The sequence below is a fragment of the Durio zibethinus genome, chromosome 15, assembly GCF_047325235.1.
Source record: "Durio zibethinus cultivar Kanyao isolate XHJ-2024 chromosome 15, ASM4732523v1, whole genome shotgun sequence".
Taxonomy (NCBI): domain Eukaryota; kingdom Viridiplantae; phylum Streptophyta; class Magnoliopsida; order Malvales; family Malvaceae; genus Durio; species Durio zibethinus.
The window spans coordinates 15,743,077-15,815,165 of record NC_143176.1 but is presented as its reverse complement, the minus strand read 5'-3'; the positions used below and the strand labels follow the sequence as shown (position 1 = coordinate 15,815,165).

General features: G+C 28.2%; 1 protein-coding gene and 3 pseudogenes across 2 annotated transcripts; 3 read left to right on the top strand and 1 right to left on the bottom strand.

Moving 5' to 3' along the window:
- Window positions 1-25,271: 25,271 nt before the first annotated feature.
- On the bottom strand, window positions 25,272-28,368 carry LOC111301833 (ETHYLENE INSENSITIVE 3-like 3 protein; annotated as a pseudogene). The gene is made up of 2 exons (XR_016328227.1): window positions 28,072-28,368; window positions 25,272-27,391 (listed from the first exon to the last, which is right to left on the bottom strand). The product of XR_016328227.1 is annotated as an ETHYLENE INSENSITIVE 3-like 3 protein (transcript).
- An 18,988-nt stretch (window positions 28,369-47,356) lies between these two features.
- LOC111301993 (uncharacterized) lies at window positions 47,357-53,196 on the top strand. Its single transcript, XM_089744241.1, has 6 exons — window positions 47,357-47,382; window positions 47,661-48,106; window positions 48,141-48,743; window positions 52,482-52,577; window positions 52,676-52,850; window positions 52,962-53,196. The coding sequence occupies exons 1-6, from the start codon at window positions 47,357-47,359 to the stop codon at window positions 53,194-53,196; spliced, it is 1,581 nt and encodes a 526-aa protein (XP_089600367.1).
- A 3,920-nt stretch (window positions 53,197-57,116) lies between these two features.
- Window positions 57,117-59,373, top strand: LOC111274180 (uncharacterized; annotated as a pseudogene).
- A 4,237-nt stretch (window positions 59,374-63,610) lies between these two features.
- Window positions 63,611-66,678, top strand: LOC149514716 (cytochrome c oxidase subunit 6b-2-like; annotated as a pseudogene).
- Window positions 66,679-72,089: the final 5,411 nt, after the last annotated feature.

The window sequence follows — 72,089 nt, the reverse complement described above, 5'->3', positions numbered from 1 at the left end:
ATATTACTATGAATTTCATATTTATATTTAGAGAACAAAAATCATAATTGTTTGAATGACGACACAATTTGGATTTATAAATTTTATATTTCTATTGATAAAAGAATGTTTGGTGGTCAACATTGTATATGTCTTAATATAATACAAATGATATAAACAAATATAAACCAATAAACCAATCAAAATTAACAAATATCTAATCATATTGCCTTTACAAAAAAAATTAGATCAATGTAATGCTTATATTTACAGCTAATCAACATTGTCCAACATCAAGGTTTATAGAATCCTAATACATAATCAAACTTTTTTTTGTGGACTTCATCAAGTTCGTCTTTCGTGAAACTTCTTGTATTCTCCCATTATAAACAAAAAATAAAAAGTCAATGTTATTCAACTTGCAAAAAATTTAGGTTTTTTTTTTTTATTGAAAGATATTACTATTATATAGAATTACTACTGGCCGTGAATGGTGTGCTCATGAAATCATATAAAACAATCTCTCTCATAAAACAAAAGACACAATATCCATATTCAGTAACTCTTGGTTGACGAGGAACTTGAAAAATAAAATTGAGTGAGTTGGTAAATATTTATCTAAACAACTTAGCATAAAAGAATATATTTTACTTTTACCAGTAATGACACCCAATTGAACTTTCTATTCTTATCAACTACAGCCATTCCTCTAAATTGAACAAAAAAACAATCGTAAACAAAAAATAATAGTAATTATGAAGAAATACAATATAATCTAATTATCATTTATTAATAACATGTAATACCTATTTATTAAATTAGCAATATTAGGTTTAGGCATCATCATTAGTTAAGCAGAGTTAAATAAGTATGGCATTCATAAATTAGTATCAATTAGAATAAGCCGCCAATGACATCTACAAAATAATAAGCATGATATAAAAGTAATAGACATGATATTAGATGTAATAAATGATACAATTGGTACTACGAATAGAACTTATGCAAAATCACAAGGCACTAGAAAATAATCGACTCATTTTTGCATTCATTGACCCATATGATGAGAACGATAGCGATAGTGCCACGCTCATGACTAATCAAATTTAGGTCAACAAATCTAAATCTATGGGTCATTTGTCTCTCTTTTATCTTTTCATATAGGAGGCTACATAATGACAATCAATAGTACCATTTAGTAATACTACCTAATATAGAATAATTGATATTGACTTTCGATATTTAAATTAATTAATAAGCTAACTTTATATACGCAACAATATCAAAGCTGATATCTCATCCAAGGCACAAAAATGACTCAATATTTGGCCTTCTAATGTAAGACATGGATGAATGATCAAATAACCCATACTCTCCCTCAATGGCAATGACGTTTCTTTTGAATAAATGATCAAATGCATAATTAGATAATGCATTAATGGCATACTCTACAGGGGTCATCGTTTGAGTTTGAACATCTTGTTACAACATAGTATGAAATATAAGTTTTAAAATCAATTCAAAAAATATAAAATACAAATAAATATTGAATGAAAAAGCAAAATGAAAATAATGATGATTACCAGAGTTTGGGTTTGCTATAAGACTTAATTCACGAAATCATTTCCCTGTTAGATGTCGGTAACAGATTGACCTCGAGATATGTTAGGCTGCATTGCTACCAACATTGCTTTTAAAGTTATGAGTCATTGTTGTTAATCATTCAGATATTGCTCTTGTTCATCAAGTATTTTTTTATTATTGCTAAATGATTGTTTCATATTCTGTATTTTTCATTTAGGGGGGTTTAGGTTGATTCTTGAAAAACTATGATGGCAACACAAATCTACCAACCTTCCGAACTTGACCATATCTATCTTTGGATCCTAATGCTAAGAAAAAGAGATCTTCACCATAACCAATTGGCAGTTTATTGAATTCATATCTCGTGACAAATTAATCCTAAAATATAAAAAGATGGTGTGTAACAAACCATATACAATATATAGACATGCATACAAGCACATTCATCATACGTGATAAAATAATGAACTAAACTTACACTTTTTTAGCCATTTTTTAGTTACTTCATCTGTAAATGATCCATCTTCGCACATATGTCCTTTTTTCACACATCCCATTTAGAAATTTCAATTTTAGAACTAGATGATTCCTAAAAAATTAAGTTGATATAAGAATTAGAATCTATGTTTTCATGTTCATAAATATTCATATAAAAGTAAAAAAATTATGTGAATACTTATAAGATCATGCTTGACATTTGCATAACTCTTTCTTGATGTCCGATAGTGATATACTTGCTTAGTTTGAATGCTCTTTTGTTGCTTTTTGATTTTCTGAAAAAAAAAAGAGAAAATAAGATAAATTACATATTAAGATATCAAATATATTAAACAAAATGTTATAAACAATTAACAAACTGGGTATGCATACTGAGAATTTATCTGATAGATGATGTCGAACAAACTTCGACCACTTTTCATAACTAATAACATCTGCTTATATTGTTGAAGGATCAGCCAACAATTCAAGATTATTAGCAAATGGTAAAGTATATTGGGTTGTCAATCTGCTCTTAAAGTCTCTGAATGCTTTTTTAGCAGATTGTAACACAAGCTTTTTATACTTAGTTGGGACATCAAACAGTTTCTAATAAATTGAATACATTAAATTCAACACATTAATTCAATTCAAATTCCAAATTAACAAAATTTTGGATATTATTGAATAAACATACCATAACTGACTCCCATATACTATCATTTTTATCATCAAGAACCATCTGTCAATTTAGTTACGTAATAGAAATACTATGTTAGACGATGGCTCTAATGTGGCTAGCCAACTTTGCACATCCAATTGACATAAGCTGCCCTTTTTTATTAAACTCGAGATGAATTTTTGTCCTAATCATTTATTACCACGTCCCCTTGATTTTTTTTTCACTACGGGTGTGTTTGCTTCAGTTTAGTAAAAGGAGACATATATTCTTTAGATGCCATAATACCTATGATTTTGATCAAAATTATACGAAATATACCAAACTATATCTCTATATATCCCACACAGTAAAAACAACCAATCTCCACTACAGTAAATAGACCAATATACATAAAACATAATAAAACCAATAATATTATACCGGTACAAGCCATACTGTGTTTCATTATATCATAAGAGTTCCATGTAAAACAAATGAGTACAAATATAACAATTATTTTCTATAAAATCATTTAGTAAACCACAATACTCAAATCAAACAACAAAGAAAACACCATGCATACAATGAAATGAGGTTGGGTGATGTAGGTGATGGTAGTAAACACTTATAAAAATAAAATATAAAAATATATAGTAAGGAATAACAAAAATTACATATATAGATGAATATAAATAGTATAAAAAAGATAAAATTCAAACATACCGGTAATGTATATGTGCGATGGCGTTAAGTGGTTTACGGTTGGCAACAAGGAAAGAGATGAAGAAACCAAAATACAAAGTAAATGGGTTGATGGGTTTAGGGAAATGCAAGCATTGCAACTTTTTATCATTTAATTGTATTAACCATTTGGTTTTCGAAGGTTTAAGAATGGAGAATGAATATTTTAAAATGATCAATTAAGACATTTGTGTATAGAATTGCCTTAATTGATAAACCATTTAAGGCTTTTTTATACATAAATACCTTAATTGATCTACATTATAATTTTAAATTAATGATCAATTAAGGCGCTTGTGTAACCAAACGCCTTAATTGATCTTGTTATAAATTTATAAGGAGATCAATTAAGGCGTTTGGCTACATGATCGCCTTAACTGATCCAACTTAAATTATAAATTAGATCGATTAAAGCACTTTTGTAACCAAACACCTTAATTGATTTTATTATAAATTTATAAAAGATCAATTAAGGCGTTTGGCTACACAAATGCCTTAATTGATCTTTTATAAATTTAAAAAGAGATTAATTAAGGCATTTGCGTTGATTCCATGTATAAATTATATATAAAGGATCAATTAAGGCGATTGTGTAACCAAACACTTTAATTGATTTTATTATAAATTTATAATGAGATCAATTAAGGTGTCTGGCTAGACAAACACCTTAATTGATCCAATTTATAAATTAAAAACAAGATCAATTAAGGCGTTTGTGTAACCAAATACCTTAATTGATTTTTTTTATTTAAATAAATAAAGGATCAATTAAGGCGTTCAAAGTGCCAAATGCCTTAATTGATCCTTTATAAATTTATAAAAAGATCAATTACTTAGTTTTTGTAATGAAACGCCTTAATTAATCTTGTTTATAAATTTATACAAAGATCAATTAAAGCATTTGGTTATACAAACACCTTAATTGATCCTTTGTTATAAATTAAAAACAAGATCAATTAAGGCGTTTGTGTAAAACAAACGCCTTAATTGTAAACAAATGCCTTAATTGATCTTGTTTTTAATTTATAAAAAAGGATCAATTAAGGCATTCAAAGTGCCAAACGCCTTAATTGATCCTTTTCTAACCCTTTTGTCCCCATCAATCAAGGTGTTAATGTTTACTAACACATTATTTGATGATGTTTTATAAATAAAAATAACAATCAATTAAAATATTTATTTTCTTTTGCTACTAAAGGCATTATTTGTCGTTTGGATATTTATTATTAATAAAATAAAATAAAAAATTATCATCATATATGTCAAGGAGATTATGGTAATTATATAAGAATTAATATACGTATATTTCTCCTAACCAAATGAGTAAATCTGAATACAAGATGCCATAGAAATGAAAGAAAACTCCGGGTGCTCTTTTTCAAAGATCTCACTTTCCTTCGGAATTGAAGATTTTATGAACCTAATGCCCCCAAAGATAAATTATTATTTTTATTGAAACTAAAGGCAAAGGCTCTAATAGGATCAAAAGGAAATAAAACATAGGATCTTGTAGTTTCATAATTAGCTTTTGTGATGGAAGCAACAGCTTTTAGGACACAATTTTATTTCAGTTTGGTTGTTATAACTGTACTAATTAGGAAGAGAAACCAAGTCATACTCACATCCAGCTTTTATGAGATTTTGTGTCACTTGGACTTGGTGAACATATATTTCCAAGACGTAAAAAGCCAACTTGGCCTAAAATTTTTTTTGTTGCATTTAGCATAATCCTTACATGAGTTAATAATACTCGGTGAGAATTGTACTTTATACAGAATTGAAAATGGTTTACAAGTTAAGCTAGGATTCCTCCCTTGACTTTTGCATCAATATCAAATTGAAAGATCTATCATGATAGTACTAAATAAAACATGCAATAAACATTCGGTAAGAGTCTTTAGTGCCTTAATATACCTTTGCAGGTGTACTCTTTTGAAGCTCAAGCAATGCAGTCTAACAATAATTTAATCTCTTAAGGTACAAACCCTGATTGTACTAATAATATCTACATTCTATCATTTGGCACTTCTACCAATTCAACGATCAATCAATATATCTATACCTCCCTAATTCCATGTTGATCCCTAATCAATATGCAGCCTTAATATCCATAACCATAACATATAGAACAACCTAAAGTAAGTTGGGAATATTCCAATCTAAGAAAAGTGCACAAAAAAAAAAGCACAATATTCCTTAAACCATGAAGTAAGCTATTACCAAAATACTTGAATTGCAATTTCCAAAATTCCTCGTGCCTTATTTGGTTGTAAAGTCACCCAAAAGGTTTTAATGTAATTTGTATGATAAATCTATAGCCCTTTGAACCAATAGAGAGAACCAATTCAACTTGCTCTTCAAACAAACGAAATCATTCTAGCCTCGAAGATGAAGCCTTTGATACTAAATATTTAAATTGACATTGCATTTTACATTTTTTCTACCTCAACATTTTCTCAATAATCATGAAGTTACTAAGAGCAAAATGCAAGAGCAAAGCATAAAAATAATATCCAATGAAGTGCATAATAAATTTTGATAAAAGTTTAATAAATTTGGGTTACATTCTCACAAATCAATTTCTTTGATTACATATTTTCTCAAAAATCACATTATGATAAACCAAACTAAAAGTGTAAAGCATTGTAATAAATTCGATAAAAAAGTAATATACCTTATACAAAATTATCAAATCAAAAAAAGAAAGATATACAAATATAAGTTTACTTTTCTTTCCTATTTACATTCCTAAAATTTATCAAACATAAAAAATAAGCAAAACCAAGACAATAATAGGAAAAAATTTTAAAATAACTAATAAAAGAACAAAAAAATCAAACTTGCAAAGTACAAACAACTGAAAAATGAAAAACTTTTTCATCCTTCCTTTACAATTCCTAGCCAACCAAAAGATAAAATAAAAGAAAAAACAAAAAAAGAAACATTAAAAGAATAAAAGAGCAACAAACATGACCGCAGCTTTTAAGGAACTTAAAACACAAAAAATCCTAAACCTAAAAAAAAAAATTGAATCAAGATAATCCTAAGAACCCAAAAGCACAATCAAGCAAATGGAGAAACCATGTTCTTTTCTTTCATATCCACAGCTTTGAAAAAGGAGTTTTCAATTAAATTTATAAAAAATAGTTTGAGGAAAAATCAAATCCAATAGACTGATTAACTTAAATGAGGGAACTAACGAGAAAGGAATGTTGGTTTTAACCTCAAAAGCTCATAGGGTCAATAACAAAATTTTAACAGAAATTAAAACTGGTTTAGATGCAAGTGAAAGCTTAATTTCATTGAATTTATGATCACAAATTGATGCAGCCATCATGAGCTCTCCATTTTTTGCCTCTAAGGCCCTATCGAAGACTTACACAGTAAAAAGAGAGAATTGCTTTCTACCTTTCCGAACAAAAGTAATAAAACCCAATGGGCCAGCCTTATATATATATATATATATATAGAGGTGAGAGCAGGAAACTCATCTGACATGTTAGTCAAAATTGAACTATCTCATTATGGGTGCAAATACAGAATTAAATTGGGATCACACTTAATTGAAATTGTACTACTATTTGGGTATATTACAAAATGGTACCATAATAATTACACATTAATTGACATTAATTAATATAATCTAGTATATAACGATGTTGTTAGTCCACTGATATGAGATAAGTACAACAATCTCTCACTTAGACAACACAAGTCATTAAACCTGAATCCAAATTAATGGAATGGCCATAAATGGAAAATGTCAACATGAGTATATACCAAAATCATCATACAATAGAATGAACATCTATAAGCCTCAGAATACATTGTACTGATAGGGTACCACTTTGTTGACTTGCATGTTCTCTACAACTTGAAGGTATTTATAAGCCTCAGATGCACTATATTGACAGGATACATGTACGTAGACTTATGAATACTTTAATAGTAGGAGCAATAGAATAACAACAAGCATTTAGAAGCCCTCAGAATGTACTGTACTAATAGAATACATGTACATAAACTCATAAACACTTTAGAAGTAGTAATATGATAATGTGAAATGGAAATGATATGAAAATAAAATCAATATCCATTTCTATTAGGTCTTTTGCATCTAAATTGAATGATACATTGCTTCGAAAGAAGCACATAAGATGAAACCTGGATGCCTTATCCAACAGAATGCCATACTTAACAGACTATGCACAAATGAAATATACATTGTCATAATGTCTAGGTTGGGAACCTACCCATTAGACATCATAGAGTCACTGTAAATCTTTTTTAACTAGGTATGATTGGCTACCTATATAAATCTACCCATTTTAAGGTTATCCTAAATATAAACTAAGGGTCCTTAAAAAGAATAGGTTTTAGTCTACATCAACAGAAATAAGGTTCTGGAGTCGGTTATGTGTAGGGAAGGTATTAGCACCCCTTTATGCCCAAAATTAGTACCAAATTAATTATATGTTATCTTACCTAAACCTTAATCAAAGATCATTACGCAAAAATAAGCTTTTTACGGCACTTTTTTCATAGCATTTTTTAAAGAAATGCCACTAGCTTTTGTGATCTTAAAATGTTAGCACCATTTATTGAATAAATGCCATTAAAATTAAAAATAGCGACATTTTTAATTATAAACACCACTAAAATATAAAAAAATTTAAACAAACTAAAAAAAAAGCATGACAAAAAATAGGAGAAAGCCTACAACTTTAAATATATTTAGTGGCATTTCTTAATAGAAACGCCTCCAAAATTTAAGAATTTAAGGGCAGTTCTTACAATAATCATCGCTATATTTTCATTCCCGAATTTCATTAACCCTGCTTCACCATCTTTATTCATTTTAGGTGTCATAATATATAGATCCGTAAATCTATAGCTAGACTTAACAAATGGAGTTGCCACCAATCTTTTTTAATTAGGTGTGATTGGCCACCTAATGAATTTATCCTTTTAAGGAGTTTCTAACCTTGACTAAGGGTCCCTAAAAGAATAAGTTCGGGTCTACTAACTAAAATAGGGTCCGAAAGTTCAATTACACATGAGGAAGGTTATAACTCCCCCATATGCCCATTTGAATGATGGTACCATTTTATTTTAAATTTATCCTAAAGTTTTGATTCTAATGGTCTTAATCTTTAATGTTGAATATTGAAAATAATTCTTAAGATTCTCCATCAATCTAGTAGATTTCTTAAAAATTATATCCTCACCTCAAGAGTTTCAATAATCCCATTTGTTTTCTTGAAGAGGCTCCGTCGTTGGAAAAAATTTTCATATTTTGGTTTTTGTTTATTGAAAATATATCTAATTATTCTACCATTTGGGCCAAATTAGAATTATCTTCTTTTTTGAATTTCTAAATTTTTCACCATTGGGGCCTGTTTGAAAATTCTTTTTATTTCTCTTTTTTTTTTGGAAAGAAAATAATATGACAATTATTTTTCTTGAAATTTCATTTAAATTCTTCCATCATTTGGGACAAATTTAAAGAAAATTTTCACCTAGAGATTTTTTAGAAATTTACCATTTGAAATTTCTAAGAATCTCATCATTGGATAATTATCAAATATTTTCAACCAAAAAAATTTTACACATTTGGAAAAGAATACAATTACTTTTATTGAAATTTCATCTAAATTATTCCACCATTTGGTACAAATTTAGAGAAATTTTGCATTTAAAATTTTTTTAAAAATTTACCATTTGAAAATTTTAAGGATCTCATCCATCTCACCCTTGGGTAATTAGTATTTAATTCCAAAATCTATATTATTTTTTATTTTTATTTTATTTTTTCCATTTTTTTGAAAATAAAGATTAATTATTGTTATTAAAATTTCATCTAAATTATTCCACCATTTGGAATAAATTTAGATAAAATTTCTCACTTAGGAATTTTATAGAAATTTACCCGTTTGAAATTTTTAAAATTTTCATTATTGGATAATTATTATTTATTCTCAAAAGACATTTTATTCTTGTTTTATATTTTTTATTTTTCCTAAAATTAATCATGCAAAAAAAAAAAAAGAAAAACAAACTTATAAAATAAATAAAATAAAAATACCAAAAGTGGCTCAGCTTGGAGGCTGAAATGGCTTGGCTGTAGGCACAAAAAATGCCTCGAAGACATGGTTTAAAGGCTTGGCTCAACTTAGGTACAGGAATCGACTGGAATGCGGGTCGACAAAAGTGGGTTACACTCAGGTTGGGTTGTCCAAATAAAAACATAGGGACCCTAGTGGGTTTATTAAAGCAAAAATGGCATCATTTTGGGACCGATATAAAAGATTGAATTTAGCCTTTTTCACTAGATTTTCCTTCTTCCCTCTTTATCTTCTCCCCATTTTCTCCCCCTCTCTCTTTAAACTCTTTTAGAACATCGGTTGAATTCTTCACTGGATTTTGAGATTTTTATCGAAATCTGGGTTGGTTCACCAAAATCTAGCTCGAAGTTCACTGATTTATGGAAAATGGACGTCAAAAATTGGGAACCTCACCGAAATTTGGGGATCTCACAAGAATGTGGCCAAAAAATTCAAATTTCGTTGAAATCTGGAAATTTTCTAAAAATTTTTCAGAAAAAAACTTTTTTAATTCCAAAATTTTTTTCTAAAAATTCTTGATTGCTTTTGTGAGTGCTTTTCTTTGCTCTAATCTCTATATTCTACTATCTCTGTGTGCTTGTTGCCTCTAATCAGTGGGTCTTTATAGGGTATGACCAAAAGAAATTTTGATTAACCCTTACTTCTATTTTGATAGGGTTTCAGTATTATCAGAAAACATTGGATTTATCTTATACAGATTAAATCCTTCCAAAATTGTACCAACCCCAAATTCACGACACAATTATTATTATATATTATTTAACTTTTATTATTTTTTTAATCATCATCATTATCACCTAACAAAACCTGAAGATAATTCAATTAAATGAAAAAAATTAAAGACAAACAATAAAACAAATAAATAATCAAGAAAAGATAAAATCCAATAAATAAATAACTAAAATACATAATAAATAAGCCCTTAGGCTTAAAAATTTGACCGTACTGAACTAGGCCCAATTGATTCGAGCTTGAACCAAATAGGGTGTCTAAGGGTGTCTACAGCTGTCCCTCTTTGCACATTTCCTATGTAACAAGAATTGTGCAAAGACGTAAATACCTTTCATATCCAGATAATCTTCCCAACGTGTTTATCATCATTTTTTTTTGTTTTTTTGTTTTTAAGTTTGACACTCAAACTTGTTGAATAATATAAACTCCTCTAAATAGAGGTTCAACAACTTTTGAAAAATAAACAAGTCTCCTCTAAACAAAGGTTCAACAATTTTTGAAAAATAAACAAGGCTCTTCTAAATAAAGGCTGAACAAGTTTTTGAAAAATAAACAAAGCTCCTTTAAACAGAGGCTTAATGACTTTGAAAAAATAAATAAGCTCTTCTAAGTAGAGGCTCAATGACTTTGAAAATAAATAAAGCTCTATAACACTCATGTCCAGGGGAGTCATAGATCTTGTCTAAAGAAATTTTAGGAGATTATGCCCGAAGGTCTTACAAATCATTCATAATATTGAGAAATATCCTTTTCCAAGGATTAGAATCTTACTTTTAATGAGCTTCAAATGACATTTCCAAATGAATAAAATTAAGAAGAACACTTGAAATAAGGTTCTATGAAGTTTAAATAAGCTTGAGAAATCATAAAAGAATTAAGAAAAATTCCCTTAAGAGGCAATGTAGCTTAATCACACTAGTTTGACCATTTCCACATTTTGCACCAAAATTCCTACAAAATGTATAAAAAAATGTCCAAAATTCCTTTTTATTCATATTTTCATCTACACATAAGACAATTATGCATTAAGGAGTATTTTTGCAAAAAATCTCAAGGAACAAGTCAAAATACAAGGAAAATTATACTAAAAATGAGCATAAAAATACTAAAATTTTAGTGCAATCATACATGTTCCAAAATCATCTGATTTCATGATTCAAAGGTATTTGTGAAACCAAAATGGGAAGTGGGCTTCAAAAAATTCTTCTTCTTAAATGATCTTGAATTAAACATTTCTCAAAAATGTTTCGTTTGGTAGTAGTGTTGACCCATATCATATAGAGGACATAATGAGATTACCAGCTCATAATATCTCCTCTTCTTGGATGGTTACAACACTCACAATATTTAAATCCCATATGCTTCCTTCTATATTTTTATGGATGAATTTCAATCACACATCACCCCGCTATCCAAAAATCTATCTCAGTAGGAATTGATCCCGTATTTCAACATTGGCCATTTTAAGAATGTGCTCGTGGAGATGATCTACCTTATCTAACATGGCAAGCATGAACAATTTATGTGGTTTGATATTTTAATTTTATGGAACTTTACATAAATTATCTCTAATGGCATCCTTAATTATAATGGTGCAAAATACGCCATCTGATGCGTTTCCTAATGATATATCTATACGTCATCAAACAATTTTAATTAGTGTGTCTTTAGGAAGCATATTGTCATTTTGTCAGAGTTATCAATACCGTTTCGGTACCATTAGTACTGGCCGATACATGCCATTTTCAGGTAAAACTGATACACAATTTCCAAATTTTCGTTTTGTTATTTTTTCGAGGTGCACCGGTTAGTTTCAACGATAACAGTAAGTTTTGGTGGTATCAACCAAAATAATGAATTTTGCTCGGTTCAAAAATGCATACACAGTCGTTCGAAAGGGACGAACGATCCATAATGTTGCCACCTAGCTATTGCACTGGCATGATCTGTCGAGAAGCCACGATGTTAACAGGCATGTATATTTTGCTACTCTTTGCCTTTACTTTTCCATTTAACCTAATCTCTTGTTCTTCACATATACTCGTCTACTCTGAATTTTGAGCTTCATCAGCTATATAAGTTTCTCTGTTTTTGATTGTTTTTATTCCTCATCTAGAGACCGAGAGAGTATAAACTAGTTCTGTAAAAAATTTTGAAAAATTAAGCCTGGCGGTTTAGGGCCCGCTAGTGGTAGAAATGGTGCTTTTGTATTGTTTAGTCCAAGGTTGTTATTTGTTTTGTCAGTGAAGAACAAAGTGGAGGTGATGGGTTGCTTAGGTGAAAGGTGGAAAAGTAGGTAAAGTGAATAGTCCATTACGTAAGGAGGTGAAGTTTGAGTTTGCAATTTTTTAATAATTAATTATTGAAATGATAAAAAAATTATTAAAAGATAATTAAAATTAAAAGTAAAAATTAAATTAATAAATAAATAACAGTGTAAATGGAATTAATTAAATGAAACAAAACATATTTGGTCAAAAAATTGAAATAAAACATATATAAATATGAATAAATTTACATTTATATAAATTTATATAATATAAATATAGAAGTATCTAAAAATTTTCATTTGGCTTTCTTATATGGTTTAGTATTAAGTTATATATTTAATTAATGAGATAATATATAAACAATAAATTAAATAAATAATTAAGTAAATAAATATAATTATCAATTTTAATTATAAATATACTTGTTATAAAAGTAATTTTTTAATTTTATATTTATCATTATTAATTTTAAATGTTATATATACTTATTTTACACATTATTAGTAATAATATTATTATATATATAAGTCCATATATTTAAAAGTATTGCATATCTATTTTGCATATTATTTTTTATATTTTAAAATTTATTTATTTAATATTTGAAAGGTATTCTATATTGACTTTGTATATTATTAGTAATATTATTATTTACAAATTAATAATATTTATAAATATATTTGTATTAAATTGAAAAACTTGAAATAATATGCCAAAACATCTTATACCGATATATACCGTTCTTTTAAAGAAAACCAAAACATTATTCGGTACAATTTTAACAACCTTGCCTTTTATCCTTAATCGAGCTTAGTAATGTGGGCTTATCACCCAAATGAGTATTAAAAGTGATAAACTCTCTAGGCTTTTTTCAAAATTTATTATGCCCAAAATCATAGAAAGTGATTCACACCATTTATCTTAATGATCCTATTAAATGATAGTTGGATAGACGAAACTGGGATTGAAGGCTTTATAGAATAACTCAAATTTTATCATATATGTAAAAATAGAATTATGCTATGAAGGTTATTCTATTAATTTCAAATTTTAAGATTTTTTTTAAATATTCCACAAAGGTTAATAATAAAATGGTCGAATATAACCCTGAAATGACTTGCTACCGACAAGGTAACTAAATCACATTATACCTCAACCAGAATCATTTCCTTCCTAAGCAACCCTCAAGGCAATAATCAATTTGACAAGAAAGGTCTTACTACCTTAAGAGACCTTAATAAATGTTACAATTATCATAAACGATTTGCCTTATTATTGTTTGAAATAAATTGCTAGAAAAATCTAAAAAATCTTCATGATCACTCTCAAGGCAGGTGGGATCTAATCAATCTGATTAGTGATTTGTGTAATTTAAAAATATTCACCAAATTTGTCAAACCAACATTTAACTATAATAGAAATATGCAGTGCCTAAAACATCTATTGGAAACTAGGTTTAACAAAACCAAATAATTTGATTTACTGTCAATATTCAAATAATAAAATAATTTTATTAATTAAATGGGCTTTTATGTAATTAAATGAATTACTAATGAAATGGGTAAATTTTAATTACTAAAATTGTGCTAGCCAACATACCCAAATAATTCATTTTATCACCCATTTAATTAGACTGAATATATTTCAAAATGGAGCCATTAATTTGGACTCAAAATATTTTACCACAAATTTTAACCAGAATGGCCTTAAGCAAAATGGCGAAAATCAATTAAATTAGGCCTAATATTTTAATTTTAACAAAATGACCTAAACTTGCATGGCCCAAAAAGGAATTAAAATTAAAATTGATCTCAATTTAATCTAATGTGATTCGAAATCCAATAACTTTATTACACCTAAATTAATTAACAAAATGGCCAAAATTAATTAAATTAAAGATCTCCCAAAATTTAATCATTAAATTTGGCTTAAGTATAAATAGTCCAACAATAATAAAAAAAAACCCCTTGATTTCCACCAAATGGCCTAACTTGAATGACCGATAAGGAAATAGCCTAAAAGGAAAAAATATACCATCATGGAAAGGAAAATCAAATTGATGCAACAATAATGAAAAACCTTTTAATTTTCGCCAAATGGCTTAATCATGAATGGCCCAGAAGGAAATTATCCGAAAAAAGGTAAAAAACAAGACCTAATATGGAAAAAAAAAATTAATTGGCCTAAATCAAAATGGCCTTAAAATAGCAAGAGGCATAATACAAATTTCTCCAAGTTTTCCTTTTCTTCGTTTCTTTCCTTTTTCCTTTTTTTTTTCCTTTACTTAAGGCGTGTAACTCACTCACTTGTCAAGGATGCATCAAGCACATCTATCACACGTGCTTGAGGGACTGACTATGGTGCATGTAATGCAAGCGTTACATGCAGATCAGGCGAGTGGATGCATGTGTTACATGTACCTATACCAACTGATTGCACATACCTCATGCACAATATTAAGTGCATACAGCTCGTGAGTCTTCTTCATCCATTTTGCCTAGTTTCAAGTTTTTTTAACCATTTCGATTCATCCAAAACTCATCATTTTCGCACTGTTTCAAATAGAAAAAAAAAAAAAAAACATATTTCAACCCCTTTCAAGCTCCATAACAACAAAATGAGAATTTAAAATCTAAAAATGTAAAAAAAAAGGTCTAAAAGCCCAAAAAATCAAAAGCTTCATTTAAAGCTTTAATGGTGGCATCATGCTAAATAGAAGTGATAAGTAACCTCCATAGTGAGTATGGCTCCGATACCAATTGTTGGTTTTAGCCTAAAAGTTCACAAGGTCACTAACACCATTTAACAAAATTTAAAACTGACCTGGATATGAGCGAAAGCTCAATCCCACTAAATTCGAGGCCATAAAATCAATGTCATGATCATGAGCTTTCCATTACTTGCCTCCGGACCTGATCAGAGACCTGCATGGTAAAAGGAAAGAAAACTTCTCTTTGTTTCTCTAAATGAAATTTATGAAACTCAATGGGTTAGCCTTATATATAAAGGTAAGAGCAAGGATATTCCCTAACATGTTAGTCAAAATTAACCCATTCCATTATGGGTCTAAATATAGAATTAACTAAATATAGAATTAAATCGGGATAACACTTAACTAAAATAATAGTACTATTCAGTTATATTACAATATGGTACCACAATAATTACTCATTAATTGACATTAATTAATATAATCGGATATATAATGACATTGTTAGTCCATCAATATGAGATAATTATAACATCAAAGAGAGATGAGAAAATATCTGAGTAATTCAACATTTTTTTGTGGCATTTGAGAACAAAATTTTAGTGTTCTCATTTTCTATTTTTTGAAAGAAAGCAAAATTTTATTATATTTATTTTTTATTTTTTTGGAGGAAAAATAAATTTTTTAAAATCCATTTGTGATTGAAGAAAAAAAACTCACTCTCCTTTTTTATTTTAAACCCATTAGTGATTAGGGTAAAAAGGTAAAATTTAATTTTTTTCATCAATGTCTCAACTTAAGATTTCCTTTTGATTAATTATTTTTTCTATTAGACCAATCGATAAAAATTTGTGTTAGAGAGTACCTTTTTCAAATTTTTTTCAAATTTTTTTTTTTCATCGAATCAATATAATGTAAATTGCACATTCAGATCAGTATTGAAGAATCAATTGTCAAATAAAAATTATTAAAATATAATTAATTTTTGAGCTAATAATAAAAATTGTATCTAAAGAATGAGCAAATGTTCAAATTGGTATTTGAATTTTGAAAAGAAACAATGTGGTTCCTATTAATAAATTGTTAAATAATTTGATACCTTAATTAGTAAAAAATGATGTCCTCTAATAGAAATATACCGATAAAAGTGTTCTTGAATCATATTAGATCTGATTGAATACTTCACTTGTAAAACGTAGGTTCGAGTCTCACTGCCAATAATCTCTTTTGGTGGATGATCAATAAATTCAATATAAGTCTTCTATGAAGCCTGCAATCTACCCTGACCTTAGATTGGAGAAGCCTCCTATCACCTTAAATTTTTTTTGACCCAAAAAAGAATATTGGATTGGATCAAATCTTGATTAACACTTTTTAAGACTTCTCCAAGATGAATAATCTAGTCAAACTTGTTTAAGTCATTTTAATTTTAATTTATTATGCTTTTTGTCTCAATTTTTTACTTTTATAAAATTTTAAAAAAATGTTTTGATTTTTATATATTTAATATTAAATTTTTTATTTTTTATAAAATTGATCTTTCATAGTTTTTAGTATTAAAATTAAAAAAAAATTAAAATATAAAAAAGCAAGAATTTAAATGTTAAAAAAAGATGAGATAATTTAAATGTTAAAAAAAGATAAATAAAGAAAATGAGATGGACAATACTAAAACTCATCTTATCACTTTTTAATAACAATATTATAGAAAATATGGAATTGCTTCCAATTTATTAGTTCAAGGGGCATGTTGGTCTTTTTCAACATTTTGAACATTTATTTATACTTAAGTATTATTATTATTATTAACTTTTTGTTTTTTAATAATATAAATTATATACATTACTCTTTGAAATTATATGTCAACCATGGAATCAAACGTTTAGTTGCTAGATGTGCTACTTGACCTATATACAACTTTGTTTTTCTTTTCTTTTCTTAACAACAAAAATCTACTATATTGAATTTGGGTGGTTATGATATTAGTTGAATAATTAAGAAATGAATACCTCATTTAATTTATAATATCCATCCTTTAATACTGCATGGAACTCCAAACTTTTCTGATCTTATTCCAATCGTTAAACCATCTGACGCACACGGTTTGAAGAGAAAAGTTACTAACATCTTTGACCAACTGGAAGCTTTTCTATGAGGAGAGGTTGGCAGAGAAAGCAAACGCTTAACCTGAAGCAGCCAAAAATGAGAAAATGGATTTGTTGAATGTTCTTTTGAGTTATAAGAGTAATCACAAAGAAAATAGAACATTAACATTTTCTCATTTGTGAGTAAAAGGATTAAAATAATACTCAAAACTATAAGCCCTGCCCTTTTTTACCCAAAAACACGCACACAATTGCACTTATTTCCAAACTGTCATCCATACAGCCACCTAGGCCATATGAAAGACAAGGTGAAAACTTGGCTAAAATGATAAAATTCAGTAAGAAATTATCCATTCCATACCATCTGTTTTCACCATTTTTGTTAGAAAAATGAAAAAATCAGCATAAATAAATATATTAATATTAATTTTTATTCGCAATTTTGAAAATTTTATCTTTTATATTCAATTTCATAAGTTAAATTCAAACAAACAAGGAATGGAGAAGAAAACAGGATATTTTAGACCAAAGAAATCTAACAATGTAAACTAGGTTGGTACCCTGTTTTACATGCAGTTGAATAGTTCTTTGAAAAAGAAATGAAAAAGAGCTTTCATCATCAGAATAAATACAAAATTGATCCCAATTCTATACAAACACAAAATTCAGTGTACACTAAAAACCATTGCTAAATGAGGAAGAGAGATACAGAGAGAAAACTGGTTAGAAATCCATATTGCACTATATAAGAAAGCTGATTAAGGTCCTGTAGGTTTACTTTTATGGTGAAGAGGGTCAGGTTTAGTTGGAACTTCTCTTTTCTCTACAATGACAACTGAACTTCCTCTCTTAAATCTATTGAACTGGTAGTTTCTTTCAAGCTCCTATTTTTCAAAAACAAAATACATATTTCATTATCAGAAGAAAGCTAAGGTTTTTAAGCAAAAAAAAAAAAAAAAAAAAGGCCTTTTTCATTTTTTGTAGGGTTTTAGAAAATGGGTTTTGTTTTACCTTTGTGATTATGGTGGGGATCTTTTCTGCCATCGTTGTCTCTGAAAGCAATCCTGAGCATGCCAAATTTGTTAATATAATTAAAGTTACCATTTTTTTCCAAAAGAAGAAGTAACAGAAATGGAGAAGGTCGGCTGGTAGAGAGACAGATAGAAGCTTATTGTTACTGGTGCGAAAGGAGTGCAGAAAAAACATTGAAGCCACCATTAATATCATGAGAAGCATTTGGAAAGCCCTAATTAAAGCCATCCTGAAATTTAAAGGGCATAAAATGAGAAGCCTTCTTTCTATGCAGAAACAGAGAGAAATATGCATGACATTAATAAATGATAACCTTTCTTAACATTATCTTTTTAGTGCCTGATAATAATAAATGATAACAATGCTCATTGTCATTTGTCATTAAAAGCGTGGCTTATTCTTGTTACAATGGAATCTTAACACGAAGTTGTAGGGTTGAAATGTGGAAAAAAAATTGTAATTACTACGGAGTAATGGGTCAATTTGATCTTGAAAAATAAATAAAAAATCAAATTAACAATTTTTTTAATCAAACTGATGCATCTATTTTTAATAACTCAAAATAATTGAATAATAATTTTAAAACTTGTCATTAATTTTAAATAATAATTTTACAATTGTTTTGATCTAATAAAACTCATCTTATAATTTTATCATCAATGTTATATCTATATTTTTTAAAATATATAAAAAAATATTATATTTTTTATTGTATAATATATTTAAAATTTAATTAAAAATTATAGTTTATTATTCTCCTTTACACAATGTAAGGAATTCTTAATTATGATTAATTTTTGCTGTTGCAAAAGAAATTATGAAAGGATTTGTATTTCACAATATTTTAGAATCTAGAGGAATGATGTAGAAATGTCTCATGTTAGAAAAGACAATTTTATACTATGATAATGTCTCATCAACACGCTCCTGCAGTTTGAAGCCAGCGTGGAGGAAGGGTAAGAGTGTCTATAGGAGAAATGGATGAAGGCAGGCTTGTCGTTTGTTGCCAGGCAAGGAAAGCCATCTACAGACTGACACGTGTCGGAAGAATCCTCGTATGGTGGCTGGCGTCGTTACACTGGGATCTGTCTTGTGCCAAACAATTGGTAACACGTAGCTGTCCTTGCCAAATCATGCAAATTGCGTTGACGCCCTCTTTGAATTTAAAAAGCTAAATGCTCATTTTGATTTCAAACTTTGATAATCTCGCATTAATCATTGTTCTTTTCTTCTTAAATTATTTGAACACCGTTGATTTTTATGGAGTTTAAAAAAAATTTTAATTTTAGCATCTTTATATTAAAATTAAATTTTTTTTATAAAATTAAAGCTCTATGACTTTTAATGTTAAATTGTAAAAAAAATCGTAAAATATAATCTTAAAATATAAAAAAATAAAAGTTTTAAATGTTTAAGAAAATAAAAAAGACATAATTTTGAGACATCTCAAAAAAATAAATAAAAAATGAAATAGAGGAAATATATATTCTAATTATGTGTAATTTTAATTTGATGCAAATTTTTTAATTTTAACTGATAAAATATCTTAAAAATAAAATAATTATCCCAAAAATCATATTTGAAACAATTTATTCTTACTACATTTCCTAAACCCTAAATTGATTCACCTAAAATCAATAAAAAAAAAAAAAACTTTCTTTTTTGGATCAATTTAACCCTAACCTAAATCACTTAATTGTTTAGAGTAAGCAAACAGAATCTAATAGTCATCACTATCGAGCCCTTGAATCCAATGGCCACAACCATTACCAAAAAACCAACTCAACCACTATAATCGAAAACTAGAAAAAAAAAAAATTTTGCCCATTTCATTTTTTTTTCTTTACAACCCAATGAAGACCATAAAAATAACAATATTCAATAACCATAGTCCAAGTCCAAGAACAAGCATAAGGAAAAAAAACGAAACGAAAACAAAAGCAACATGGGAGAGGGGGTTTCGGTTTGTAGTGCTATAAGAGGTTTCAAAGTTTAAAATTTACCTAAATATTAGAGAGAATTCAAATTATGTTTTGAATGATTAATTTTCTTAAATTCTACTCAGATATAAATATTAGACAATTAAAGGAGACCTTTCTTCTCCAATAAAAAAAATAATAAATAAAAAAGATTGAAATTGGCTAGATATATCAATTGCATGATTTGTGGTATATTGTATTGATTTCATGGCACTTATTTTCCTTATTGCCGTCATGTGAATTTTTTTTTTTAATATTTTGTTATCATCCATTGCATATATTATTAACTGTCTCTGAATTGCATAGTATTTAAAAAATGTTTTATTAAGAAAAATGATAATCTTGGAAACCTTACTTAAATATTGAAGGAAATCCAAATAATGTTTTAAAAGATAAATTTTCTTAAATTTTACCTAGATATTGAGGAATTATAGGAAATTTTTCTTTACAAAAATAATAAAAAAGGAATTTATTTTATTTTTAATTTTCTCTTAAAATAATAATGATAATAAATAATAATGGACATGATATATGTAAGGTCAAATGCATATATGGTAAGATTATTAATGGCATTAGCATCATTTATTTATCTTGCAAAATGTGAGTTATTATTTTGATAATTTTGAAAATTTGTTTTCATGTGTATAAAAAAATGGTTAATATATTTGTGTGAAAATAAAGTTAAAACCCTACCTAGATATTTTAGGGCTTTTCAATAATTATTCATGACAGAATATTACACAAAATTTTAAGAAATATTATGAGAATTCTAGATAAAAAAATATTTTTTGAAATTCTGACTAGATATTGAAAAATTAGAAAATATTTCAATATTAAAGATTTTCATCTTATTCCAATAATAAACGATTTTCTAAAAACATGGATAGGAAAAAATTGTTTTTAAATATTAAAATTAAGACTATTTTTTATCAATAGTTAGGATAATATATGATTGATTGGTATCAATTTTTATGTTATTATGGAGGTGTTAATCCTTCTCCAAACATAACTAACTTCCAAATCCAATTCTATTTTTGTATATTGAAATTATATTTTTGATAAATTTTAAACTCATTTTATTATTTTATTAAAAAGATAAATTTTTAGGTAGTCGATCACACTATACAAAAATATTAGTGGTAACTCTTCTTGTTTTGAAACTTTTTAAAAATTTATCATCTAACAGTCCTCACAATCGTTATGACAAGTATTATGACACTTCTAACATATTTTATGTCAAATGATACCAATTTTACGATTATTATTACTTTTTTATGTTAACATTTATTTTGTATTTAGAATTTTTTGTATTTATAATACTAATTTTTTACGTTATCAATTTATTACGTTTGTTGTTATTTTTTATTACGTTTAGAATTATTATAATTTTTTTTAGGTGTAATGATACTTATAATCATTTTACGTTAAATAATACTAATTTTACGATTATTCTCACCCTTTTATGTTAACTCTTACTTTTTTTAAATTATTTTTATTTGTAATAATAATTTTTTTATATTACCAACTTAATTATTTATATTACAATAATTTTTATGATTGTTTTTTTTCTTTCATCACATTTAGAATTATCAAAATTTTTTGTTAGAATATTATAACACTGCTAACTCATTTTATGTCAAATTACACCAATTTTACGACTTTTCTCACATTTCTACGTTAAGATACTTCTAACATATTTTATGTCAAATGATGCAAATTTTATGATTATTCTTATATTTTTATGTTAACACTTATTTATTGACTTAAAATTATTTTTTTGGTTTAAGATAATAAACGAAATTCTAAAAAACCTTTAAAAAGAAGTCAATAAAAAACTAGAAGTCAGGCAAAAAAACAAAACATATAAAAAAATAAAGAAAAAAAAATTATAAAAAAGATAAGCAAATTAAATAAGAAGAATCTTTGCAGTTTTAAATTTTTTATTTTATTTAATAAATAATATTTAATGTTAATTAATTAAAATTAAGTTAACAAATTAACAAAAAATTAATTATTTTTACAATTAAAAAACAATCAATGATTTATATTAATTCTTATATATCTAACAGTTATTATTCGATAATCTTATAATAAAGTGAAAAATTTTAACTTATTGTAGAAGTTCTCACTAATTTTTCCTTTTTTCCTTTTTCAATAAAAGGATCTCAAATCATGCAAAGAAATGTTACAATTAACAAGTCATGTTGTTTACATGCTTTCATAAAGATGTTTATTGGTCAATTTCATTTTTTTCTTAGGCATTCAACAAAAAAGTTGAGATCATATATTTAATTAAGAGAATAGCAACAAAACCCTACTCCAACCGGACAGATTATATAAAGCTTGCAAGTTCCAGCTTGGATACCTTCTAGAGGAAAATATTAAATCATACGAAAGATTTTGAAACCATCCTCAAATAAAACCATAAAACCAAAAGTTTCATCCTCAAACAAAACCACAAAACTAAAAGTTTAGATGAAGATGAGACTCATTCTTATAAGATTTAAAATATAAGAAATAATGGATTAAAGTAAAATTAAAGTGAAATTAGATACAATAATAATGAAATTAAAATTAGCAATGAAAATATGATAAAATTAACCAATTTAATAGTGACAGTAAAATTTTTTTATTTTTACACTAATACAATCGACTACCCAAAGATCCAATTGTTAACTGAGCCCTTCTCCTCCAGTTGCTAACTGGACCCTTCCCCTTCGATTTGTACCAAGGAGCAATTGCACGGCGGACTGCTATTCAAGGGCATCCCATGGTGCAATTAGTACTAAAAAATAAACTGGATTTCAATGCACCACCATGGTACAATTAGCACTCAAAAGGAAACTAGATTTCACTGCACCACGCCAGACATGCGATAAAATCCTAAAGATAACAAACATTTCACAAAAGGCTAAGCCAAGTTGATTTGCACTTTATTTTAAATTCCAATAGACGGTGGCTAATGCAGTAATGGTGGTTTAGTTCCTTACTGTATAACCCAAAATCACATGTATAATAAGAAAAAAGAAAAAAACTAAAAAAACTGAGTTCCAGGCACGGCACTTATATCATTAAAAACTCAAAGTCAGTACAATGTTAGGGTTTTGATATGAGCAACACAGGGATGACCAAAACTAATATCAACATGCTTAACAAGTCTTATTTTGTATTCCTTCTCAAGTTACTAGTAACAATTAACTACCATTTGCAGGTCCTCGCTTCATCAGAGATTTCACTAATAACAACACAGTGATGATCGTAGAACTTGTGGTTGCTATATGATTATAACAAAACAACAAGGGAATAATAAAGAACCAATAGCAGAGCACTTGCAGCAAAATCTCTTACGCGCTCAACCAATTGACATCAGGATTTAGTAGAGTAAACACGTACATGCATGACTTGAAGATAGAGAAAAGGATTCCTGGTTGAGATTTGAACCCTAAACCTAAATGTCACTTTTAATGAATGTTTACATAAATCAACTGAATTAAACTCTATATTTAGCTATCAAGCTTTGATTCCTTGAGTATTTACACTCTAGCTATTTACTCTCCAGTTCAAGTGGCAAACCCTAGTTTTGAATAAAAAAGTTTATTTATGTAATATGCTATTACGGGACGCTTCCACCTGGTAACATAAAGAAACCTTAAGCCATCTCTCTCAGACAACAACTGCCTGAACCCCAAGCACCCAATTATTTTCCATTCAACTCTCTCTATTTCAAACACAGTACCTTATGGCAGCAAATATCCCTCTATTTCAGTTTCCTTTCCCACTTTAGTCTTTTCTATTTGTTTCTACAATTTTTATTTCCTCTAGTTGGTTCTCATTTAGTTTTTCCTTAGTTTCGTTTTCCATTTTTAGAGCTTATCATTGTATTGGCTCAGCTCAGTTCTGTTACATACAATACCTCTCTCTCTCTCTCTCTCTCTCTCCACAGCCCAACCTAACAAAACATTTATTGATAAATTGCTTTGGCTGAGATCTGAGACTTTCAAAGCCCACCGATACACCCAATTCACCACCTCTGTTCAATATGACAGACATAAAGAAAGGACTAATATTTAACCAAACTGTATCCTATCCTAAATCTGAGATTAGAGTAGCAAACAAAGTATAAAAGCCAACAAGAAAACCCAATCTCATAAGTGGAGAACAAATGACAAATAGTTGGAATGAGTATTTACTAAAATCTCCATATTGGAGCTTAAATGACCTTGTTTTTTTTAATGTTCATTGTAGAATATCATCAAGGTCCAAAATTCTTCTTTTTCCTCCATCTCTCTATTTTGCCTAGCTCAAAAATTCTAATTTCAAAGCTCATTGAAAAATTGTAGAGTATCATCAAGGTCCAAAACTATTCTTTTCCCACCCTCCCTCCCTCCCTCCCTCCACCAGCCTCACCCCACCTTTATTTATTTTTTTTTTTGCCTTTTTACTTGGGTGTGTTTTGCTTGGGGTGGACTGATCAGGAGGCAGTTGGGGAGGAATAATGCTGGTTTTGAGGCCTCCAGTGACCCAGGGAAGCAAAATATAGTATAAGAATTTGAATAAAGTTATCCATATTTACACGTGAGGATTGGATCCTTTAAGAGCTACCCCCAAGAAAAGTGCCCTAGTCTACTATGACAAAGCATCTATCATGCAATAAACTAGCCCAATAAAAATCCAAAAACACTGGAGATAAAACAAATAATCAAAAGCTGAACTTAGGTCATTAGTAAGGCGGTGATGGGTTGAGAAATAATAAGTTGTCTACATAATAACTATATATAGATGGAAATTCATATACACGGAAAGGAATATATTGACTAATGGGCTATTTTGTCTTAAGGAAACAAGGAAAACGTCAGAAATTTGTCAAATGGACAGCTTCTAAAATTGAAACATTTACATGAACCTCTTTATTGAAATTACCATTCAGAGGAAGCTGGGAATAGGACACAAAAATATAATGTTTTTCGAACTAAATTAGAAAATTTGACTTGACTTACAGTCTTTGCATGTTCAAATGAAAACACCTGCACTAGAAAAACTAATGGATAAGAGAAATTCCTCCATCCAGGTCAGAGATGATTGCATAGTTTCGCAGTTCCTGCAAAACTAACATAAAATAAAACCTTGGAAACAAGATTATGAATCATTTATAAATGAAACAGGGGGTTGAAGAGAAAAATATTACTTGCAATCTATGCTCAGACATCTTAAATTTTCAAATCTAAGCTCCAAAGTACTGTATCAAGTCATCATCAAGCAGTTCCTCTAGTGAACTTGTACCATCAAATGGGAGTTGAAAGGGGCTGTGAAATCCACCATAAAACGATGGATCACTTGTTGGAGAACCAAAGGGATTATGAAAAGCTCTATCTTGCTCATTATGAAATATGTCTTTCACATAATGGTGCAATTCTCCAGTAATTTCATTTTCATTTCTACCTGGTGCTGATACGTGAACCACATTTTCTGGCCTAATCTGTAGTACATTCATCTCCATCTGAGTTTGCTGAATATCATGAGCAGGCCCAAATTCAACTGATGGATTATTAAATTCATATGCAGCACCATGGTGCAGCTCAGCATGTTGCATCAAGGGATAGAGCATGGGCGTTCCATCTACATACATGCTATCCATGGAAATTTCCTTAGCAGAAGGAATTGCAGGATACTGGCAGTATTCAATTGCAGGTAGATGTGACTGAACATCTCTAGTTTTCTCCACATGCCCCAATGCTGTGCTTGCATCATTTTCCTGTTGAGTGTCAGGCATCTGATATTCCAGAAATGATACATCAGTTTGGTTGATGTCAGGCAAAGTTCTTCTTGACTCAGCATTTACATGTTCATTGTTAGATGGTCCAGGTTGTCGATGACCATGGCTTGGCCCAGGTTGTTCATCACCATGGCTTGGTTTTAAACGAGGTCTCTTGCTCCTATGTTGTTTTTCCACCGGCTCCTTCTCTTGGACTGCATGGGAATCATTATTGTTTATATAAGCCACAGGCTCCACATCTGTCAGTTGATTTCCCCTGTCATCTTTGGAAGAAACTGAACATACTCCATCATCAACACCATCAACATCATAATCACTGTCACTACTGATAGCAGATTGCTTCTTATCACCACGACCACCTTGAGGCATTTCAGTTATGCCGGATGTTCCATTATCACTGCTAGGTTGCTGAATCAGAGCTTCCTCTTGGCCCAAAACCCCCAACCAAATTGCACTCTCCTTTGCTGTCATCTTATCTTGTAAACATTTTGACCGGCGTATGTGCCTTCGAATCTTTGCAATATCAGGTGACATGTGCTTTATCACAGCTGTTAACACTCCAACCTTCCACATCTTCTTAAGATCATGTGGCTTCTTATAAGGAGGGCTTTGACCCTGTTGCAGCCCGAGCTTTACCCACCACTCTTCATTCCCAGTTGGCCACCAAGGCGGAGGAATTCTCTTTTCTAGAGGATACTTTCTCTGAGGTGGATCGCAGTGCTGCATTAAAGAAGACAAGAGGGACCCAAGAGTAGCATCTTGCAGGTCTTGGAGACTGCTCTGCGGGTTTCCATTTCTATTGTTATCAGACTCCCTCATAGCTAAACACTCTGACTCATACTTGGCTATGGCTGCCGGCCCATTCTTATCAAACTTCACCTTTTCTTTCCACCAAGCTCTTACTTACAGGCTTACCTGTCTCAGGAATGATTCCATACACAAATCCGTGTGCTTTGCAAACTTCCATTAGCTTCAACATATACTTAAGAATCCCATCTTGAGCTCTGGACATTTTCTTCCTCCGAGCCAGATCAGAGGTCTGCTTAGGCTTTTGATTTTCTGCAGCCTGTTGGGCTGCAATCTTCCGTCTTTCCTTAATCCTTTTGAGTTTGATGCGATCTTTCCACATTCGTTTCTCCAACTCGTCTGCTTCAATCTCTTCGTCACTGACATCTTTCTCTGCTATATTTTCACATCTTAAGTCATCACCTTCAATGTCAGAACTGTCAACCCAACAGATCAACAACCATCATAACATGCTCCATTAACTCAAACAACAGTAAAATCTTCCTTTGTTGGACGAAAAGGACAAAATAAAAGAAGAAACCAAAATTTTAACCTTAGTTATTGCTTCGTTTTTTATTCTACAATAAACAAAAACCTACACCTAAACTGGTCCAAATAGTTGTGTTGGGCATAAAACTTGAATCTTTTCCCTGCACTTGGCCCCAGAAAAAAAAAATGATAACATTCGAATTTTATTTCCATTTCCTCTCCTACCTTACTAAAGTTAATAAACCAAACAATAAAATTTGAGAATATTTCAATATGTTATTTAGTCTGCCAAAAAATCCCTTTATTCAATCAAGATATATCTTGATCTCAATCACTTCCTAATTCCAACCACACACAAGTGTTATATCAAATCAAATAAAATAATAACCATTTCCCATTTCTTATTCATAAAAGAGCCTGCTTCCAAAGGTACAATTACTTACAGTTACTCTAAACAAATAAAAATATATTCAAAACAAATGCACCCCATAATTCATGCATAATCAAATCAACAAAACCCTAACCGATTACTCCATAAATCGTCCGATATTCAATTAAGAATTGATAAAAATAAAATAAAATCATGGGTTTACTTTTTTTTTATCGAAAAAGAGATATGAAGCTTTACCTAATATCAGCTCCAATATCTTCAAATTCAGCCATTAAAATGGGGTAAAAAACTCAAAGTTTTTTACCTTTGAAAGGCAAAACAAAATGATTGGGAATTTTATTTGACTTTATCTGAAGGAGAGAATAGGAGATTGAATTTTATTTGAGAATAGGAGATTGTATGAAAGGAGAAAAAAAAGGGGCAAAAGGAAATCAAAGGGGAATTGGGTTTTTGTTGTTTGAGAAAAGATTGAGAAATTTCAATGCAGAAAAGTTAGAGAAAAGATAGAGAGGACAGGCAGCCAAAGGCTAGAACAGAAAGAGTCCAAAGCCGACGATGACACTTAAGGATGGCCATTTACGAGGACTGATCTCCTGCACTGCGTCCACAAACATTGATTTTGTTTGCCCATTATTGCTTTTCCATTTTGTACTTTTTAAAAAAAAAAATTTTCACCAGGCGTTGTAAATTTGCCTTTGCTTTTTGGCTTCTCATTCTACATATTAGTTACATTGATGGATGCTCGTGCGTTTTCTGATGATTAATAAATTTGCCTTTGGTTTTTTGGCTTCTCATCGTACAGCTATATTTGCATGGCAAAAAGTAATTTTTAAAAATAATTCTTTTACAAAACAATCAAATAAAAAAATATTTTTTATTAATTCATTCTAATAATAAAAAATCTATTTCAATTCAAAAAATATAAATTCTTTTTAAAAATTAATTTTTGAAAATCATTTTTTGAAAAACAAATGGAGTCGTGAGTTATATTGATGGATATTTATGCATTATGACAGGTTGAAATTGTTTTTTGTTATTTCATTTATTAGCTTTCTATTATAAAATCTTTTAATTAAAAATTGATATTTGATGTATTATTAATATATAAATTTTATAAATAGATAGTACATCAAATAATACAAATTCATTAACGAGTAAATATTAGTCTTTAAAATAAATATAAAAAAATTAATATTTTTTTAAAATTTATTCATTAATCTGATTTGTTTCATTAATGAGGTGTCATCATCTAATTTATTAATATATACACTAACAGTATATCAAATATAAATATATTAAAAAACTAAAAAAGATGAAAGGTAAAAGAACCAAATGTGGATACCATATAAATACCTTAATTGATTTCCTTTTCTCACAAAATATATTTAATGAAAAATAAAAAAGAAGAATAAAAAATCTAAAAAGGTGAAAAAAAGATAAAATTAAAAAAACTAAAAAATTAAAAAAAACTTCATAAAGACTGTCACATGGATCCCTTTATTGAGCTAAAAAAAATTAATCTTTTTAAATTAACATATCAAATAATAATGTTATTAATATAATACATATATAAATATAAAATTAAATTAATAACAAAACATATACTTTATATATACTTCGAAACTGGTGATAACATGCTTCTATATTGATTCATTTCTCTTACAAAACCTTGACACGTCCAAATTTGATCCTTATTTAAAAACAAGTTGGTCTTATCGGCTCAAGATGGATCAAAATATATTAGATACGAATTGTTTTGATATTTTCTATCAATTGAAATATTTTGTTACAAAATTTATTTAATTAAAAAATTTTCAAAAATAATTGAAAGAAAACAAGTCAAATAGGGCTACCATGGGCACATTTCTATTAGCCTTTTTTTTTTTTTCATAAAATTAATTTAATTAAAAAAGTATAAAAAAACAAAAAAAAAGAGAAAAAGGAAAAATTGAAAAAAAAACAAAAACAAAAAAAATTGAAAAATCATTGGGCACTAAGTGGACATCTTATTGGAGCTTAAAATATTAATCTCTTAAATTAAAGTATCAAATAATAATTTTATTAATTAAAAATAAGAAAAATATTAAAAATAAATAAAATATTAAAAAAAATTATCTAATTAAAAAAAAAACACAATCAGCTTATTCTGGTATAAAATTTATCTAATTAAAAACATAAAAGACATATTCTTATCAACTAGCTCATTGTTATAAAATTTATCTAATTGAAAAATATAAAAAAATAAAAAAATTTGAAAGAAAATAAATAAATAGAGGTGCAACGCAAACACTTCTATTTATATTATTTTCTTACAAAATTTATTTAATTTAAAAATAATAAATGAAAAAAAAAGAAAAAGTATAAAGTATAAAAAAATTACCCTTATCTATTCAAGTTAAACAAAAAACCATCGGATAGGAAATGTTTTACCATTCCTATCCATATGTTTTTTTGTTGAAAATTTTATTTAATTAAAAAAAGACAAAGTAAGGAAATTAAATTAAGATATCACGTGGACATTTTCATTGGGTTTTTTTTTTCCCACAAAATTTATCTAAATTGAAATAAATTAAAAAGCCAAAAAATTTGAAAAAAAAAGGAAAAGGAACAAAAAAAAAAAAATGAAACAAACATAATATGTCATGTAGACATCTTGAATGAGAGTCAAACTAAAATTAATATTTGTAAAATTTATATAATTGATGGATGGATGATGGATGAATTATATTTTAATTATGTATAAATATAATATTTTTACTAAATTAAAATATTAAATAATAACATTATTAATATAATATATTTAAATATAAAATTAAATAAATAATTAAAAGATAATTATAAATATATACTTAGTGTAAGATGAAACATCCTAAATTCTCCTCAACTCGATATCAATTTTTAAAAGAAAAACCTCGACCCTATCCAAAATTTTTAAAATCCCACACATATTGGATTGAGGCAAATCAAACCTATAAATGTAGGTTATTTTGTCTTCTTTACATCTATTGATTTTTTTTTCTTAAAAAATTGAAAACTTAAAAACACAAAAGAAATGATAAGAAAATGGAGCCAAATGGGGATACAAAGTGAATTTATTAAATTAAGGTATTAAATTATAACTTTATTATAATTATCCATATATATAAATATAAAATTAAATAAATAATAAAAAATATATATCTATATTTATAATATATATCCGGATTGGGCGAAACGCCTTAAACTCGCATATGATTGATAACGATTTTCGAAAAAAATTTTTGACTCGATCTTAAATTTTAAAAAATGCACTTATTGGATCCAAATAAATCAAAATTCTTCATATATGGATTGTTTTGTCACCCATACCTCAATTGATTTTTTTTAAAAAAATTTATTTATCAGTTTTTTTGTTGTAAAATTCATTTATTTAAAAAACAAAAAAAGATGAAAGACCAAAAAGTGAAATAGGATGTCAAGTGTACATATTCTTTGACTTTTTTTAAATGATCTAATTAAAAGAAAAAGCAAAAAAAGCAAAAAATTTAAAAAAAAAGAAAAAGTTGAGTTTTTATTTAAAATAAAATTAAAATATTTATTAAATATAAATAAAAAATAAAATAAAATAAAAAAGGTATTAAATACAAATTTATTAAAAAAAGAAAAAAAAGAACGTAACATGTGATATAATACTGTTATAACATATAGATTCATGGATCTATCGTTAGACATAAACTTAAGTAGTCGCTATTAATTTTTTTTATTTAGGTACGATTGGCTACCTAACAAAATCTGTCTCATTTAAAGACGAGTCCCAAGATTGATTTAGGTATCTTTAAATAGTAGATTATGAATCACAAAATGAGATTTAAAGTTCGAGAATATGATTACATATGAGAAAAGTTATAGCACTCTCACAGCACCTATCCAAAGTATAGTACCAGTTTGATTTCAAATTATCCAAGCCTTAACCATTATTATGATTTACCAAAAATATTTAGTATTGAAAATTGATCTTAAAATTACTTAAATAGTTTGGTAGTAATTTAAAATAATTCTTTTACCTCAAGAGTATTTATGGAGACTAGTGTTTCACTCTGAAGCGGCTCCATATTCGAATTCATTAGTATATTTTATTTGAAAATAATTAGTAAAATCCTTCAATAGTTTGGTAAGATTTACTTTGATGCAAATCTTCCAATAGTATGGTGAGATAAATTTATTTTTAGAAACTGAATTAAATCTTCCAATAGTTTGGTAAAATTTAATTTAAGATGCAAATTCTCCGATGGTTTGGTAGGATCAAAATGAAATATTTTACTAATATTAGTTATTTTTATATAAAATTTAAGTTATGAAATTCTTCAATAATTTGGTAAAATTCATAAAAGTTTAAATTCATAAAAGATTTTCTAATAGTTTGGTAAGATTCGTGAATTTATTTTAGAAACATTTTTTTAATTTTTTTTGAATAAATAAATAAAATGAAATTCATAAAGGCATTTTAAAAAAATAAAATGATGTATTTTTTTATTTAAAATATTGAATAAAATATGAAGAAAGGAATAAATAAAACATTAAATAAAAATAAAATAAGAAAAATAAAAATAAAATCAAAACAGAAAATGGAGTGAAAAAAGGAAAGAGAATACGTGTGATCGAGTTGGGTTGTGCAAGGAGGTGGCGTGCGGATTCAACATGGGTTGAACAAGTCAACCCTTTTGCCAAAATGACTCGTTTTCTATGGGTATAAAAACCCAAATTCCAGCCTTTTTCTCAAATTGCCTTGTCCCATCTCTCTAACTCATCTGCTTTACTTTTTCTCTAAAATGTTTCAATTGAGAAATTCAAAGTTTCCAAAATCCCGAGCAAATGCAGATTTCGATGCAGAAATCTTCAAATGGTTGCCAGGATCTTCAAATGAACCTAGAACCACCCAAAAAAATTGTTTCGACTATTGTGAACTCACCAAAAAATTTAAACCGTTGCCAAAAAATTCATAGAAAAAGTTTGAAATTTCATATACAAACCTAGAAAAACCTAGTCATTCAAAACTTCAAAAGAAAATTCCAGTAAATTTCCTAAAAATTCAATCGTGAGTTCTAAAAACCAAAAATCAAATCCACAATCCTGAGACTCTCAAACCCTGAAAACAGCCAACCTAGAAAATCCAATAATATCCCAAAATAGAAAAACTCTGCCAAAATTCAAGAAACCATAGAAATAAGAAAAAAAAAAACCTAAACTCCTCCCTTTATGACTTTTCATCCTTCATTTAAAAAATTTTAGCATAAAAAAAAAAACCTAAACCCTTTTGATATTTTTTTTCTTTCCTCCTCCCTTGTATGATTTTTTCTTATTCTAGAAATCCTAAAAAACCTATTGAACCCAAGTACTAGAAACTAATACTCTTCAATTTGTTCCATTATTTTCCCTTTTTTATTTTTTAAAATCCCCTTTTGTGTGTTTTTTGGTTGGTTCTTTTATAGAGATTTAACCCTTTTAATTTGAAAAATCAATCAACTAATCTGTGTTGATTGTGATTTAATTTGATTTAATTTTAATATGAATTGATTATGGAATTAAATTTCAAAAATCTCTTAAAATCATCTTCATTGGATTTCATTAAAACTTTCTTTTTTTATGACTTTTTATAGAAAAAAGTAAAATTAAACCAAAAATTAAGTTAAAAATAAATTTTTTTCAATTGGGCCTAAAGATTCCCAATCAAGCCCAATTTACAGTCAAAACCATTTTTAATTCTAAAATTTTTTTTGGACAAAATAGATTGTCTGTAGTTGTCTCTCTTTGTGCATTTTTTGTGTAACAAAAGCTGCGTAAAGACATAGACAACCATTGTATCCGGTTCAACTTAAGGATCTTTTAAACAGAGGCAAACAAATTTAAATTAAAAAATGGGCTTCTTTAAATAGAGGCTAAATAACTTTAAACAGAAAAATGGGCTCTTTTAAACAAAGACTAAACAACTTTAAACTGAGAAATGGGCTCTTTTGAATAGAGGCTAAACAACTTTAAAATGAGTTATTGAGATTGAACCATAAGTTAGAAAAAATAAATGATTTGGACTGAGTCGAGGTAAAAAAAATGACTAGGTCTGAGCTTAAATTGAGATATAAGATTAAATGATCCATAAATTTTTAAAGATCATGCCTGAACATCTTATAGATCATCTTTGGATGTCTTTGAGAAAAAAAAGATCTTCTAAAATAGAGGCCTTCACAATTTTAAATTTTGAAAAATGTTCTCCTCGTCCATTTCGTTTAAGTCCAAAAAAAATAAAAACTTTTAACTTGAAATCCAAATATTCACAATTTGAAAATCCAAAGGTTTGTCACAAAACTTCAAAGATTCATAAGGTTTTATAACGAAAATTGAAAGATTTTATGACTCCAAGATTTGAAAATAATTAGTAATAATTTCAAATTTTGCAAAGATTCAAAAATCGCAAAGGCTTTTAAATTTGTAAGAATTCCAAGTTTCGTAGAGATTTTAGATTCGCAAGATTTCAAGTTTCGTAGAGATTTTAAATTCGTAGAAGGTTCCAAGTTTTGCAAAGGTTCCATATTTACAAAGATTTAAAATCATAAGAGTAGAAGATTTGTAAGGTTTTCATATTCAAAAAAGTGGAAGATTCGAAAGAAATTCAGTTTCACAAGAATTTTTAGATTCGTAAGAAATTCAATTTCTCAAGAATTTCAAATTCGCAAGATTGTAAAGATTCACAAGAAATTCAATTTCACAAGAATTTTAAGTTTGCAAGAACTCAAAGATTTGCAAGAATTCGTAAGAGTTTCACAAACTATAATTCACATACAAGATTCAAAGATTCGCATAAAAATATTTTTGCTAGTGATTCACATCCAAAATTTAAAGATTTATATTTGAAAAAATTCAAAGATTCACATCAAAGATTTCAAGGTTCATGGCTAAAATTCAAAGATTCTCATTAAAAAAATTTTAAGGTTTCACATCCAAAGTTTCAAAGATTCTTACTAGAAAAATTTAAGATTCACATCCGAAATTTCAAAATTCACATTCGGAAAACTAGAGATTTACATCCAAAGTTTCAAAAATTCAAATTCGAAAAATTAAAAATTCACATCCAAAGTTTCAAAGATTCTCATTTAAAAAATTTTAGGGTTTCGCATCCAAAATTTAAAGACTCTTATTCGAAAAGCTCTTTTAAACAAAGACTAACTTTAAAAGTTCAAAAAAAAATTTTCCTTGTAAAAAAAAAAAAAAAACTCATCATGCAAGATTTTGTTCATTCAAGGATTCAAAAGTAAAAAATTTTCTCTAATCAAAGTTAGAATTTGTATGCAATAAATGTCATTGCAAATGTCTTTTACATGTTGCAAATGCAACAATCCAGATTCTCACTAAATAATGCAAATGCTTGTCATAAACAATGATGCAAATGTCATACTATGATTCAAATGTTCTTTACATGATGCAAATGCATGCCCCAACCATGATGCAAATGCGATACAATGTAAACATAGTGTATGTAAGGCAAATATCACTAAATAAATGCAATGAAATTCCAATTGTGGTAACAAGATTCTCAAGACTCCACCATCTCATATACTTTTTTTCAGCTTCTCAGCATTAAGAATTTTAGAATAAATTCTATCAACTGATCTATTTCATTTCCTTATCTGGTCACAACTCACAGGTTATATTAACTAATCCATCATTTGTAATCATCATTGGATCATCTCATTTACCCTTTTCAACTCATCTTCTCTAGTTTCTTTCATTTTTTTCATCTTAGAGTTCTTTCAAAAGAATGAAAAAATCTTTTATGAACATTGTCATTCATTCATTTATCATCATTCTAATTTATGACAAACATGATACATTTCCTCAATTCATTCAGAGGATGTACACTGGCTAAAGAATAAGAAAAATGGGTCTTCATTATTGAAAAAGGATGGTCAAGAACAATTAAAAAATAAATGAAAACAAAATGTTGTGACTGTGTAAATGGGATATCAACATCCAGAATAATTACTATTCAGACAATTTTGAACTTTAATTTAGAATTTTCTTTCAAAAACACATTCCATCAATATCCTTAATCTTTGAGCCAATTTTCATCCTTATTCCTAGGATCCTCACTTAAAGCTATTTTTTAAGTTTTCATCTTCACTTAAACCACCCTTTTAAGTTTTTAGTTTAAGTCTTCCTTTATCTCTTTTTTTTTTTACTTTTTTTATTTTTTTTGCACATCTACTCTTTATTTTTTTATTTCTCTTTACCCTTGATCCATCAATAACACTTGGATTAAAATTCCAAACAATCCAATGGCAAACTTGCATTAGTTCAATTCATGATTATCAAATTTAAGTATTCACATTTGATCAAAATAAATTTTTAAGGGATGTATCATAGGCTAGGGTGAGGGGTTATGAAAGAAATAGACAAAATAGGCCCAAATTATATTTGAAAGATTATCAAATCAAAGATAATTTCTTTTCATGTGGGGCATAGTGATGTTTTACCCTATTGATTTCTCTTTCATTACCTTTTTTTATTTTTTTTTTCTCATTTTTTTTCATCATTTTTCAAGAAAATTTTGAGCACAAAAGGGTTTTACCTCTGAAATTGTTAAGGATAAACAAGCTTTTCAAACTTTACCCCAGTATGGGGTGATCTTTGGCTAGGTTTCTTGAAAAATTTTTTTAACAGGCTCAAATGGGGTATCAAGGGAAAATTTTACTTTTTTTTGTAAAAGGTAAAAGAGAAATTGCCATTTATCATTTTCAATATGAATACTCTTAATAGAGAACATTGATTCTGAATGAACTATTGCAAAGATCATATATTGCATCACTTTCAAAATTCTTCACTAGATTTATCTTCTTTTATTCAGTAGTCCCATGAATAAAAAAATCTCAATTTATCAATAAGATCATCATAAATGATGTTTTCGAAATCAAATCATGAATTATTATCATAGCTATCAGAATATTCATTATTTAAAATCAAAGAATGAATAAGGGAAAACATATGAGAAAGTAAAAGTATATAATGGTGATTAACACAAAAGAGAAAATGTCATGAAAATGCATTAAATCTGTCACTTTCATTAAAATGATGAAAAATAAGATAAATTTAAGTACATAAAAGATATCCATATTCTCAAGAAATCCTAAAATAATAAGCATTTTTAATCAACCTTCTCAAAATCATGCTTCTGGGTGATTGAGCAAGGAGTCTTTATTGACATTTAGTTTCTCTGACTCGTTAAAGCTGGCCGAGCCTGCTTGGATCAAACTTTGCACTTTGTACTTGAAAGCAGGGCATGTTTCTATAGAGTGATTCACATTCTTATTATGGTAGTCACATGTGGCATAACATTATACCATTTAGGATAGGGTGGCTTCAATGGCTCTAAAAGGATTGGGGATACTTGGTCATTATTGACTAATTATGAAAATAGTTCAATGTTAGTTATGGGGATAAAATCAATATAAGCTCTCTCTTAATTGCCTCTAGATTTTTTAAAACTACTCGCTTGATTATAATGCCTTGAAATTGATGTACTAACAAAACTAGGCCTATATGTAGGTGATTGAAAAGTTGGTTAATAAAGACTTGGAGCGATGATGTTCATGGGTGGGCAATGAGGCTGGTAAGGGACTTATGAATATTATTAACTACCAGATAGTAAGCAAGATAAAATATATGTTGGATATAGAGTATAACTTCTAAATTATTGCCCTCAAAACTCACCATTTGGGTTTGGGCTCTTTCTTTCTTAGGCATCCCACCTTTCTTGGCACTGCTGGCTTTTTCTTTCTTAAACTTGCCACTCATGATGGCTTTTTTCATAATCTCTCTTAAGGTTGCCATATTAATAAAGTTTTTTATTGCATTCTCTGTCATCTTCTCATAATAAGGTATTTTAAGGGTGCTAATGAACAATATTATAGTTTTTTTTCAGTCAAAAGAGGTTGAACTTGAGCAGTCATATCCTTCTATTATTAGGTATATTCTTTAAAGGACTCTGTTGCCTTTTTCTCTAAACTTTGTAAAAAAAGGCAATCAAGAGTCAAGTCAATAATGTGATGATTTTAACTAATAAATGCTCGAGCAAGCTTATTCCAAAAGCGGATGTAAACTCAATCTAGCTGAATATATCACCTTATAGCTAAACCAATAAGGCTATTTTGGAACACATGCATCAATAGCTTTTCATCACTAGTGTAAGTAGCTATTTTTCAACAATACATAGTGACATGTGTGATCGAGCACTTAGTACATTGTACTTCTCAAACTTAAGGACATTAAACTTTGGTAGGATTATAACATTTGAGATCAAACAGAGGCCGACTACATCCATGAAGCCACAAAAGTTTATCCTTTTAATGGCTCGTATCTAACAAGTTCATCTTATGTTTAGACCTTGAGTTCTCTAAACTTTCAACTGCCTTCAATTTTAGCTTTTCATTCTCTTTGAGGTCATCTAAGTTAGGGATCAAGACTGGCTCCACTACCTTTTTAGTGAAAACAAGATTAGCAAAAATTTAAAATTGCCTATGAGTCAGAGCAGATGGCATTCTTATGTAACTATGCCTTATAAAAAATATGAATTGTTATGGTGATGTGCCATGAGTGGAACAGGCCTACTATGGGTTATAGCTAGGAGGATGTAGAAGATCAATATTTTATAGTGAATGGTATTTAGGTTTAGCCTCTTCTTCCATAATCTTCCCTTTGTTCAACTTGCTTAATTTTTTCAAAATTTTGCTCAACTACCCTTTGAGCTCTTTTTGGGCTGTTTCTAACTTCTCAATGCGGCTTGCATTTGTCTTGCTCTATTCTTTTAGTTTAGGCTAAGGTGTTACACTAGTGTTGAGCTATCTTTAAACCTTAATTTTTCATAATTAAGGTGCAAATTTAGAGGGATGTTTATGGAACTACCCAATTATGCAAGTGATTGAATACAAAAATGCGTGAATATAATAGATAGGATTTAATGATGTGAATGCACATATATACAATAAAAGAAAAGGGGTTGGTAAACATGATATATACAAAGAACAATATAATATACAAAAAACAACATAAAGGGTTAGTATAAATTTACATGCAAAATAAATGTCCCATCATGTATCCTATTGAGGATTTTCTAACATAAGGAAAAGTATGGCTCTAACTTAAATTTAGACCCTTAGGTTTACTTTATGCTAGGTTCAAAGGTTTGATAGTTTAAGAGTTTTCAAATTGTTTCTTACATCATTGTCCATTATAGACTAGTAAGAAATCTCAATCCTCACTCATGATAGGTTACAAGTGAAAAATGTTAAATTTGAGTAAGAGTTTTTTGCTAGCCTATACAGAGACATGAAATTTCACAAATGTGTAGGTATTTTAATTCTTTTTAAAGGACAAAACTCGAGTATAGAGCTCATGTTATGCATGCACAAATGAATGACAGATATATAAAATAAATAAATAAATAAAACACAAACAAAGAAAAAAATCTTAAACATAAGGTTAAGCTTAGATAACAAGAAATCATTTCTGGCCTGACTCTCGATACCCCAGCGAAGTTGCCAAATTGTCTAACATATAGATCTATAGATCTATCACTGGAGATAGACTTAAAGAGTTACCATTAATCTTTTTTGTTTAGGTATGATTGGCCACTTGACAAAATTTATCCCATTTAAAAATGAGTCCCAAGATTGACTTAGGTATCTTTAAATAGTAGATTTTGATCCACAAAATCAAATTTAAAATTTGGGAGTATGATTATGCATAAAAAATGTTATAATACCCTCACATCACCTATCCAAAGGACAATACCTGTTTGATTTCAAATTATTCAAGCCTTGACCATATTTATGATTTACCAAAAATATTTAGTATTGAAAATTGATCTTAAAATTACTTCAATAGTTTGATAGCAATTTAAGATAGTTTTCTCACCTTAGGAGTATTCATGGAGACTAGTGTCCCACTCCGAAATGGCTCTGTTGTTGGCTTCATTAATATATTTTATTAAAAAATAATTAGTAAAATCCTTCAATAGTTTGGTAAGATTTACTTTGATGCAGATATCCCAATAGTATGGTGAGATAAATTTATTTTTAGAAATTGAATTAAATCTTTCAATAGTTTAGTAAAACTTAATTTATGATGCAAATTCACCAATAGTTTGGCATGATCAAAATGAAATATTTTACTAATATTTGTTATTTTTACCTAAAATTTAAGTCATGAAATTATCCAAAAGTTTGGTAGAATTCTTAAAATTTAAATTCATGAAAGATCCTCCAATAGTTTGGTAACATTTATGAATCTATTTTAAAAATATATTTTTTAAATTTTTTTGAATAAATAAACAAAATGAAATTCATAAAAGCATTTTTAAAAATTTATTTTTTTATTTAAAATATTGAATAAAATAAGAAAAAAAGGAATAAATAGAACATAAAATAAAAATAAAATAGCAAAAATAAAAATAAAAATAAACTCAAAACAGAAAATAGAGTGGAAAAAAAGAGTACCTGTGATCGGATCGAGTTGTGCAAACGGGTGGCATGCAGATCCAAAGTGTGTTGAATAGGTTAACCCTTCTGCCAAAATGACGCCATTTTTCTGTGGGTATAAAAACCCAAATTTCAACCTTTTCCTTAATTTGCCTCTGCCCTTTCTCTATAGCTCATTTGCTCTACCTTCTCTCTAAAACATCTCAACTGAAAAATTCAAAGTTTTTAAGATTCTAGCAAATACAAATTCCAACTAATGCAGATTCTGATGTCAGAATCTTTAAACGATTATCGTGATCTTCAAATGAACCTAAAACCACCTAGAAACAACTGTTTCGTCGATCGTGAACACACTGGGAAATTTAAACCCTTGCTGAAAAATTCATAAAAAAACCTTGAATTTCATATACAAACCCAGAAAAACCCAGCCATTCAAAACTTCAAAAGAAAATTCCAATAAATTTTCAAAAAATTCAATTGTGAGTTTCAGAAACCAAAAATTAAATCCACAACCTAAAACTCACAAATCCAAAAAGCAGCCAACCCAAAAAATCCAGTAATATCCCAAAATAGAAAAATTCCACCAAATTTCAAGAAACCATAGAAATAATAAAAAAACCCTAGACTCCTCCCCCTTATGACTTTTTGTCCTCAATTCCAGAAATTTTAGCATAAAAAAAAAAATCCTTTTGATCTTTTTTTTTTCTTTTTTCCTCCATTGTCTGATTTTTTTTCTTCCAAAAATCCCAAAAAACCTAATTGAACCTAAGTAGCTAGAACCTAATACTCTTTAATTCATTCGACCATATTTTTTAAATCACCCATTGTGTGTTTTCTAGTTGGTTTTTTTTATAGGAATTTAATCCTTTCGAATCTAGAAAATCAATCAACCAATCTGTGTTAACTATGATTTGATTTGATTTATTTTTAATGTGAATTGATTTTAGAATTAAATCCAAAAAATCTCTCAAAATCATCTTCACTGGATTTCATTAAAACTTTTTTTTTTCAACCTTTTTTTAGAAAAAAGTAAAATTAAACAAAAAAATAAGTTAAACCAAAAATTAAGTTAAAAATAATTTTTTTTCAATTAGGCCCGAAGCTTCCTAATGAGGCCTAATTTACGATCGAAGCCCGTTTTCGATTCCAAAAAAATTTTCAAACCAAATAGGGTGTTTACAAGTACATATGCAAAATTTATCTTTTAGACTAGGTGAGTGTCCATGCGTTACGGTATGTCAAAATAAATTTTTTGTCACCTGTTAATTGATTTTTTTTAAAAAATAACTTAATTAAAAAAAAAAAGGCTCAAATTGGGTGATACGTGGATACCTAAATTGGTCTTTTATTCTCATAAAACATATTTTATAAAAAATAAAATTTTTATTTAAAATTTTTGGAATGTGGGACCCATTTGACACTAAGCTGTCAATAAAAAAAATCAGTGAATCCATATATAAATATAAAAATAAATAGAAAATAATATATTTTTATACACCATAAGGTAGCTTAAAACAAAATATGTTAAATCCACTTATGGCCCGTTCTCGATTTCTATAAAAAAAAATTGGCTTGATTTGATTTGATACTTTTTTTTTTTTTACAAAAACACCCATATTAAATCAAAATGGATATAAAATAATGACTGTATTTTATAGCTTTTAATTTTTGTAAGTCCATTTAGCTTCAAATTTTAAAAATTTTCATGAATTTTGTGCTTTAATGTGTTAAAATCTTGATTTTCAGGTTTGCACGAAGAATTTGGTCAATTTGAATGTAAACAGCATAATCTATGCAAACTATACAAGAAGGTGGCGATGTATGAAGCACGTATTTCATGCAAAATTAGAGGATAATATTTGGTCAAGACATAAGAAGCTCATACACAAGTCCAATTCGGCTAAGCCTATAAAAAAAGCTAAAAACTATGCAAAGTTGGTAATATGCAATCCAACATATAGCTGACCTAAAAGTCCAATAAATGATCATTTTATGTTTGGCCAAAGAAGAAGCTTTATTACATGAGGACTTTTTTAAATTTTAAAGGAGTTTTAAGCCAAGTGAAATGAATCAAGAAGGCCAATACAAGAGTTATTGTACACAAAAGACTCTTTTAAAAAAGAGTTTCTATTCAAGTGATACAAATAAAAAAGATACGGTCTTGGAATTCAACTTAATTGAATATCTCATTTGAATTGCAAAAGGATGTTAACTTGACAAGATGCCTAATCATGAAAGCACAAATAGACTAATGAAGAAGTCCCATTAGGCCAACTTAAGATCCATATCCTTCAAGAGCTTCTTAAATTTGGCCAAACTCTTTTCAAAATTCAAGACCATATTTCTATCTCAAAAGAGTTTAATTTAAAGTAGGTCTATCTAGATTATCCTTCTTAGGCCACCTTTTGTACTATAAATAAGCTAGGCTATTTCACTTGTAAATCATCCCTTACTCTAGTTTTTTACTTTATTCTCTTTAGTTTTGATTTCTAAGAAGTCTTTTGTATTTTTTTTTACTTTTAGTTAGGGTGACAAACTAACCTAAATTCTTATTTTCTCAAATTCAAGTTTTCAATGCAAATCTAGTTCTTACTTTCATTCCATGCTGTCTTTCTTTCACAAGAACTTTTATTTACGTTAAAAGCTTTTACATTTTTTATTCTATTTTTTTATTAGGTTCTCTTTTGCATTCGATTAACACTTATTTCTTTTACAAATTAGATTGTTCTTTTACTTTCAAATCCATTTACCTTTCGATCTTGTTCTTTTTTCTTTGTTTGCTATATTTGGCCAACCCCTATTGCTACCAAGTGACTAGTTGGCTAGCTTAGCATTCGACCTTTACATTTTTAGCACCTTTTTTTTTACTTTCAATCAATCTTTTACTAGTTCAATCTTCTAAAGATAAAGTTAGGAAGAAACTTCTTTAGTATTTGATCTCGTACCCTAAATATAATTCTCAAGGGAATGATATTTTACTTCATTACTTTATTACTTGGTAGTGACTTGTGCATTTGCAGGCTAAAAAGCAGTCATAAAAAACCTATCATATACTTGTTATTTTGTCATTCTTATCAACTAACTTATTTTGTTGTAAAATTGATCTAATTAAAAAATTAAAAAAATATGAAAGTAAATAAATAAATAAGGGTGCTACATAGGCACCTTTATTAACATTACTTTTTTATAAAATTGATATAAAATTAAATAGTTAATAAAATATATATTTTATATATAACACATGATGGCTTGGGGCAAAGCATCCTAAATCCGTTTTTGAGTCATCTTGCTTTCTATATAAAACAAACTTGACTTGATTCAATACCAATTTTTATAAAACATCCATATCGAATTGAGATGGATCGAAATCTATCGAATACTAATTTTTTATCAAATAAAAAGGTTATGGGTTAAAAATTTTTTTGTTTTCTCATTTTTGTTCATTTTTTTTTTAAATTTATCCAATTAGAAAAAGATAAAAGGTAAAAAAAAAATTGCCACAAGATACCTAAATTGAGTTTTTGTTATCACAAAATATATCTAATTAAAAAATAAAAATCTAAAACAAAAAAAAATTGTATAAAGTTCATAGAAGGTGTGGATAGAAGAGAAAAAACCAAAAACCGATTCAAAATTATAGTGTTTGTTTTGGCTTGGATCAATTTTTTTTCTTATTTGGTTCAAATTAAATTCATATATTAAAGGTATATATTAGGTCGGAATAGATTTCGAATTGAAAAGTGAAAATTCGAAAAAACTAAATCGAATTATATATTTTTTTAGTTTTGATATATATTTTAAATTTTTATAAAATAAAAAATTATTTTGTATCTAAATCTATTTAAATATATTAAAATTATATTAAAATAATATATAAAAAATATATTTCAAAAAATAATGAACCAAATTGAATCGAATCGATACAATTTGGTTTGAATCAGATCAATTTCAAAAGAAGGATGATTCAAATTCAGATCAAATTTAAAAAATTCATAATACTATGCATTATTCAAAAAATCCAAACTGAATTCAATTCGATTTGAATTGTTATCACCCCTAGGTGTAAACACCTATTAAGTTTAAAATATTAATTTATTAAATTAAAGTATTAAGTAATAAATTTTTTAATATAATACATGTATAATATAAAATTAATTAATAATAAAATATATTTTATATATATCCCAAAATGAGTTGGGACAAAGCACCTTAAACACACTTTCACCTATGTCTTATTTTATAAAAATCTCAACACTTTCTAACTCGATCTCAATTTAAAAAATTGCCACTATCAAATGTGGATGTATTGAAATGTGTCGGATACAAATTATTTGGTAACTTTTTTTGCAAAATTTATCCAATTAAAAGTACAAAAAAATGAAAAAGGAAAAAAGTCAAATAAGGTATTATGTGGGTATCTTCATTGGCCTCATCTTTTAAAAAAATTAATTTAATAAAAATATTAAAACAAAAAAAAAGAAAAAAAGAAAAATGAAAAGGGAGTTTATTAGGGGTACTATTTGGATATCCCAATTGAGTTTAAAATATTAATTTCTTGAATGAAGGCATTAAATAATAATTTAATTAATTAAAAACTTAAAAAAATAAATGGGAAGTAGAGTGTCTTGTGTACAAATTCATTTGTTTTTTTAAATGATTTTATTAAAAAAAAAGAAAGAGAAAAATGAAAAAAAGGAAAGATGAAAAGCCAAAAATAAAAATAAATGGAAGAAAATTGAGTTATCATTCGATATTAGCAATGATTAATTTTTTTGAAAAAATTAATATCATAAATTTTAAAAAATAAAAAATAAAAAAACGTAAGGACCAAAAAATAAGAAAAAAAATGGCCAGATGTGATATCGACACCTTTATTAATTTATTTTCTTTAAAAATATTAAATTTTTAAAAAAGAAAATATATCAAATATATATTTTTAATAATAATATCAAATGGCCAATATTAAAGAAAATTTAAACTATTTAAAAATATTTATTAAATATTAAAAAAATTAAAAAAAATTAAAAAGAAAGAGAAAAAAAAAGTTAAATGGCTTGACATAAGGGATACTCTTAATATCAAGTGGTTCTTTAAAAAAATTAAAATTTAAAAAATTATTAAATATATAAAAAAGGAAAAAAAGTAAAAAATAATGAAAAACAACTCATGATATACCATTAGTATTAAGCGAATCCCGCACAAAAGAATAAAATCTAAAAAAAATTGTTAAATATTCTAAAAAAATAAAAAGGATAAAAGAAGAAAAGCAAAAAAGAGTTTGGTATGAATAAGTCTCACACAAAAAAAATAAAATCTCTTTTAAAAATATTTATTAAATGTAAAAAAAAAGTACAACAAAAAACAAAAAACAAATCATAAAAAAATTAAAAAAAGCAAAAAAAAAAAAGAGTGTGACATGTGACAGCCCTTAGGAACTTCATACATGAGTAAAATTTGTCTTTTAAATTAAAAAAAAAAAGAAAAAGAAAAAAGGAAAAGGATTTAACAAACAATATTAAAATTAGAAAAAAAAGTAAAAGTAAATATAAAAGAAAAAAACATGTGGCTTGCAATTGGTATCAAGTAAGTACCATACAAAAAATTTAAAAGCTAACAAATTTATTAACTTAAAAAAAAAGGTGAAAAGAAAAAAGTAAAAGAAGGGTGATAAAGAAAGAGTAAAAAAGGAAAATTTGGTATAATTGTATCTAACACAAAAAAAAAATTTAAAAATATATATTTTTGGTAAGCTTTTAGGAAATTAATGAAATATTAAAAAAAATAAAAAAAATGAACAAGGAGAAACCATTAATAAAATTAAATGGAATCTACACAAATTTATTTTAAAAAAAATAAGAATTTATTAAATATGTATAGAAAAAAAGGAAGCATGAGATTTTGGCATATGACAATTTGAGTGCAAATAAAAAGGGGTCAAAATGAGCTAAATTAATATATTGGATATGAATTTTTTGGAATTTGGATTTTTATTATAAATATAACAATGTTAATTGGATTTAGCCTAATGGATATCTTATACATGCTAATGGTTATGTATTTTGTTTATATTGGTTCATAATTATATAGAGTTGCAAGTAAGTTGAGCCAATCATGTTAATAGATAAGGTACATAACTGGTAAAACATTATTCATTTTTATTCAGTTTTTACATTATATTTATCATTGTACTCATATTCAACTAATATTTCAAATTCATCATTATCTTTATTTTTGTAAGGATTTAATAGGTATAAAAAAATCCTTGTATTCATAGTTCTTTAAAGAAAATAAAAAATTTTATTTTTTTTTATTTTTATTTTGCACATTTATGTATGTTTTATAAATGAATATTAGATCTAATTAATCTAAAATAAAATTTATATTATTAAATAAAAATCTATTTACTAAATATATATAATTATATATAAGAAATGATACGGTTATAAGATATGTGTTATATTATTCATCTTCGTTCTTGTACCTAATAAAAAATTTAAAATTATCCACATCCTTATTTCTATCCCAAAATTTAATATCCATTGTAGACATCCCATTTTGTCTGGGGTCCTTTATCATTTAAAACCAGTCCAAGCTCGATTGTAAAAATTTTTATTCATTTTTATTTCAGATTTTTATTTCATATTTATCATTTTTTAATTTTTATCTTATGGTCTACTTATTGTTTATTTTCTTTTTCTATCTTCATTATCTGATTATTTAAAAAAAAAAAAAAGAAAGATTGAGATTAGGCTTGATGATGATCAAAAAGCATAATTAGATGCTAATATTTAGCATTGGATGACTAATTGGAATTGAACTGAAACTCTATCAGCATGGTTTTATAAATCATTGTGATTCACAATTTGCAAGGGGGGAGGAAAGATAGAAGAAGAATCCGAATAGGAGAGGAAAAAGGTAGAGTCAAAAGGTGTTCAGTCTTCTGTTAGCAACTTTACTGCTTATAGTAGTATTGAGAAGGTGGGGGCTACCTTATGAAAGCCGGTAACCTACTCGTTAGGATGCTGCTTGAAGCATTACAGTCTGGGTGATTGCTATCTTCCTTCATTCGAATAAAGAATCCAACTTTCAAGGGTCAGATAAAGAGGCTGATTATCTAGTCTGGATGGACCTTGGTTCTATTTGAATCTGGCAATTGGTTAATCTCAGTTAAAGACTTGGTTGTATTGAGGATCTTTAACCAAGAAAAAGATTCAGCCTTTCCCTTCGTGCACCAAAAAGAAAAGAATAAAAATGAGGCACTTCTTTCATCAAGCAATATAGGCCAACCAACACAATACAGTAATCACAGCCTGTATTTAGTAGTGGTATATTTGGTTCCTCCATACCTTTTGGTTCAAGTCGATTTGCATTTGGTTCTAGTACTCTTACTTTTGGTGCCACGAGTACCCCTGCCTTTAGTTCCATAAGCATCCTTACCTTTGGTACCCTTACCTTTAGTTCATCTAGAAGTCCAGCATTTGTGAGCACTGAAACTACATTCGGTGTGTCTAATGCCCAGGTGTTTGGAACAGGGGACACATTTGGAGCATTAAGCACACCTACTTTTGGTAATTCTAGCACTCTTATTTTCGGTTCTTCTAGTTCTGTATTTGGGGGTTCCATCCCTCCTACTTTTGGAGCTTCAAACATTCTTCCTTTCGGAGCATCTTCTACTCCTTCATTCAGCTTTGGGTCTAGCCTAGCTTTCGGCCAATCAATGCCAACATTCTATAGTTCTCTTTTTGGAACCACCACATTTGGAGCCCCGAGTTTTCCTTTTGGGAACCCAATTTTCTATACCAGCATCTGGAAACACTAGCTTTGACCAATCACCATTTGAGGGTCAATGTGAGGGAAGTAGAGTGGCTCTTTACACACCTACAATCGAAGTAGATAGTGAGAGTAGTGCACAGCTAGCTGTAAAGCTGGAGTCAATATCAGCGATGCCTGTTTATAAAGATAAAAGTCATGAGGAGCTGCGATTGGAGGATTATCAATTAGAGGATAAAGGTGAACCACAGGTAGCTGCTCAACCTTTTGGAGAGACTGGCTTTGCTGTGTCAACCGCACCTGCTAGTCTTTTTGACTCTTCTTCAATGTTTGGTCAAACATCTGTAAATCCATTTTCCAGCAGCACTAGTATCACTCCATTTAGCCTAAAACCACCATCTTTTAATAGTACAGGTTGTACAACCTCGACTACTACATCAAATCCTTTTCAATCAACATTATTAAGCCTTTATGGCTCAACTTCGTCAACAACTTCGGTATTTAGTTCATCTGTAACTCCTACATTTGGAACTAGTCCATTTCTTTTTAGTTCATCTGTCACTATTTCATTTTCAACTTCACCATCCATTTTTGGTACTGGTGGAGCTCCGATAACAACTTCAGCATTTGCTACTGGTTTAAATTTCATTTTCATTTTTATTTTTATTTTCATTTTTGTTTTATTTTATTATTTTATTTTCATTAAATAAAATTCAAAAAAAATATTTTTGAGGAAAAGTTGAAAGTATCAATTTTCTTTAAAAATAAATTTTCAAAAAAAGGTTTTGAGGAAAAGTTAAAAGTATCAATTTTTCTTGAAATTAAAAGTTTCCAAAAAATATTTTTGGGAAAAAGTTAAAAGTATCGATTTTCCTTAAAAATAAATTTTCAAAAAAAGGTTTTGAGGAAAAGTTGAAAGTATCAATTTTCCTCAAAATTAAAGTTTCCAAAAAATATTTTTGGGGAAAAGTTAAAATTATCAATTTTCCTCGAAATTAAAGTTTTTCAAAAAATATTTTTGGGGAAAAGTTGAAAGTATCAATTTTCCTTAAAAATAAATTTTCAAAAAAAGGTTTTTAAGGAAAAGTTGAAAGTATCGATTTTCGTCGAAATTAAAGTTTCCAAAAATATTTTGGGGAGAAGTTGAAAGTATCAATTTTCCTCGAAATTAAAATTTCTAAAAATATTTTGGGGAAAAGTTGAAAGTATCAATTTTCCTTGAAATTAAAATTTCTAAAAATTATTTTTGAGGAAAAGTTGAAAGTATCAATTTTTCCTGCATAAAAGCAGTCATTTTTTTCTTTTTCCTTTTTATTTTCTTTTTAAATAATCCGATGATGGAGCCTCTACAAGTGAAACAGTAGTTTTCTTACATACTCTTGAGGTGAGGGGATTTTTTAAATTTTTTGCTAAAAGTATTAGAGTCAATTGAGAATAATTTTCAATAACTAATTACTTGATAAATTTTTAAGGCTTATTGGATAACACAAAATTAAGCTGGTACCATCTTTCGATGGGCATTGTGAGGGTGCTATAACCTTTCTCACACGTAATCGAACTCTCGAACCCTATTGTGGTTAGTAGACCCAAACCTATTCTTATAGGGACCTTTAAACTTAGGTGTTCCTTGAAAGGATAGATTTCTTAGGTGGCCAATCGCACCTAGATAAAAAAGATTGGTGGTGACTCTTTAAGTCAATGTCTAGTGATAGATCCCTGGATCTAGACATTATGACAGCTTGGTGACTCCACTGGGGAAGTCCGAGAGTCAGGCCAGCAAATAAATTTTTGTTATCCAAAAGCCTAATAAAATTGAACCTTTTGTATAGATTTTTTTTATTCATTCATGTTTATTTACTTTATTAATTATGTCATTCATATGCATATGCATAACATGAGCTCTATACCCGAGCTCCGTCATTCTAGGAGAGAGTAAAGTACCTATTACTTTCGTGAGGTTTAATGCCTCCGTAGTGGCTAGCGAAATACTCTCATTCAAATTGAACTTTTTTCGCTTGTAGCCTGTAATAGGTGAGGATTAGGGTGCCTTACTAGTCTGTGATGGACAATGATGTAAAGAGCAATTTGGAAACCTTTAGACTTTAACCTTGAACCATATATAGTGAACCTTAGAAGTGCCTAAACCTAAGATAGAGCCCTTTCTACCCAATGATAGGTATACCCTGAAACTAGGACACAAGAAGAATGTTTATCTAATCATTTTGATTGTCTGACTTTGTGCATCATTTTCATTATCATATGTAACATTATGCATTGGCATCACTTTCATTTCATCTATGAAACTAACTATGTTGTTTGTCTGATTTTATGCATTTGCATTATTTTCATGATCATGTTTTAACACAATCATTTGTATCCATTTCATATTAGATTTCATCCATAAAAATGTACATTTCATTCGTGCATCAACATATCATACATAAAGCATAGCATAGCATTTCTAATCATAATTGTGGTGCTAAAAGTTCAAGGATAGCTCTACCAAGCAACCTCATTCACCAATATAATACAAGAGCTCGAGCCAGACAAATGGAACAAGAAAATTCCAATCGTCTCGAGAGATTAGAGAAAGCTCAAGAAAAGTTAGAAGAAGGGTTGAATAAGATTTTAGAGGCTTTGAATAAGCTAAACAGGGAAAAGGCAATAGAGGAGAATGCTAGCCAACAATAGGAGGATAACCCATTGTACCCTCCTGGTTTCAAGCCACATCAAGTCTAACTTACACAAGGTCTACCATCACAGTGGTTCACTTATCTTATAGGGTATACATATCTCAGAATACCATTAGATTCAAATCAAAGACAGTACCAAAGTTATATATATATTTTATCTTTACTGAAAAGACAGTAGAACCAATATCAGTCCCTAATTTGAATGATCTAAAAGAATAAAAAAATTGAAGCCCAAAGAGAAGGAGCTTGTAAAAGCTTTAAAAGCTAAACAAAAGATAAGCTTATTAGAGGAAAGGTTACGAGTAGTGGAAGGAGTGGGTTTTTATGGTTTTGTCGATGCTGATGGACCTATTTAATCTCGAATGTGGTTATCTCTTTGAAGTTTAAAGTGCCAGAGTTTGAGAAATACGATGGTACAAGGTGTCCGAAAACTCATATTACTATGTACTATTAAAAAATGGCTGCCCATGCCAATAATGAAAAGCTCTTATTGCATGCATTCCAAGATAACCTTATTGGCTCTGCTGCTAGGTGGTATGTCCAGTTGGACAGGAATCGTATTTGTTCTTGGAGCGATATGGCTCATACTTTCATTAGTCAATACCAGCATATAATAGACTTGGCCTTTGATCATCTTTTTTTATAGAATATGAAGAAGAAAGTGACTGAATCATTTAAAGAATATGCCCAACGGTGGAGAGATATTATTTTTCAAGTGCAACCTCTTTTGACTGAAAAAGAGACCACCGTATTATTTGTTAGTACTTTGAAATCTCCCTATTATGAAAAGATGATAGGGAATGCGATAAAGAATTTTATTGACATGGTGATCTCAGGTGAAATCATTAAGAATGCCATTAAAAATGGCAAGCTGAAAGGAAGAGAAACCAAGAATGCACCCGAAAAAAAAGAGACTAAAGCTCAAGCTGTAGGCTTTAACAAACAGTTCAGGGGATATCAACCCTATCCACCCCTAGGTTACTTTTCATACTATCTTACTGTGAACAATGCTTCATCTTACTCATACCAGCTAGCTCCACAACCACCTAATTCATCTATATACTAGCCCATTTTTATCCCTCAAGCTCTCATATACAGCCTTAACAGTCAAACTCCTGCAAGACCCTAAATTTATCCTATTAACCTGAAAAATGGTTCACGAGAGCAATGGACTATTCGAGAAAAGCTCATATTTGATCCAATCCTCATGACTTATATAAAGTTATATCGAGAGCTCTATAATAGCCATCTAATTACCTTCAAGCTGTGTGGACCCGCTTAAACCACCTTATCATAAGTAGTATGATCCTACAGCTCACTGTGACTGCCACTATAAAATTACTGGCCATTACACTAAAAATTACACTGCTCTGCTCTAAAGCATGAGGTGCAACGGTTAATCAAAGATGAAATGATAAGTTTTGATCAATGAAGAGCAACAGGGGAACACGAGTACAGAGATTAGGGAAAGGTCATAGAAGAAAAGAAAAAAACTTCTTAGACATTGGTTTTAAGATGAAAGTGAAAGTAAAAAAAAAAAAAAGCAAACTGATTTAATATGATGGTCCAAATTTTGAGTCAAATGTTACTCATCGACAGCGAGTAGAGAGAGCATGTTTTCAAGAAGTGAATTCAATTATCTATCATGTAATTGAACAGAACATCGGTTATATTCCAACAGCTACAGCTGAAGATGTAGAGCTTGCGGTGGTTGCTACTCAGAGAGCTCTTTTTAGAAACAAAGGCAAAGATTGGGCTTCAGCTTCTGACGCTGTTTGTGCTAAGTATTTATGGGCCATCGTTTCCAAAATAACAGAGAGAAAATCTAAATTAGCAAAGCTTAAGCAATTAATTACGGGAAACCACTTAATGAAGCAACTTGGGACATTGATGATGTTGCTGGATGTTTTGAGTACTATACGTATCTTACTGAAGGTTTAGATGCGAAGCAAAAGGTTGCTATCTCTCTTCTTATTGAGACATTTAAGAGTTATGTGCTTAAAGAACCACTTGGGGTCATTGGATTAATTACTCTATGGAATTATCCACTGTTGATGGCCACCTGAAAAGTAGCTCTTACTTTGACTGCATGTTGTGATGTAATACTAAAACCTTTTCGAGTTGGTATCTATCACCTATTTTGAGCTACTGACGTGTGTAGGAAGGTTGGTTTTCTTTCAGGTGTCTTGAACATTCTGACTAGATTGGGTCTGAAAGTTGTGATTCCTTTGGCATCTCATCCCAATGTTGACAAGACTGCCTTTACCAGAAGCACTACAACAAGGAACATGATAATGGAAGCAGCTGCTCAAATGGTCAAGCCTGTATCTTTAGAACTCGATAAGAAAAGCCCAATCATTTTGTTTGAGGATCAAGAATATGAAGAGTCGCAATGAATTAATGGGGCAAGATAAAAATCCTTCACCTGATTGCACAGGAGCATGATTTTAAAGAGGATGTTAAAACTGGTTGAATGTTACTTGTCATTCTAAGAGTTCTTTTAAAGTAATGTTAGGATTTCTTTTTTGCAATATGATTTCACTTGTTATCATCTTAATAAAGGCAAATTAATGCATTTTATTACATTTTCTCTTTCACTCGACCATTATTCCATGCCCTGTTACCTTTTATAACTTTACATTCCCATTCTTAAATTTCAGATGATGAATATTTAGACAATGATAACAATAATTCTGAGATTTAATTTTGAGAACTCATTCATATTAATATGAGGAGATCATTTGAGCAAAAAAGTAAACTGTTACCAGAGGTGAAATAGATATGTCTTGAAGATGTGTAATCTTTTATACAGGTTCATGAGCCTTGTTCAATAGATGATGTTCAAGAAAAATATTCACAATTGAGATGAAAAATGGCCACCTTTCTTTTACCATTCGAAAAATCATTTATTGTTACCCCTTTGAGCCTATTATGATTTTTTTTCTGAAGAACCCCAGCCAAGGATCACTCTTTACACTGGGGGGTAATTTTTGAAAAAATATCACAAAAGGTCTCAAAGATAGAAAGAGAAAGAAAAGCAAAAGAAAAATAAATACCACACATGATTTGGGGCAAAGTAATGAGAATCTTTTGTGTGAGGAAAGAAAAAATAGTGAAATGATGTGGGGGCAAAATGCCAAGTTGCATCAAATGATCCTTTAGTTTTGAACCCTTTTAATACATGTTTTGAGCCTATTATATCCATTTCTATTATGACCCCTCACCTTGACCAACATTACAACCTTGAAAAATCCATTTGGATCAAGTGTGAATGCTCAACTTGAATGATCATATGTTAGGCGAAGGCATGCTCATTATGTTACATTGCTCTAAAGTTTTATGTGTGGAAAGATATCAACAATGGATGAAAAATGAGAAAAAGATGATAAAAAAATGAAAAAAAAGAAAAAATGAGAAAATAAAAAAAAGATTCAATTTGAAAACCTGAAAAGGTAATTTGGGTGGAAAAAGACCTAGGTCAAATGGTTCACATGGATGAAAATCAAAGACATCTGAAGATCTCTCAAAGACTAGGGCAAAGTTTGCAAAGCTCAAAATGACTTCAACAGTAAATGAAATAAGTTTTTGAAAAGAATCCTAGATTAATGTTGAGAATTGTCTGAATATTCATCGTTTGGACATACCATTCATCCCAATGACATGTATCCAATTTATTTCTTTTCTCATTTGTTTTGTACCAAAATATATCTTCATTGATTATCTTTACCATAATTTACCTTGTGTTCTCTTATTGTTACATCCTTCGAATAAATCAAAAAAATGTATGAGTACATTATATTTGTCAAGAATTAAAATGATGATGAATGAATGACAATGTGCATAAAAAAGGTCTTGCATTCCTTTAAAGAAAAATCTAAGATGATGGTGGTAACAAAATTGAGGAAATGATAGAACCCTAAAAAGATGATTTGAAAGGACATATGATGTGACCAAATAGAGAATATGATGATGGATTGGACAATAAAATAAAGATGAGGCAAATCATGGAAAGTGTTATACTCAAGTAATGAATACGGGGATGTATTAGTCAATATAACCTATGAGTTATGATTAAGTGATGAAAATGATATGGGACAATAGACGAAATTGGTGCTGAGAAGTTTATGAACGATGACCAAGTGATAGATGATGAAATTTGTTTTGAAATGGCTAGTATTGATAAGCTTATGAATGATGACCAAGTGACAAAAGATGAAATTTATTTTGAAATGGTTAGTGCTGATAAGCCTGGCATGTGGGGTAATAGGTAAAATTTGTTGGTGCTGAGAAACCTTCGAATGGTTATCAAGTAATGAAAATAATGATGATCAATTGATGAAGCTTGTTCTAAAATGTTGAGAAGCTAAATAAGGAAAGAATGTGAGATGGTAGGGTCTTGAGGACCGTATACCATAATTATTTAGAATTTTGTGACATAGACGTCTGTATTGCATGCATCATGAGGGCATCATTGCTTGAATAATACATGCACATGATTTGATGAAATAAACTTTATTTGGACATGCATGGCACTATGAGAATATAGGTTACCGCATTTGCATCATTAAGAAGGGATTTGCATCTTTGGTCAAAACATTCATTCATGCAAATTTTTGAGTCACTTGAAAAAAAATTGTAAATATTTTGATGAGAATTTTTAAGAACTCAAATAAGAATCTTTGAGTTTCAAAATGAGAATCTTTAAGGAGTGAAACCCTAAAGTTCATCGAATGTGAATCTTCAAACAAATGAAAAGTTTTAAACTTTTGGATGTAAATCTCCAAAATACAAAGCTTCAATTTTTTTGGATATGAATTTCTAATGTTTTAAATGAGAACCTTTGAACTTAGATACGAAACTTTAAGTTTTATTGCATGTGAGTCTTTGAACTCAAATGAGAAGCTTTGAATTTTTGGATGTGAATCTCCAAAATTCAAATGAAAAGCTTTAGATTTTTGGATATGAATTCCAAGTTTGCCAAATGAGAACCTTTGAAAAACCTTGAACTTTTGGATGTGAATCTCCAAAATTCAAATGAGGATAGCAAGTTGCAAATGCAAATCTTGAGATCTTGCAAATTTGAATGAAATTGAAATTTTGAGAATCAAATTTCAGTAAATTCTTACGAAGTTGGAAGGTTCTTGCGAATCTAAACCTCTGAATGTTGAACTCAAATTGTGAATCTTTGAGTTCCCATTACAAAATTCCTTCAATTACGATCCATAATTCATTTGGACATGATTGTCAATGAGTAATTTATTTTGCAAAGTTTCATTACCTCTGTTTAGAGGAGCAATTTATTTCTCAAAGTCGTTGAGCCTCTGATTAGAGGAGCCATTTATTTTTCAAACTCATTGAGCTTCTGATTAGAGGAGCCATTTATTTCTCAAAGTTGTTGAGCCTCTGCTTAGAGGACCTTTGATCAAAATTTAAAAAAAAAAAAAAGAAACAAAAATAAATAAAAAAATTACCTTTGTTTAGAAGAGCTTTGTTTATGTTTCTCATAGTCGTTGGGCCTCTGCTTAGAGGAGCTTTGATCAAATTTAAAAAAAAAAAAAAAATTGCCTATGTTTAGAGGAACTTTGTTTACGTTTCTCAAAGTCGTTGAGCCTCTGCTTAGAAGAGCTTTGATCAAAATTTAAAAAAAATAAAAAAAAAATAAAAAAATTACTTCTGTTTAGAGGAGCTTTGTTTATTATGTTTCTCAAAGTCGTTAAGCCTCTGCTTACAAGAGCTTTGATCAAAATTAAAAAAAAAAAGGCAAAAAAAATCCAGTTGAGTCTTGAATGAGTGTGTACGTCTTTGCACAATTTCTATTTCACAGAAAATGTGCAAAGAGGGGCAGTTGTAGACACCCCATTTTGTCCGGGGTCTTTTATCATTTAAAACCATCCAAGCTCGATTGTAAAAATTTTTATTCATTTTTATTTCATATTTTTATTTCATATTTATCATTTTTTAATTTTTATCTTATGGTCTACTTATTATTTATTTTCTTTTTCTATCTTCATTATCTGATTATTTAAAAAAAAAAGATTGAGATTAGGCTTGATGATGATCAGAAAGCATAATTAGATGCTAATCTTTAGCATTGCATGACTAATTGAAATTGAACTGAAACTCTATCAGCATGATTTTATAAATAATTGTGATTTACAGTTTGCAAAGAGGGAAAAAAGATAGAAAAAGAATCTGAATAGGAGAGGAAAAAGGTAGACTTAAAAGGTGTTTAGTCTTCTATTAGCAACTTTACCGCTTAGAGTAGTATTGAGAAGGCGGGGGCTGCCTTATGAAAGTCAGTAACCTGCTTGCTAGGATGCCGCTTGAAGCGTTACAGTTTGGGTGATTGCTATTTTCCTTCATTCGATCAAAGAATCTAACTTTCAAGGGTCAGATGAAGAGGCTGATTATCTAATCTAGATGGACCCTGGTTCCATTTGAATCTGGCATTGGTTGATCTTAATCAAAGACTCGGTTGTATTGAGGATTTTTAACCAAGAAAAAGATTCAACCTTTCCTTTCGTGTACCAGAAAAGAAATAATAAAAATAAGGCACTTCTTTTGTCAAGCAATATAGACCAACCAACACAACATAGCAATCACAGCCTGTATTTAGTAGTGGTATATTTGGTTCCTCCACACCTTTTGGTTCAAGTCGATCTGTATTTGGTTCTAGTACTCTTACTTTTGGTGCCACGAGTACCCCTACCTTTAGTTTCACAAGCATCCTTACCTTTGGTACCCTTACTTTTAGTTCATCTAAAAGTCCAGCATTTGGGAGCACTGGAACTACATTTGATGTGTCTAATACCCAGGTGTTTGGAACAGAAGGGCACATTTGGAGCATCAAGCACACTTACTTTTGGCATTTCTAGCACTCTTGTTTTTGGTTCTTCTAGTTCTGCATTTGGGGGTTCCATCCCTCCTACTTTTGGAGCTTCAAACACTTCTCTTTTTGGAGCATCTTCTACTCTTTCATTTAGCTTTGGGTCTAGCCTAGCTTTCGGCCAATCAAAGTCAACATTCGGTAGTTCTCCTTTTGGAACCATCATATTTGGAGCCCCAAGTTCTCCTTTTAGGAACCCAATCTTTTGTACCAGCATCTGAAAACACTAGCTTTGACCAATCACCATTTGAGGGTCAACGTAGGGGAAGTAGAGTGGCTCCTTACACACCTAAAACTGAAACAAACAGTGGGAATAGTGCACAGCCAGCTACAAAGCTGGTGTCAATATCAGCGATGCCTGTTTACAAAAATAAAAGTCATGAGGAGCTGCGATGGGAGGATTATCAATTAGAGGATAAAGGTGGACCACAAGTAACTGCTCAGCCTTTTGGAGAGACTGGCTTTGTTGTGTCAATCGCACCTACTAATCCTTTTAACTCTTCTTCAACGTTCGGTCAAACGTCTGTAAATCCATTTTCTAGTAGCACGAGTAGCACTCCATTTAGCCTAAAACCACCATCCTTTAATAGTACAGGTTGTACAACCTCGACTACTACATCAAATCCTTTTCAATCAACATCATCAAGCCTTTTTGACCCAACTTCATCAACAACTTCGGTATTTAGTTCATCTGCAACTCTTACATTTGGAATCGGTCCATTTCCTTTTAATTCATCTGTCACTCTTTTATTTTCAACTTTGCCATCCATTTTTGGTACTGGTGGAGCTCCGATAACAACTCTAGCATTTGCTACTAGTTTAAATTTCATTTTTATTTTTATTTTTATTTTTATTTTTTATTTTATTTTATTTTTTTTAAATAAAATTCAAAAAAATATTTTTGAGAAAAAGTTGAAAGTATCAATTTTCCTTAAAAATAAATTTTCAAAAAAAATTTTTGAGGAAAAGTTGAAATTATCAATTTTTCTCGAAATTAAAAGTTTCCAAAAAATATTTTTGGAGAAAAGTTGAAAGTATCAATTTTCCTTAAAAATAAATTTTCAAAAAAAAGTTTTGAAGAAAAGTTGAAAGTATCAATTTTCCTTAAAAATAAATTTTCAAAAAAAGATTTTGAGGAAAAGTTGAAAGTATCAATTTTCCTTGAAATTAAAGTTTTCCAAAAAATATTTTTGGGGAAAAGTTGAAAGTATCAATTTTCCTCGAAATTAAAGTTTCCAAAAATATTTTGGGGAAAAGTTGAAAATATCAATTTTCCTCGAAATTAAAGTTTCCAAAAATATTTTGGGGAAAAGTTGAAAGTATCAATTTTCCCTGCAGAAAAGCAGTCATTTTTTTCTTTTTCCTTTTTATTTTCTTTTTAAATAATCCGACGATTGAGCCTCTGCAAGTAAAACAATAATTTTCTTGTATACTCTTGAGGTGAGGGGATTTTTTCAATTTTTTGTTAAAAGTATTAGAGTCAATTGAGAATAATTTCCAACAACTAATTACTTGGTAAATTTTTAAGGCTTATTGGATAATACAAAATTAAGCTGGTACCATCTTTCGATGGGCGTTGTGAGGGTGCTAGAACCTTTCTCATACGTAATCAAACTCCCGAACCCTGTTCTAGTTAGTAGACCCAAACCTATTCTTGTAGGGACCCATAAACTTAGGTGTTCCCTGAAAGGATAGATTTCTTAGGTGGCCAATCGCACCTAAATAAAAAAGATTGGTGGCGACTCCTTAAGTCAATGTCTAGCGATAGATCCCCAGATCTAGGCATTATGACATCAATCATCTTCTTATTTGGATAAAAAATGAAGTTTTTCATCAAAGTTAAATAAAAATCGACATCACTACTTGATGGTTAAGTTATCTTAGCTTGTCTTTTTAATCAATATGTTGACTAACAATGCCATTCTTGATCCCTTTAACTCAGTATAAAAGTCTCTACGCATTTTTTTTCTTAATGTTATTGGTAAAATATGTAACCATATAAATTATAAATCATCGATCTAATAGAAATCTATAATAATTTATTTTTATAATTTATTTATTTTATATAAATATATATATAAAAGTCGAAGCTTTGGACAAAAAAAAAATTATTCAATGTGGATAACCTATATGATTGACATCTGAATAGTTTTAAAAAATAGCCATTTGTTATGCATTTAATTCTTCTTAATTTATTTTAATTTAAATTAAAAATATTTTAAATAATTAATTATATTTTATTTCTTTTAAAATTTTAATTTAATTACTTACCTTTTTATATTTATGTGACCTTTTATAATATTCTATGATTAAGATTTTAATTTAAATTATATTAAATAATAATATTTTCTTTTCATATTTGCCAAAAGGTTTTAATATAAATCTAAATTGTCTGCAATCATACTTGATTTTATATCAAAATAAATCATGTGATAAGATTATTCTTAGCAATCTCTTATTATTGTCTTCCATAAGTAATTCTCCTTTTAATTTATGGTCAACTTTTCATATTTAAACTTTAGAAATTTGAATATTTCTACAATTAATTTGCTAACCAATTACAATTTTTAATTGGATGTTGATTTAGAGATCAATGAAGCTTTTAGGGTTGAGTTTGTATCAAAAAAATTTTACAACCCATTTTTGTCATTGAATTCATTTTCATATTCAAATGATCTTATGATTGTGTCTTTACATGTGCATTTTGTTTTGTATGGTGCAATTTTTATTTGCTTAATTTTTTGGGATCACTGCATAACTTTTAGAGACTTTTGGCAATTTGATTTATGTATTACTTTTGATATTGTGAAATGCAAAATGTGCTTCACATAAAAATTTATAGTAATTTGATTTTGTATACAAGTGGTCTTAGTCAAAATATATAGATAGTTGATCTAAAAAAACTGTAAACTATTTTAGAAGTCCAAAAGAATAATTATTCGTCTTGATTAGGAGTACAACGATTCTTAATAGTTAGATTTGATTCTTTATATGCTTTAGAAAAAATCACTCTACTCATAAGGTTTTGAAATGGATTGAGGGGGATATCAAAGGAAGATTTAGCAACTATAGAAGAAATACCAAGGATGCCGTTAATTTGGCATTTTTTTCAAACATAAGGCATCATTCAAAATAATATTTGATTTATTGTTTTCTTTAATAGCTTTGTAATACAAATGAGATGCTATATTTCATTTTTAATTTGATTGTAATTATTTTTTTGATAGTTCTAATTGATTTGCAACATTGTTTTTTAATTTAGCACAATTGTCCTAATAACTTGGATAAAGAATTAATTGATTTTTTGTGCTATTGTAGTTATTTATTAAATTTCATATTAGATTTCTTTACATTTTAGTTGATATTAAGTTTATTTTTTACATAAGTATGTTTGGAGATGATGTGAATAAGTTTTAAATATCATAATTTTCTTCTATTCTTTATTACAAAATAAAAAATACAAATGTATTTTTGTTTAATTATTTATTACAATAAATAAAATACAAACAATATTATAACTAATTAAAAAGTATTTTTATTATGATATTTTAAGCATAATTTTGCCTCATTTTATGAATTTGTTAATAATATTTTTAAATCTAGATTCATTGCTTTTTATTATTTTTCTCAATTTTTAATTGAGTTTCATTTAGATAACGACGATTTTTATGTTATGCAATTATATCGTATTATCGTTGTAATCATCTTTTTAAAAATGGAAGATGTAGCTAGAGATGCGAGTGATATACAAATATATATATATATATTTTAAATATTCAACTCAAATCAATGCACATAATTTTACAATTCAAAATATATAATAAAACTCTTTATCATAATTTTTTTAAATTTTGATAATTTTCTAGTTATTCTAATTTTTATATTTTATTCTGTACAATTGTACAAAAATCTACTAACAAATGCAAATTGGTGTTAAAACATTTATTTTGACCAAATTAATTACATTAGTTTTCTTTTAAATTAATTTTCTTTTAAACATCTATTTATCTTACATATTAGACTATTTATTTTTTTAAATAGTAAATGTATAGTTGAAATCAATTTATCTTAAAATCATGGCAATTTATTGGAAATATCATATCTCATTAAATGTTACTATTTAATTTTTTGTATCACTTTTGTCCATCATTTAGATTATAAAATGTTGGGTTTCTGAATTGACTCAAAATATATTTTTCATAACTTTTACAATTTTTATCTGATCAATCAAAAGTTTTTATAATCATTTTGCTTTTTGCGTTCTATTTTCTTTATTTTATTTCATATAAATTTATTAGCCTTTTCCACTAAATAGTTATACAATATGCTTTATTAGCTTATATGAATTAACTTAACTTTCTATATACCATCTACCAATTTATTTACTTTTATTTCTAATATTATTTATATTTGAAAGTTTTTAGAATTTAAAAATTATATTTTAATGCAACATTTTATATGAATTTCTGTATTTTAAATAGGTTATATTTTTTAAAAAAATTGTGTCAAGAATACTTATTTCATTTAAAATTAAAAAAAAATTATTTATATGTATATTTTAAAAATGTTTATTTTTATATAAAATTTATTAAGTATACTATAATTATATATATAATTATTACCTGAAAGCATGAATGTGAAAGAAAATTTTGAATTGATAAAAATATCATTGTTGTTAATCATATTTCTAAATTCGTCAATATTTTTATTATCAGTAAGTTTTATCCAATTTATAAGTAAAAATTTTAATTTCATCAAAATATTATTGTTAATGGATTTATTTGATAATAAATAAAAAAGAGTTAAAGTTTACATTAAGTCATTATTGTCTACTATATTTTTAAATTGTCATTGTAAATATTTTTTATTATTAATAAGATTTATCCAATTTTTAAGTAAGAATTTTAATTTTACTAAAAGATTTTGTTTAAATGGATTTTTTTGATAATAATAAATAAAAGAGTTAAAATTTACATTTAATTATTTTATCTTTAAAGTTTTGATATTTTTCATTAACCTTAAAAAGTAAATAAATTTATTTGATGAACAAAAAAAAAAATTAAAGTTTACATTGAATTCTTTATCTTCATAATTTTAATTTTACATTTATATTAAAAATAATAATTTTTTATTAATTTAATATAATTTACACAGAATAAATTTTACATTTTAATATAGATTTTCACTAATATACAATATACTAGTATTATTTATTTGTAAAATGTATAATTATATGCTAAAAACTGAATAAAATAACAAGTTTTCACGTCCGACACATGTAGTAAGAAATACTAGTAAATATAAAGGCACAAATAACTTAAAACTTTAATGTTTATTATAAATATTAATAAGGTTTATTTAATTTATAAATTAAATCTTAATTTTATTAAATAATTTTATTTAATGAATTTATTTAATAAATAAATTTAAAATTTACATTAAATTATTTTATTTTCAAAATTTTAATTTTCTTATTAAGTTAGAGTTGCTTTATGTTACATATAACAATAGATGAAAGTAATCTCTTCTAATTAAAATTTTGGTTGACAGTTGCCCAGGGTTAATTAGTTAACACTTTTTTTTCTTGAGAACAGTAGCAACTCTTACCTTCTTTTGATTCTTACATGTAATTGGAAAAACCCTCTTTCATGGGCCCTTTTACAATAAACCTTGCATTAATTATTTTTTGTTTCAATCTTGAGTAATAAAACTCTTTTTTAATTTTTTAATTTTTCAATTCTCAAAGCAATAAAGCTCTCATTTTTGTTATCATTGTGCTTTCTTATTCTTAATCACTAAAATTTTCTTTTGTTTGTTTCTCATTCCCCACTTCTTTTGCCTTTAAATTTCCTTCTAATCTTATAATATTAGAAACTAGAAATGCTAATAACAAACATTGAACTTTTTTTTAAGTGTTCCCTATAATGAACGGAGAGGAGAAATGGATTACTGATCGAGGAGGGAAGAACTTGAAGGTGTTCTAAAGTTGATTTTAGCAAGAATTAGTAGTTGACAATGGGTGTCATGGAAAACTAATGCATGTAAGATCAAATCTTACAGGTTTCCTAATTTATCTAAGCTTATAGGATTAAAAATAAAAGCAATATCGATGAATTTTTTTGATGGATTTTTTCTGTTGGTAGTTACCAATGGATTCCCAACAGTTTACCAATGGGAAAAAAATTAAAAACTCTTTATCGATAGTTCATTGAATGAATTTACCAGTGGATTTTTTTCCTTCAGTATTTTGTAGGTGAATCTGTCATGGAAAAAATAGGCAATTGGCATATTTTTTACCAACAGAAATAATCTATTTGTAATTCATTGCTAAAACTTTTAAAGGCTAATTACCGACGAATTTTTCTCATGGTAAAAAAATTTTGACTTTTTTTTTAATTTTTTTTTGAATTAAAATGGGAGGAAAATTTTCTATTAGTGATAAATTATTGATGGAATCTATCACTAAAAGTATGAATTACAGACAAAATTCTTTTGCAATTCGTTACTAAAAGTTGGAAAACATTTTGAATTACTGACGGATTTTTCGTCAGTAAAGGTTATTTAATCTAAAAACTCCATTTCCCCTTTCCTTTCTTCCCCGATTTCAATCTTTAACTTTTTTCTCTTTCCTCCCCTTTCTCCTTCTCCTCTCTTTTTCTATCTCAAATCCACATTGTCGACTGGTGTTGTACTACCCTTTGCTCATCATCCTTGAGCTGTGAGGCCATGAGCCCTTCAACCCATGATTGCCCATGACTGCTGGCACTTAAGCTTGTTTGGAACTCACTTTCTCTACCAAGGTATAGTTTCATTATTTAGCTTGTTGATTTTGATATAGACAAGGTATAGTTAGGGAATTCAATTAAAATTTTTTCTTTTGAAGTAGTTGAAGAATACTAGAATATAGTAGTGGACTTATGCCACTAAAAGTATTATCTAAAGGTAAGTTAGGATGTAAAAGCAAAAAGTCAAGTTTAAGTGTAGAGTGTTTTAAATTTAATATATATTTTTTATTCTAACTTTTTGACCTAGAATATATATATATATAAGAAAAATCAAATAGTTAGCTTGTATTCTTCTAATAACTTAATAAAGTTGTATTTTTTAGATCATTTATGATTTAAGAAGGTTGTTATGTTAGACAACTTTTCTTGTTCTAAGGCTTTTTTGGTATTGTGAACCTTGTCTATGAACATTAATTACTAGTTTGTTGGGAACTTGACAGTGGTAAAGTTTGATAAATAAAAATACTTGGTTTAAAGAGGTTAATCTAGGGCTGGTTGTAAATGTAAACAGTGTAGCAAAATAATAAAAAGCAATCATATAGGCTTTGGCCTTTAGAATCACATCAGAGGTTGATTTTATCAGACAATCACCAAAAAAATAATGTTGGAAATTTTCTCACAGTAAGTCTAACTTTCAATAAAAAGATTACATATAGAATCCTAGCAATCCTGGTGCAGTTAGGACTTTAATAGATACTTGAGACTTTTATTAGGAAACTAACCAATTAACAAACTAACAAACTTGATTTAAAATGTTGATACATAAACTATAATAAAAACCCAACAATGTAAGAAAAGGCCTAAAAATGTCTCTTAGGCATTTAGATCTATGATTTTAAGCAAACTAAAAAATTTTAAAAATATTCTTCCCATTTAAAAGGCTAGAAATCGGAATGAGATAAGAACCTATAATTTTCACACATATAGACCTTAAGCATTATTCTAAAATGAATGATAAAGCCTACTTAAGCTTTTAACTAAGCTCTCATCATTGGACAAGTACCAAATTTAAAGCTTAGGTTAAGACTTCTTATAAACATCTTTGGAGGCTATTGCCATTATGCTCCATCAATTTGTTTGTGAACTATGAATCAGATGATACTTTCATTCTACCATAAGAATTTTCGAATACCTTTTCTATGGCATTTAGAAACTAAAATAACTTTTCTTGTTTGTTTCGCATGGAAGCCTATTGGCCGCCACAAATGCTCTGTACATATTCATGCTAGTTGGCTTCTAAAGTTATGAGTGTGTATATTTATTTTATTGTATAATTTCTTTAAAAGATTAATGTATAACCTTGCAAAATGATTTCATATTTATCTTTTCTACTTTGGTAAATGATTATGGACTATTATAATTGGAAACTTTCACTTTGAATTGGTAAGTAACAAATTCACATCAAGTTATCATCCATTAGTTCTCACATTTCTTCCACATTATCTTTTTTCCTTTTATAGTCCTATGTTGAACTAAAAACAATCCCAGTTGACTTCCATTTCCCTACAACAAATCAAACTAGACATTGTTTTGCCCACTACATTGAGTTTCATAGGTAAGTACAATGCTTTTTAATTTTCAAAAGTTTCCTTGTTAGAAAACTGTGAAATGTAATTTTTTATGTTAAAATCAACTATAGGTGCTTGGTAGCAAAGAGTGAAGAGTCTAATCAATATGAAAGCTTTGCCAAATATTATCAATCTTTTTATCCTGAAAAATGGGTGAGTATACCTAATTTTTTATATTATCATAAGTAAACAAGAGTTTGTCTTGTTGCAATGGAATTTATGCTATATATAAGTATATTTTATATAAACTTTATTATCATGTGCTTATTTTTTGGCTTTTAGTACCAAGTTTTTCTGTTCATAAGCATAAGTACTTTTTATATATGTCATGGCATCATTCATAAAACTTGTGACAAAATCTATGATTTTATATGATGTATAACAAATAATTGTAAATAAGAAATAAATTATACTATGACATTAAGGGAATAAATAAATTATAGGTGCTTTTTATTTTTTCCATGCCAAATGTTCTGTATTGTTTTATGTTGAGAATTATAAACTTTTGTATTTGTACTTTTTCCTACTGATTAGTAGATTCATATTCTCCATTTTAATATTTTAAATGTTGCTCAAATTGCTATAGGTTAAGAGGTGGAATGTGCATAAGAGAATGGTTCTTTCTAGGGACCTTTATGATCACATATAGGAAATGTAGTGATCCTTTTATGGCTTGGGGAATTGATATTGCTCTCTTGATATTGTCTTTAGCTAGTTTCAATGTTTATCCTTGAATTTTTTGAATTAATAAGCAACAAACGAAGATTTGTTAAATTTATTAAGCATTGATGCACAATGAAGATGTATTATTTCATGAACCTGCTTTTCGATATGTGGATTTTTTATTTTTATTAATAATAATAGAAATAATAATCTTTTAAAATAATTATATATATTAATTTTAATTTACAATTTTCTTAAATAATTATAGACAAAATTAATCAAATTATGGATGAAATTATATTTTTGCCGATTGACTATTAACAAAAAATCACCATTTAGTGACCATTTTCAATCAATTAGCAATAAAATTACTGATAAATTACCGATGGTTTTTTATCGATGGATTTTTTGGTTAGTAAAATTGACTTTTTAGAGATGTATTTTTGTTGATAATTATCGATGAACTTTTTACTGATGGATTTCCAATAGTAATTACTGATGAAAATAAACTTTTACCGACAAAAAGGCATTATCAACTTGCTTAATAGTAACAGAATTTTTCATTGGTAATTATGTCGATAAAAGTACTACCAACAAAAAATTTACTTTTACCGACAAAAAAATTCTTTAGTAAAAATCATATTTCTGGTAGTGTTATTCTCTTAATGATTTGTTACGAATTCATTGTTTACTTGAAGTTTTTGAGCTCTATTAAGGAGCTAAGTAGGAACAAAGTTTATTATTTGGATTTATTATTAGTTTTTATGATTATAATATAATATATATTGTTATAGATGCATTTATATTTATTTTTTGTTTGAAAATTATGTTATTTTATGGATGGAAAAAAGGCATAAAAAAGAAGTTAGGCATTTTATGCCTCAACCCATGCTGTAATTGTTTTGGATTAAGCCTAACATATTTTAAAATTTAGTTTCAGTCATTGAGAAATATTATATTATTGTTGAATACCAAATAGGTGGGCTTAAACAGATAAGTAAATTGCATATATCCTTTATGACTATGTAATATCCTCTGTTATTTATCTATGAAAAAGATGGCTTCAACACTGACATTGAATATATAAACTCCATTGCCAAACCAAAACCAAAAAGATAGAATGTTACTAAAAGAGAGTTATTTACTTACATCATTCAGTAACTTATAACCACACAAAATACATTGTTAAAAGGTGGCAAACTTTTTCAATAATTTATTGTTGATGTTATCGCTATAGTATATTAAAAACAATAAAAAAAGGTATAAGGATTGGAATTTACAAAGGGTTAAAAGATGATATGGTAGAAATAGATGTGCAAGGTAATTCAACCAACAAGTACATAATTTTTTTTGTAACTTTCATTGGCAACTCACTGGCAACCCATGTCACCTTTTTTAGAACTACTAGGATATAATGGTTATTTGTTGATAATATGGCTTCTTAGATTTATTAATCATATTTTATTCTAATAAAAAGTGGTCGAAGATTAAAGTAATAAATTTTATACTTGGCTAAAAGGCAAACATTAAACCATACATTGTTTTAAAGGTGTTTAGGCTGAAACTTCATAGTTTTATGGAAGAATTTATAAAAAAGAAACACTTTAGCATAATTTTGGGAGGTAAGCAAAATATACATTATTTTTTTATCTTTTCCTTTATTATTATATTGTGTGATTTCCTTTCATAAGGTGCAAAAAATTTCTTCCAACATTAGGTTTGCTTTATTTCTTTATAGTCACATACACTATTGAATTTCAAAAGCATTGGTAGCCTTATGCACACATACTCCTCTAGTTTCATCCTAAAGACAAACCCTTTACTATTACTATCATTGATAAATTATGTTAGCAAAAATACTAGACAAGATACCTAATCCAATTGGTTAAAGGGTTGTTACAACTTTTATGATTTATAGGCCACATGGTGCTGTGAATTGTTTAGCTCTATGTATGTTAAAAGATGTGTGCTTTAAGTTTTTTCCTAAGTAATGTTAGGTTGAGACAATGATAAAAAAAGATGGGTTTGTTCTTTACGGAATGTTGCTATCAAGATTAATGTAAAATTGGATAATAGATTCATTGTCCCTCATAGTGTAATTTAGTTGTTAAATATCAAACACATATTAATTTTGAAATTTACAACAAGTTAAATGTCATTAAATACATATTCAAGTATATAAACAAGGGACCAGATAGAGCAAGGATAGTTGTTAAAAGCTTTGAACTAAATACAAATCAGCTGCATAATCGAAGAGCATCGAAGGGATGAAATAAAAATTTACCTCAACTGTAGATGCTCATTTGTTTATAAAGCATGTTATAAGTTGTTCGCATTTGATATGCGTCATCATTAACCATCGGTGGAAAAACTAGTGATCCACTTGTAAATGAATAAAATGTATGTTTCATTAATCAAGATGAGTTAAAAAGAGTCATTCAAAGACTAGATATCACAAGGATTATGTTGATAGAATGAATGGTAACAAACTAGATGCATGAAGATGTAAGGAAATTACTTTATGCAGACTTTCCAACTCAATGGATTTGGGTAAAAAGAAAGATAAGATAGTAAAAAATATAACCTAAAAAAGCTATGTGAAGAATCATTTATGTTCATTTAACAGCAGGGGATTTATATTTTATACAAATGCTCTTGAATGTCATTAAAGGTTCAAAACCTATGGGGAATTGAGAATATTTGCTAATGTAATTCATCTCACCTTTCAAGTAGTATGCCGAGCATTGGAATTACTTAGTGGTAATAGAGAATGAACTAAAGCCTTGACACAAGCAATACAATAGGCCACAAAAGAACAATTAAGGTAGCTATTTGTCACTATAATAATGTTTTGTATAATGGCCAATGTAACTACCTTTTGGGAAAACTATTGAGTTTTTTTTTTATCTAAAGACATTAAGTATAGACTAAAACAAGCATGCAAAGCTACTCACGATTAGATTCTAGAAGAAAAACTAAAGATTCATTTTTTCATGGAACTCGAATAATTTTTTTAACAAGAATTGCATTTTGCTCTTAAAATTCAAATAGCTAATGGCTAATAGATCTTTCATGTTTGTAATGTAAAATATATTGATACATGAAAAGGTCAATTAAAACCTAAATGAACTTTATTAAAAACAACATATGCAGTGCCTTACGAGTTTAAATGCAAAATAGATGCATGTATATCAATGCATTAAACAATTAGTTGAAAGTCATCAAAGAGGCATGTTCTTTATGTATGGACATAAAGGCACAAGAAAAACTTATTTGTGAAATACTATAATTTCTGGCATAAAATTGATTGAGAGGATTGTATTGAGAGTGGCATCATTTGAAATTGCTTATTTATGTCTACTTGGAAGTAGAATAATGCACGTGAGATGATACATTTAATATTAATGAATATATAATACATGTGAGATTAAAATAGGTATCTAACTTGTTGTGTTAATATAAAATAACAGTCTAATTGCATGGGATAAAGCTCTAATTATCCATAAAAATTATTTTAAGGTCTTAACAAACCTTTATGAGATATCATGAGTGAAAACCCTTCCCAACCAATTAAAATGTCATTTGGATGAAAAACAATCTTGTTGAAAAAAGACTTAGAATTAAACAGTTCCTATTGTTGAATCTAGAAGTAAGTAAAAAATTATAGTTGTTTCTATAAACCAATTTTCTTTGTGAAGTTACTATAAGATCTTTCATCTCAAAACAAACATGAGATTACTCTAGACAAGTTTAAATAAAGAAAACGTAATTGAAATCACAAACATTGCATAATGGTTATTAGACATTAGAGGTGACAAGATTAGAGCTTACAGTCATAGTGATCAAAAAGATCTTTCTTAGATTAAAATACTTGAAAACTTGATGCTTTCATACTTTGAAAATCCAATGAGGTAATTGTATCAACTGTTTATGTTGCATTTTAGGCAAATTTTGCAAAAATGGATTATCTTAAACAAAGAAAAATTGTCAGTCCTTATAATGATAACATTGACTCCATCAATTTTTATGTGCTTGATTTGATCTTGGAGAGAGACTACAACGTATTATAGTGTTGATAAAATTTCACATGTATCAAACTATCACATAGATCAATAGTTGTTACATCTAGTTGAATTTTTAAACTCTTTTAGGTTCTCTGGTTTTCCTAACCATAAGCTTGACCTTTAACATAGGTGATGTGATCATGCTCCTTAGCAATATAAACTAAAGTTCTGGCCAATGTAATGGGATTAGATTGTTTATCATGTAACTAGCTCTAAATATTGTAAAAGGAAAAATTTTGTTTGTCACTTTCACTAATAGTAAAGTTTTTATACCTAAACTAGTTCTCATAGTAAAAAATAAGAAATGGCCATTTGCTTTTAACAAAAAATAGATCATAATAAGGCTTCTTATGTTATGACCATCAATAAAAGTCAATGTTAAACACTTGGTAATGTTGGACTATACTTACTTAGGCATGTTTTCATGTATGGATAATTGTATGTTGCACTTTTTAGGGTTAAATCATGCCGTGACCTAAAAATTTTAATACTAAATAAAAAAGAACAACAAAGAAATGAAACAAAAAATGTAATATACAATTAAAATTTTAAGAATCTATAATAAAAATTTATTTGTATTATACTATTTTTTATATGTATTGTCTTTGTATTCCACATATAATGCATATTTGTTTATATATATATATGTATTTATTACTCCTTATACTCATGGTATATTCTTTCAATTTTTTTAATACATATATGGTCATGATTTGTTATATAAATATAGAAACATTTTAGTATGAAAGAAATATGTAAATGTAGAATGTGAATTTCAATCATATCTATATTTTACAATTGCAATTAGATTATTAAATTTATTTTTCCTTACAAGAGATGACAAAACCCAATGACAATTAACACTACTCCATTGAATTGGAAATGTACAAGCCAACACCACTTATGAAAATAAGAATTGTTCTACTTTGGTAATCAAAAACACCTAAACAACTAGACTTCTTGCGAAGCTTGGATTTTTCAATTGTGGATAACAAAGTATTTCCTTTAACAAAGAATTTAACAATATCAAAATATATTCTACACAATGATCAAAATAAAAGATACTGAACTAATATACTTTCACAGGAAAATGCTATGCAATTCATGGCAAAAAACACAGATATTCCACAATTAGTTGCTATCTTTAAAAAGGTTCCCTCTATCTCATTAGCCAATATTGAGTTACCAAGTCTAAAACTTGCTTTAATGTTGTTCCTACAAATATAATGGCAATTTTCATAAAAGGTACTCAAGTTGAAAAAGTTTTGGATAATTTGGCTCCATATCCAGGCTATCACTTTAACTTTTACCCTTATATTGGTC

What these genes read in the sequence shown, in the direction of transcription:
- LOC111301993 (XM_089744241.1), top strand. Translation starts at nt 47,357, where the DNA reads ATGCTGCTTGAAGCATTACAGTCTGG. An exon ending in CTTGAAGCATTACAGTCTGG is followed by an intron (nt 47,383 to 47,660) that starts GTGATTGCTATC and finishes TGTATTTAGTAG; the next exon opens with TGGTATATTTGGTTCCTCCA. An exon ending in AACTTCAGCATTTGCTACTG is followed by an intron (nt 48,744 to 52,481) that starts GTTTAAATTTCA and finishes ATATTCCAACAG; the next exon opens with CTACAGCTGAAGATGTAGAG.